General features: G+C 42.1%; 1 protein-coding gene across 1 annotated transcript; it reads right to left on the bottom strand.

Annotated features, from left to right (window-relative positions):
- Positions 1-19,606: 19,606 nt before the first annotated feature.
- cyp26b1 (cytochrome P450, family 26, subfamily b, polypeptide 1) lies at positions 19,607-59,727 on the bottom strand. Its single transcript, XM_026162783.1, has 7 exons — positions 58,429-59,727; positions 40,507-40,731; positions 28,727-28,845; positions 28,330-28,486; positions 27,813-27,968; positions 25,970-26,254; positions 19,607-22,584 (listed from the first exon to the last, which is right to left on the bottom strand). The coding sequence occupies exons 1-7, from the start codon at positions 58,630-58,632 to the stop codon at positions 22,192-22,194; spliced, it is 1,539 nt and encodes a 512-aa protein (XP_026018568.1). The 5' UTR covers positions 58,633-59,727; the 3' UTR covers positions 19,607-22,191.
- Positions 59,728-60,948: the final 1,221 nt, after the last annotated feature.

A 60,948-nucleotide genomic window follows, 5' to 3' on the forward strand; every position in this document is an offset into this window, starting at 1 on the left:
TCATCGTTGTCACTGATGAGGCCAATCACCGTGGTGTCATCTGCAAACTTAATGATGGTGTTGGGTGGACTGTCCCGGGCTCTGTGGGGCCGGGAGGCGCTGCTGCACTGGGCCCCGGTCTGATGGGCCTGGGCCCCCTTTCCCTGGCGGGTCGCGGAGTGTGGGAGTGCCTACTGGGGTCAGCGGGGGAGCTGGCCCCAGGGAGGGGTTACCTGCCCCTCCCTTCCTTCCCTCCCCATCTCCAGCTGCCTCCCTCTTCCCGCTCCACCACAACCACCCACACATGCAGGGCCTTGGAGTAGGGGTATGTCACCAGGGTGCAGAGGAGGCTACCCCCCCTCTGTCCCCTTCTGGCTGCCTCTGCCTCAATTTTATCCCACAACTTAGACATTCACATTATTCACACTCTCATTACACATACATATAGGATCTTGGGGGTGGGCACAATCACGGAGTCCAAATTACCATCAGGGTGTACACCTCACCCCTGGCATCGTTGCCCACCTCTCAATTTTAAATACACGTAGACATTGAGGGCTATCAGGAGGGACCATGCGCTTACCTGCTGCTCCTTGGCAGGTAGCTCCATGCCCTCCTGGGTTTTAAATGCACCTTAGAACACACATGCATCAACACTACAATGAGCGGGTGGAGGGAGGTTTGGAGTCTTCTCCCACCCCCATTCTCTGCGGCCTGCTGGAGCGGGAGGGCTAGGTGGAGTTGGCCGTCCGACTGCGGTCTGGAGTGTGGGGCCTCCCTGCTTCTGCGGAGTCGGGGTGGTCTGCCTCTCCCCACCGCAGGGAAAAGGGTAACACCACCTGGGTCTGGGTGCAGTTCCCCCCTCCAGGGGCAAGGGTACCTAGACCCGGTTCGTAGAGTACGCTTGGGGAGTGTGATCGTGTGTACAGCGTCTCTTTATGTCTGTCTCCACGTTGGTTGAGTGTGGAGTGAGTGCATATGAGAGCATGAGGGGGGGAATGGATGTTTGTGTCTGTGTGTGCCTGTATGTCTGTGTCTATATGTCAGGTTGGGTATCAGACGCCACCTCTCTGGGGACACCTCAGGCCCTCCAAGGTTTGGAGGCCTATCTCCACCTACCACCACTTCCCCTGCCGGTGGCGGACTCCCTCAGGTGTCGGTGCGTTGGTGGTTCTTTGTGTCTGGGGGTGGGCGTCCAGGTACACACCGGCTCACTCCTTGGTGGCCGCTTATCGGGGCCTGGAGCCTGGGGCTCGCTCGGGCCCCTTCGGGGGTGTGGTGCCCCCGGCCTCTTGGCCTGGGGCTCGGTCACTCAGGCACAGCTGGCGGCCGGCGGAGTTCACGGGCGCGTCACTGCAACTCCCCCTGGCTTCTGCTCCGCGGCTGCTGAGTGAGCCCTCATCTGGGACTCTCCTCAGCTCTTACTGGAACAGTGGCGCGGCTGCCCCTCTGTTAGTCTTCCATGGTCTCTTGTGTTCTGGGGGCCTCTGGATGTCTGGAGTTTTGATCTCCTCCATACCTGCTTCACACCCTGGAGGACGGGGCTGTGGCCCCCCCACACTCCCTAGCAGATCGTTACATGGAGAAACCTTTGGAATACAAGCGCGCTGATCCACACAGGTATGCACACGGGTGTTCACTGCTCGTAGACCCAAATTACACCTTTCTTGGCTGCTACTTCGAAGCACATCTGTCCTGCGTGCTGCACAACAACATTGAATATTTAGTATTTACTGCTGTTTACACTTAGCTAGATTAATGCGATGGTGTTGTGTTTAGTATGTTGCTTTGTTTTTTTTTTTGGTCTTTTTTTGCTTGTTTTCTATTCTTCTCTCAACAGGTGATCCAGGAGATTTTTATTTTTTTTCTCCCCCCCTTTCTCACTGTCCCTCTCCCCTTCTGTTTTTCCTTTCCTTCCTCTTTCTTTCTCCCTTTCCTATCTCTCACTCATGTCTGTCCCGTCTGTAACATCTGAAAATAAAATATAATAAATAATAAAAACAAAGATCGACCAAATGGACCAATACGGCAATGCCACGATGATCCATTTGGCAAAGTAAATCCATTGGGTATCCTTGTTGGTCTTCGTACAACAATTCTGATGGCTAAAGAACCAAATGGGACAGGCAAAAAAAAAAAAAAAAATGATGGTGTTGGAACCATCAGCAGGTCTGCAGTCGTGGGTGAAGAGGGAGTAGAGGAAAGGGCTCATCACACAGCCTTGTGGTACACCGGTGTTCATTGTGATGGTAGATGAGTAGCGGTTATCCAGCCGGACATGTTGGGGGCGGTTGGTCAGGAAGTCCAGTTACCATTTGCAGATGAGGGAACTGATACCCAGGTCTGTCAGTTTCCTGATGAGTTGTGAGGGGTAGATTGTATTGAATGCTGAACTGAAGTCTATAAACAGCATTCTGGCGTAGGTGTTGTTGTTGTCCAGGTGTGAGAGGACAGAGTGCAGTGCGATGGAGACTGCATCCTCTGTGCTCCTGTTCTGGCGGTATGCGAATTGGTGGGGGTCCAGGGTGGGGGGGAGACAGGATTTGAAGTGTGCTAGGACCAGCTGCTCTAAGCACTTAGTGATGATGGGGGTGAGTGCTACTGGGCGGTAGTCATTGAGGCAAGATGGGTTGGAGTTTTTGAGTATCGGGACGATGGAGGTGGATTTGAAGCAGGCCGGTACCACAGCGTGGGCCAAGGACAGATTGAATATGTCTGTGAGCACTCCTGCAAGCTCCTCAGAACATGCTCTGAGAACATGCCCGGGGATGCCATCAGGACCTGCAGCCTTGTGGACATTGATCCTGCTCTCTCCCCCACATCGCACAGTGTGCTTTGAGGTGTAGTTTGTGTCTGTGAGCACCCGTGTGTACACCTGTGAGCATGAGTGCGCTTGTATTTAAAAGGTTCCTTCATGTAATGATCTGCTAGGGGCCACAGCCCCGTCCTCCAGGGCATGAAGCAGGCATGGAGGAGATCCAGGCTCCAGACATCCAGAGACTGTCAGAGCACAAGAGTCCAACACAGGGACCAACAGAGGGACAACTGTGCCACTCTCCCAGAAAGAGCTGAGGAGAGCCCCAGATGAGGGGTCATACAGCAGCAGCAGAGCAGAAGCCAGGGGGGGTTGCAGTGACATGCCCGTGACCTCCACCAGCATCCAGCTGTGCCAGAGTGGACCGAACCCCAGGCCCAGAGGCCCCGAGCCACAGGCGCCGGGCCCTGACAAGCAGCCACCGGGAGTGAGCCGGTGCATACCTGAGCTCCCAGCCCCGGACACCAAGAACCACCAATGCACCGATGTCTCAGGGTGTCAGCCACTGGCAGGTGGAGTGTTGTTGGGGGGGGGTCCATACCTTGGTCCATACCTTGGAAGGCCTAAGATGTCCCCAGAGAGGTGGCGTCTAATACCCGACCTGAGGTGGCATCTAATACCCGACCTGACATATAGACACAGACAAACGGGCACACACAGATACAAACATCCACCCATGCACACATATGCAAATACTCAGCACTCACCCAACGTGGAGACAGACGTAAGTAGACACTGTACACACAATCACACTCCTCTGTTTTCTGAAGTTTTACATAAAATAGAGTTACATGGCACTGTTCATAACATTTGAAAGGAAGCCTGCATTATGTCAGTAGTCTGAAGTGTATTACCCACTGTGAGATGATGGATCACAGTTGGCTTTCATGTCAGGTCAAAGGGTTTTTTATATGAAAGCGTCATCAAATCTTGAATACAGGGAGTGCAGAATTATTAGGCAAATGAGTATTTTGTCCACATCATCCTCTTCATGCATGTTGTCTTACTCCAAGCTGTATAGGCTCGAAAGCCTACTACCAATTAAGCATATTAGGTGATGTGCATCTCTGTAATGAGAAGGGGTGTGGTCTAATGACATCAACACCCTATATCAGGTGTGTATAATTATTAGGCAACGTCCTTTCCTTTGGCAAAATGGGTCAAAAGAAGGACTTGACAGGCTCAGAAAGTCAAAAATAGTGAGATATCTTGCAGAGGGATGCAGCAGTCTCAAAATTGCAAAGCTTCTGAAGCGTGATTATCGAACAATCAAGCGTTTCATTCAAAATAGTCAACAGGGTCGCAAGAAAAACCAAGGCACAAAATAACTGCCCATGAACTGAGAAAAGTCAAGCGTGCATTTGCCAAGATGCCACTTGCCACCAGTTTGGCCATATTTCAGAGCTGCAACATCACTGGAGTGCCCAAAAGCACAAGGTGTGCAATACTCAGAGACATGGCCAAGGTAAGAAAGGCTGAAAGACGACCACCACTGAACAAGACACACAAGCTGAAACGTCAAGACTGGGCCAAGAAATATCTCAAGACTGGTTTTTCTAAGGTTTTATGGACTGATGAAATGAGAGTGAGTCTTGATGGGCCAGATGGATGGGCCCGTGGCTGGATTGGTAAAGGGCAGAGAGCTCCAGTCCGACTCAGACGCCAGCAAGGTGGAGGTGGAGTACTGGTTTGGGCTGGTATCATCAAAGATGAGCTTGTGGGGCCTTTTCGGGTTGAGGATGGAGTCAAGCTCAACTCCCAGTCCTACTGCCAGTTTCTGGAAGACACCTTCTTCAAGCAGTGGTACAGGAAGAAGTCTGCATCCTTCAAGAAAAACATGATTTTCTTTTTTTTTTTTTGTTATTCTCTTTTTATTAAACAACCTATATAAACACAAATGATCCAAAATAAACATATAATCAAGAACAGACGTAAATTAAAAAATAAATAAATAAAAATAAGAAAAACAGACGGGTGTACCCTCTAGTGTGTATGTACTCGCACACACATATTCACTCACACACCCATATTCTTAAGCATACATACACATACCTACTTACATATGTGTTCACTTGTAGTCTCATACATACTAACATATACATATAAACACATAACGATTCAGAAATGTGGCATATATAGTTACAGAGATTCAAACAAGATCGGGTCTCCTTAACCGGATGTAGTGTTTCCATTTACCCCAAATTTCACTAAATATATCAAACTGGAGTCTTTTAATGAAGGTAATTCTTTCCATTTTAAACATCCCATGTACAGTCTCATGCCAATCACCCAGTGATGGAATTTTCGCACTAAGCCATTTCTTGGTAATAATTTTACGGGCAGCCAAACTCAGGATACCATACAACTGCTTAGACATTTTATCTACATTTACTGAGTATAAATATCCAAACAAAAGTTCGTCCCAATTAAAGGGAAGCTGCATACCAAAAATAATCTGCAACTCAGAGTGGATCAATACCCAAAAAATGTTGATCCTTGGGCAAGACCAGAACAGATGAAAATGTTTTACTCCTTGGGCCCCACAATTTCTCCAGCAATTAGAGTGATTAAAATAATGTTTACTTTGTGCAGGGGTAATAAAAAACCTACAGATACTCTTCCAACCGTAACATCTCCATGTATTAGAACTAGAAATTCTCCACTGAAAAGCGTACTGCTCATACCAAATGTTATCTGATATTGCTATATTTGTTTCATTTTCCCATTTTTTTTTTTTGATGTAGGTAGTATTCCACTTCTTAACCTCTTGTATACCCTTGTACAATCTTGAAATCACCTTAAGGCCTGTGTCATGTGAAAAACATGATTTTCATGCAGGACAATGCTCCATCACACGCGTCCAAGTACTCCACAGCGTGGCTGGCAAGAAAGGGTATAAAAGAAGAAAAACTAATGACATGGCCACCTTGTTCACCTGATCTGAACCCCATTGAGAACCTGTGGTCCATCAGCAAATGTGAGATTTACAACACAGTACAGTACAGTACACCTCTCTGAACAGTGTCTGGGAGGCTGTGGTTGCTGCTGCACGCAATGTTGATGGTGAACAGATCAAAACACTGACAGAATCCATGGATGGCAGGCTTTTGAGTGTCCTTGCAAAGAAAGGTGGCTATATTGGTCGCTGATTTGTTTTTGTTTTGTTTTTGAATGTCAGAAATGTATATTTGTGAATGTGGAGATGTTATATTGGTTTCACTGGTAAAAATAAATGATTGAAATGGGTATATATTTGTTTTTTGTTAAGTTGCCTAATAATTATGCACAGTAATAGTCACCTGCACACGCAGATATCCCCCTAAAATAGCTAAAACTAAAAACTACTTCCAAAAACATTCAGCTTTGATATTAATGAGTTTTTTGGGTTCATTGAGAACATGGTTGTTGTTCAATAATAAAATTATTCCTCAAATATACAACTTGCCTAATAATTCTGCACTCCCTGTAATCTTCTGAGCCAAAGTGAATATGCTATATGTGCAGTCAAGCTACTGTACTGCACATGAGTGCCGCTGTGTGTGTGCGCCTGTGTTTTGCTTCTATCTTTCTGAGGTCCAATTTGTGTTTTAGATCCTTTTAGGACATTTTACTTGCTTTTGTTTTCGAGGATTAAGACTTAGTTTTACAGTGACAGACGTGATGTTCATCTAGGGGGATGTTTTCTATAATCACGGGTCCCCACGAGTGTATAAAGCCAAAGATAGCTGTGTGCCTGAGCTTGTTCTTTGAACTCAGTTTGACTCTGACACCTGCTGAGCATTAGACGCATCATCACGAGTTCACCTGGAGTGCATGACCCCACACATGTGTACACACCTGCAGTAATCCCCACAGTTTATCTCCCGTTTGATCTTCCCATCAGCACCCACGCCGCTTATCGCATTCTCTTTCACATTTTCTTTTCATTCATTAAATATTTACTTCCTTCTCATTCCTTATTTTCTATTTCTAAATCTATCTCTCCGCTTTGTTATACTTACTGTACCAGTCGATCACGTTATGCAACAATTTCTTCTTTCTGTCATTGTTTTGTTTCTCGATGAGTCACACCTCTTCTCTCACTTTCTCTTTTTCCACGACAGTAAAAAAACGGATTAAATAAACCAGGGAATTTAACAGAACCCTACTGTAGTATGTGACCAATGTCAAAGTGAAAGTAGCTTCTTGATGATATGTGTGGCCAGTTTCGACACACTGGAACTTTCTAGAAGTCAGCGGCCGGGCTTCCTGTGGTCCACTGTAAAATGGCACACAGGAGTATCATTTTAGGAGCCTATGAAAAACAAATGTTATTGTATTGCAGACAGGAATAAAATTGTTGTTTAGTTTAATGTTGACCACACAGAATGTGACTCTCACTGGTCAGTTTCTTTTTTTAATCAACCCACCACAAATATTTGAATGACTAGTGGATGAACTCCCCTGACTTAGTGCAAATTCACTGCTCAGTAAAATTAAGAAACCCTTGATCATCCCAGTGTAACGCAGAGTCAGTTAAATTCCAGGGCTATAAATCTGTCTCTTCAGGAAGCATAAATCACAAAAACATCAATTTCAGCTGACATGTCAGCAGGTTCACTCGAGTGCCAACAGCAAGACAAACCTATGTCCAGTCAAGATTGCTCTCTTCTTAGCTTGCAGCCCATTCAGACCACTTTTTTGACCAAACTGTCAGAAACAGACTCTATGGGGTCAGCGCAAGATCCCAACATCCTTCACTAGGACCTCTGCTCAAACTCCAGAACTGACTTGTCTGTGATTGGTGCCCATTCTCTTCACAGATGAGAGCAGGTTCACACTGAGCACATGGACAGATGTCACAGCCACCTGCAGACTCTTTCACCTGTGCGAGTTTCTTCAGTGAACGTTTGAAACGTGGCACTATGTTGTGTTTTATGCCCGTAAAGCCTGAACCATGAAATCATTTTCTCTGTTTATTTTAAACAAACAAAAATATATACAGCAGGTTGGATTAAGGTTCAAAAACACAGATAATTACACTGATGATGTACAGGTATCAGATATTATACACTTGGCATTACAGGCTTGATAATGCATTTAGCATCAATGAAGGGAAAGCATTAAACTCAGTGAATTCAGTCTTTATTATAATCAGTCATATACCTTTTTAAATTCTTTATATTTTAAATAGCTGGCATGAAATGCATCATTTAAATTTGAATACAGTGCATTACTATCAGGACTGAGTCAATATTCCAACATATCCATGGAAATGACTAACCGTCTGAGGTCAAAGTGGCAACCCTATTCATTCTTAAGGCTAACTCTAACTCTAACCGTAGGCATTGAGAATATGAACTTTTTTTTATTGTTATTAACTTGCTCTCCCGATTCTGGGTATTTTGGGAACAAAACGTATGATGACTTAGACATCAGAGGGTTAAAACATTAAGAGGAAAGTGAGGAATTCTACCAAATTTTCTGAAACCATCACATATAAATTGGTGTTTATGGGCGAAGGAACTTGACCTCTATTTTTAAAAGCTTCTTTGATTTAACTTGATTAGAAATTCTCATTACAACCATGGGTATAATCCATATTTTATGCAGTGGAACTGGAAAAGAAAATGAAGTGAGGGAGTTCTGGCCCGTGTACACAGAGCTGATGAATAGAAAAACACTGGGTGCAGCCTTCTCAGATGGGAATTTCTGAAGAAAAAAATTACGCGAATAAACCTGAAAGTACAAGACGTGCAGAACCCCAGGCTGAATAGGGCGAACTGCCAAATAACTTCCTCCTCATTTCCTTCTACACCATTTACAGAAAGAGCTTCACCTTCATGATAAAAACAAAGGGAAAACCGCAACGTGTCAAATCTATAAATAGTCTGATGAGGTACCAGTGTTCAGTTGCAAGAAGCAAGTTTCTCTGGAAGCTCTTCCCACTCCAGCTGGATGTGCAGGACTTGCTTTGCCAGCCCAAACTCTTGGCTCGCTGTGGACAGTTTAAAAAAGAAGTGACAAAGCAGGAGCAGTTCTCACATGTTTGACAGGCCATCACGCAGGGAAACCCCACATTCAAGCAAGGAGGAAAAACTCACACACCTCATACATACCAGAATACATGCCAACTGACAATTCAGCCTGCCAGGAAATATTGACACTTGTTCAAACGCACGTGCCCGCACAAGCAGAATCACATGCCTAGAATTAAAGAGAGGCCTAAAGTGTAATTACACCCATAATTTCTTGTTCACCTTATTTTCCACCAAAATGTCATTATTCGCTTTTTGTCACCAACCACCAATTTAATTAAATCTCACTCACTACAGATGTCAGTATTTGATTAGCTCTTACATTTCCTCTTACCAGCCAGCAGTCCCGTACAAACAAGTCCTGCAGCTTCCAGCTGCAGACTCATTTAGTTTCTAGTGAAAAACCCCTGAAGTTTACTGGAAGCATTGCTTGCAAGAAACTGGATAAGCTAAATGTGATTTTTCTTAACCCCCTACAGGATGTGTCACTTTATAAACTTTGACAAGCAGTTTTGCCCTGGGCTGTACCTTCTCACTTGAAGCTGCTGATACCTGCTTAAGCTTATGTGTGTTTCCTGCAAAATACTAAAGTAATGCTCATAGGCTACAATCTCTTTGCTGGGCCACATCAACTCGTTTAAAACCATTGCTGAGCAACATTAAAACATTAAAAATTAACCCATTATCTATTAAAATAAGCCTCCACTTTGCGTAGTTTAACTCTGTGCTCTTCGTCATCCTCCCAACACAACAAAGTGTGTAACAGACATGCCGGTCCACCTTGTCCTTTTAATGCTTTGTGTCTCCAAAGGTGAAATGTACACGCATGCAGAAGTTGCAGTAACAACCAAGGCAGATATTTTATTTCAAGCCAACATGAAAATGGTCACAGGAAAGTGTTTAAACAGAGTGTTTATTAACACATTTACATCTATATACATATTAGCCACTTAGCTTAATCCAGTGGTTCCCAAACCTCTTTTGCTTGGCCCCCTTTGTTTTACAAGAAAATCTTCGTACCTTTGTTGTTGTAATTGTTGTTGTTGTTTTGACTGTGTAAGAATATTCGACATTGCTATCAATACATTTTTTTTTAAAATGCCTCTCTGTGCAAAATGGGTTTAAAAACATAAACAACTGTGGGATACTGTTTGTCTGTGACTTAAACAGGGGGAACAAATTGTGGCAGGATCAGCCTGATATTATTTGTATGCCACTGTAGCTTTGCTGTATAAAGAGCAACAATCGCCAAACTTTCATTATAGGAAGTGTTTGTGAACTAAAAATCAAGAATGTGGGGTACTGTTTCCCAGTGATTTAAGCAGCCCAGCACGTGCTCCTGACGCAGGGGAAACAAATTCTGTCGGGGGATACCTACCTTGGCACCACCGTTGTGCAGGTGAAGCCAATTGCAAGATATGCTTCGTCATGTTTTCTAGTCTTTGGTTTGGATGAAGTTGGTTTGGAAGCATATTTGGCGATAATTCATCTTCTGCTTTGCATTTGTGTGGCAGCCCCGTTCATTATGCTAGCACTGTTCAAGCATTCTTTTTTTTCATTCATACCGCACCCTCCCTGCAATGGCTCTGCGTCACCCACTTTCGGAACCACTGGCTTAGTCGATTCTGACGAAAAAGACTCTGGAATGTACTTCATACGTTCTTAGTTCACTACTAACTTTGTGGCTTTAAATATATTATCTCCCCCTACTGGAAATGTACACAGTGGACCAGTATGTCTATTACACATTTGGCCATGATACTGGATTGCATTTGATCTGACAGCCTACACTCATATGACGAACGCCGGTCAGAGTGTCTGAGGACAATTGCAAAGTTTCCCAAATTATTTACTTGTCACCTGTCCACTTTTTGGACCTACGATGAAGCAAAGGATTCAACTACAAGTCCAGTTCCAACCATACAGTAAGTTATGATCTGTTAAGTTACTTTGCTTTGTCAATCTTTCCATCCACCCCTGCATCGTTTCTAAGCAAACTTTATGCTGCTGTATGTATGTTAACTGATGCTCACATCTAAAGGCAAAATAGAAAATTTGCAAATTACTACCACAAACCATAAATGATGGGGAGGTCAATATGCATTATGTTTGATCAGAAACAAAAGTAAACATTGAAATGTGCATAAGACAGCCCGGCACGAAAAGTCATTCAGTCACAAACTTTGTCTTTATCTTCAACTTTGTTTGTGGATTGTCTTAAAAATTTCATCATCCAACCTACAGAATCAGGATTTGTCTTAAAGTCCTGCGTGAAGTTCATCATTGCTGTTATTCAGTTGTTTTAGCGCATGATCCAGTCTTGACATGGGCGGTCACTCTTTCACTTTCACAGCACTCCCACTCTGTTTACTCAGGCTATGCACTAGCTGGTTGTTGCCCGTTGTTAGTATTTGTGATGATCCGTCATACCTGCAGCTAAGGATTCAGCTGTGTGCTGCCACATCCTGTCCACTGGATAATAGCTGAGGTTTAATCCTCAAGAAAAGATGAGAGTCACAGCTAAGAGAAGTCTCCCTTTCACCCTGAATTTTCCGTATTCTGCCGTTCCCTCTGTTGCTTTCTCTCCAACTTGCCTTTTAGTTTGCTGTTTCTTTTACCCAGCAAGAGACAGAACAGACACACATTTTATTCAGGAAACCAGACACAGGGGAGGTGCAGCTGTGTTATTGCAAATCCAACCAAACCAAATCTTTTCCATTGAGGTGTGTAATATCAAAAAATTGCTCATATCATAAGTTTTGATGATTATTAAGTTATTTTTAAATGTAATAATAGCTATAAATGTAAAGAAAATATATAATTTCCATCCTGGTTTAGCCCTGTTTTAAATTATTATTTTTTATTTAAATAAATTTCTTTACACACCAGTCATGGTAATTAGTCAGAAAAATTCCCAGCCAGGGGATTGCAGTTTGTGTGCCATTTGGAATTATTTTTTTTACTTGCTCATTAGGCTTTGCTCACTTTTTACTTTTGGTTTTACAGGATCAGTGGGTTTAAGCACAAAAACATTCAGTCACAAACTTTGTCTTTATCCAGGATAAAACAGGATTATTGTTGTTTATGGACCATTAGCATTATACTCGGATTGTACCATAAAGTGGCACAAATGTCCAAAATAAGGCTGTGCCACAATCGTATCATAATAATGTTTGCACAATAGGAGAGTGTCATAGTGTTGCTATAGTAATGCCATGGGTTTGTACACCTCTGCCTCCAGAACCGAGTTTCAACCTCTGATGAAGATTTATTTGGCAAAAATGCACCATGCAGTACAATCAGGCTATGTAGGCACATCAGGAGGAGATGAGAGGAGCTCCTGATGTGCGGCCCACGAATAAACAAGTGGTTTAACCAGGCATCACTGGAGCATCAGCAGCCAGCACGGGGAGTGCTAAGACATGGGAGCGGGGAGCACAAAGACACGGACTTTTCAGGGAGGACACGACACGGAAGTCAGGGGAGAGCACGAGGATTTATTGTTGTTTTTCCATTCACTGTGAATAAACGCACTGCTGATATTCAGAGCTCCGCGCCTGGGTCCTCCTTCCTCACTTCCCCACGGTTGGCCATCGTCAACTGTGACAGCATCTGGTAGTTAGACTCTGTAACACAGGAAGAGCAAATGATGGATACAAATAAATGATGCAGGTGCATAATGGACAAGCAGGACTTCAGGCTGCTTGACCCAAGATATAACACCACAGGTGTCTATAAATGGTCAAATTCAATGCATGGTAAAAATACGGAAAAACATCCGTAAATAACCGATAGGGAAAATTCTTTCTTTTTAAAAACGGTACATTGTGCTGTGTTTTCTTCTATTTGAAATCAAGATCAGAAAAGTCCAGTTTAAAAATATGTATCTCAAAGTATTTGTCAGATATTTGTACTGAGCCGGTACAACTCCCAAGACGTTCTGAATGGATATTATTGTCATTGGTCGTAGTCATGTTGAAGAGCAGGTGTGCTCGAAACGCCTTACGCTACTCCTCAGTCTCTCAGAACCAATGAGACATGGGGAGTGGTTGCTCCATGATCGGAAGGTCGGGGGTTTGACTCCACTGAATGGGTATCCTGAGGTTCCCCTGAGCAAGATACCGTCCCTACAGCTCCCCGGTCGCTGCATTGGTGGCTGCCCACTGCTTCACTGGGTGAATGGGTTAAATGCAGAGGAGTTATTTCCCTACGGGGACCAACACACACACTTGCATCCTCGCAGATCCACAAAGTGTAATGCTTCCTTTTGATCTATGTTTTTGCCTCTTTGCACATCTTTTTACATCTTAATGTCCCCAGAAATAAATCTTAAAAAGAATATTACCTACAGGTCGCAGCACACGGCGAGCACATGGCTCTTCCACGAGCCTTTTTATGCTGGAGGTTTCTTCGTGTAAAAAGGGAGTTTTTCCTTCCCACTTTCGCCAAATGCTTACTCATAGGGGGTCGCCTGATTGTTGGGGCTTTTTCTTGGCCTCTACCTTACAATATAAAAAGGCTTGAGGTGGCTGATGTTCTGATTTGGTGCTATGTGAATAAAACTTAGTTGAACTGATACGACACACAAATGTGGTTAGGTTCAAAACAATATGGTTTGCACATTCGAAAAATGACACTGCCCAGTACATTTTAATGGGACGTCACTAGTACCTTGTGTATTACACAAGTCTAGTCACCTTGTGTATTACAGCACTGATGCCAAAGGACACCTTGTGCGAGACGCTAGGGGTTTTGACACAACAACAGGATCTGACGCCCTGGGAAACTGTGCAGTTTTGGAAACTGAAGGAGAATGTCTTCCAGGTGGTGCAGAAGACTGGAGAAAAAGGTCTTAATGTTCGCAAGCTGATTTTTTTCTTTTCTTTCTGTTGGAAGCATTTTTCAAAAACACTTTACCTTTTAAGCACCGCATTCACAACACTGTGTAATGGTATAAAGACAATAAAATGAAAAACAAATACAGATCACAGAACTTTCCTCCATTCATGAAAGCCATCAAATTATGTCCACATAGTCTGACCAACAGGACACAGGGAAACACAACACAAACACACACACACACACACACACACACACACACACACACACACACACACACACACACACACACTGTTCCCTTGAAGTGGTTCATCTTGGAGTACTTACTGTGGCAAACAGACTCTCCTGGCAGCAAAACTACAAACAAACAGAACCAAACTCCTTGTTCTTCCCACAAGCTGTGTGTGATTTGATGCGTGTATCCCAACTGTAAAGCCGGTGTTACTTTCAGTCATATGTCATGTTGTTTGTGAACATTATCATTTTTTTCCAAAACTTCCTCGTACACTTGTGTGTTCTTCTTTGGTGACCATGTAAGTGTGTGTAGCTTGCATCTCTCCAACCCTAATGTCTTTGAAGTGGGTGTAGGTTTTTACATGTGGACTTATTGTAGTAGCTTTCTCCTTGTCTTCCTCTCTCTTTCTCTCTTCTGTCTTCCATCAAGCCAGAGAAAAACTCTGGTTTTTTCTTGATGTTCACAAACCACAGTGATCTGCTGGCAGGGGAATAAAAACAGATATGGAAGCAGTGAGACGTCACTCAATCACACAATCACAGTGCTGAGACCCTGAACCAGATCATCGTTTTCTGTGTGTTCCCCAACATAACAGTTCTCAGTCCCACTGTTAGGCTCTCTTTGAAGAGTCCAATACTGAAGTTGAATATTCACAACAGAAGACACACAAGAGATTACAAAAAGCTTTACTATTTAATAATCTAGTGTGCAGCTAAGCATTGCTTCCCTGTGGCTTTTCAAATGAGAGTCAGCTTTTCATGGAGCATGTTTACACGTACGCGGGAGATCTGACTCTGTTTTCTAGTTCCAGTAACAGTTCCAAGAACAATGTTCAAGGAAAGAGCCACCATTCATCTCTGCATCAAGAAAGCAAGGCTGCTTAAGGGAACGTTCGAGTAGGGTTTAATCAAGTCTGCGGTCTTTTTAATGTTGGGCGTCATTTATTTATGAAAGCATCCAGCTTGTTGACGATTTGTTACCAACAGTATCGCGTTTCACCCATTAAGCTGCTCATTGCTGCTTTCACAATGCTTACTTAGCTAAAATCAAATGAATCTTTCCTCTAAATAACACTGCGGTCCCACACTACACCCAAATTTGATTTTTATTTAGATCTGACAGATGTGAACACCAAAAAGGTTCCTGATGGAAAGGCTAATCCCCTCTTTCTAATCACTATCACTTATGCTGCCTTCTTCTTTCTGTTTGCCACAGCGGATCATCTGCTTCTGTCTTTCTCCGGCTCTAGCATCTAACTTTGTCACAGCAACCCTTTTGCATGACTTCCTTCACTACATCCATGCTCTAGATATGTCCAAACCATCCCAGCCATCCCTCTTTGTCTTCGAGCTGCTCAACCTCTGATGTATTCCTGTCCATCGTGGACACTCCCAATGAAAATCTTCAAACCTGCTACCTTCAGCTCAGCCTCCTGTCTCTCTTCATTACTTTGAATGGTTGGCCGTAGGTATTAAAACTCATCTTTTACTACTGCTACTCCTTGCACCTATACCTTTCCACCTCCCTCCATTTCATTCTTTCTCAATTTAAATCAGTTTTCAAATCTGTTTGATGAACTCAAATAAGTAACAAAGTGTAACAAATATGCTAAAAAGGGGCAAATATTGTTTCCCAGCTCTGTATCAGCATTGATAAGGGTGTATTAGACATCCTAAAATTAACAGAAATATGCTGAATGGTTAAAATTAGGTTGACGTGCTGATGTCTAAGGAATGGTGATGCTTTAGACCTCAGAGGAATAAATTCAGGTGTCTCTAATGCCTTGAAAAGATTACCATTCACTTTTACACACTTGAATGTTAGCTGGAGTTAGATTATGGGAAACAAATGTGTATTAATTAATCAACTAAAATGAACTCAATCCCCCAAATCAATCAACAATTGAGTTTCTTATGCGAATGGTGCAAGGTTTAGCACTGCTTGCCAAAAATAATTTTCCCATGTAGGACAATACCGTTTTTTTATGGAAGCCCGTTTCCTCCACAAAAACACCAATAGAATTAGATCAGGTCAGCTGTTACGCTCACTAAGAAATTACTAGAGAAAACCCAGAGGGATCGGGTGACTTCTTGAGGCCTTGTAAATAATTGCTTTTAAAATCTTAAACCTTCTAACCTAAAAAACTGAGCTTTCTAAAACGTGTTTAACATTGTAATGAGGGTGTATTTACGAAGTGAAAATGAAATGGTCTATTAAAATGAAAGTAAATGGCATGTAAAAACAAAGGTCAAAACATAATATGAAACTAAGATAACATGGGAGTTTAACTCTGCTGAGTGAAACTGTTGTATTGATGTATAACACTCCCATAGTCATGTATAACAGTCCCATAACGTCCTGATGTGAACTATTGTTGTTCTTTCAAAGGGGAAACAATGACTGGTTTTATTTAAATGACAGAAGCCATCCCAGCAGGTGGGCGTATTTTCAAAAAAGTGTCACTGATGGGATTGTGAGCGTAAAAACAAAACTTAACTCAAAATATAATATGAAACTATGATTACATGAGGGTTGAACTCCAGTGTCATGGGTGAACTTGCTGTACTGACGTGTGACACTGCCACTCCTACAACCTTTTTACATAGACTTCTTTTGTGCTTTCAAAGTGGAAACACTCACGGGTTTCTTTTTTAGTGGACAGAAGCCACTTGAGCAGATGGGTGAATATGTCATTCATGGAGCTGGGATTCATCACAGAAACCACTACTATAAATAGTTAACTTAAACTGACAGAGAGCACCTGGTCCTGCTTGTTACCCTTCCGCAAGATTTCCAACCTTTCTGATTTACAAGTTCATGCTTTCAGTACTTCAAGCTTGTTAGCATGCACAATACAGGCGGCCTACCATCTGTCTGACTTGCTTGCTGGCTGCACTTTTGCACATACATTTGTTTTTGTTTGTGTGCCGGTTTCATGTGGCTTCCAAAAAACTAACAAAGTTCTCATGCATGCTCTTCAGAGTCTGGATGTAATTTGGTTATCTAGATTGTCACTGCATTAACACCTTATATAAAGATTTAACTTCATCTGAATACAATACACAGCAATGCTGCATGGCAAAGCTGAGTGTAGGGTAGAAGTTGTTAATGGTTGATCTTTGAATCGGTCAAAAAGCTGGTTCACAGATGTAACCAAGTCTAGGTTTTTTCTTTTCCACACAGCTTTTTTAGTTAGGATTTATTTACTTTAGTATTCTGGCTAAGAGGTTAGGGTTATCCCAGCTGTCATGGAGGGTTGGGCGATATGACCTCTAATCACAATAGCAAATAACTGAAGATTTTACCTTGTTTGCTCTGCAAGCACTACCACACACACGCATAACAAATTTATAAGACCACCACATATTATATTTTAGAAATCTGCCAAAACATGTTTAAGACTAAAAATTCTAAAATTTGCAAAGTTTTTATACCTAAATTTGAGCCAGTACAGTGGACTGAAAACTCGGAAAGTAATAAAGTACAATGTTCAACCATTAAATGTTTTTTTTCTCTTCAGGAATGCAAATAAATAACTGTAATTATTTACTTATAAATCTGAAAATTAATGGATAGGGACCAGTGTTGTTCAAGTTATTTGAAAAAAGTCATTAGTTACTTATTACTGATTACTTCTCCAAAAAAGTAACCCCGTTACATTACTGAGTACTTATTTTCAAAAGTAATTAATTACTTATTACTTAGTTACTTTTTAAAAACATGATACACAACCTGAATACTTAATAAAGCAATAGACCTTTCAGCCCAATTCTATTTTTTATGCATAATCTATCATATAAAACTGAATCAAATGGAAAAGTCTCTTTGTAAAATTGTTTTATTAGTTTTAATCTTTTAAATTTATGCACATCAAGCAAAAAATTTAATTATAAGCAACAGTCTTTCATTTGAATACACTTTTTTAATATTTAAACCCATTTTCTGCATATTCCAGCATGTAAAATGAAATATGTTTTTGTGTTTCACTCACTCTTTCAAATAGATGCAAGTAAAACAGCAAAAAATAAACAAAATCCAAGATTTAGCTACACTAAGTCCTGACTCTCTTAAATCTGTTTTCACCTGTTTAGCAGGAGTGGGGCAGGTGGAGGTTTGCCCAGTGACGCAGCGGTCATGTCAGTGGAGGGATCCGGGGGTTTCTCTGTCAATTTCACATTCCCGTGGCGGCTTGCTCGGTGCTTGCTCAGATTTGAAGTTTAACTTTTCTTCCCACGTAGAGTGTACAGCGGACGCTAATGTTTCTGTCACTTTTTACAGAATAAAACTTGAAGTAGAGTAAGCACTTCCACGCTTTTAGCACTACATGGTTGTACTCTCTCCATTGTTGATCTACACGTCTGTTGCTGCCACAGACGTTGCACGCGCTTACATCATTGTCGTGAGACACTTCACAAACAAAATCACGGTTTAGTAACACAGTAACGCAGCATGCTTACGGGAAAGTAGCAGTAATCTAATTGCTTTTTTGCATTAGTAATCCGTTACATTACTCATTACTTGAAAAAAGGAATCAGATTAACGCGTTACTGCCCATCTCTGATAGGGACAATGATTGTATTTTAGCTTTAAAATATCAAAATTTACTGGGAGAGTACATACTGTAGGTTGTATTGAGAGAATTTAAAAGCAAAATGTCAGTTCTCATTCATTTAAATTACTACCCAACCCTACACCTTGATGAGGTTGTCAGGTTAGCATGGGCCTAACACAGAGACCCAGCCAACCATTTACTTGCACAGTCACACCCATTAAGCTAACATGCATGTCTGGACTATGAGGGAATATCGAGTATCCAGAAAGAGCACGTGCAAGGACCAGTGAAGGAGACCCCAGCCAGGATTAAAAACCAGGACCGTCTTGTTGTGAAGGTAACACAGTGCTGTCCAATAAAAACTGCAGTTTCTCTTTGCTAGTCAAAAGAAAGAGTGGTCAAAAAATTCACTTTTCAGATATCTTTTTCACTTTATATTTTATTACAGGAGTATATTTAACAATCATAGTAACAAAAAGAAAACAAGGAAAGTAGCACACGACATTCATATTTAACCTAAATGATTTTTTTTTCGTATAAAGAAAGGCAAATATGTACAGAATGACGTAAGACAGGTTCAGAAACCAACAGGTGAGAGAAAAAGGAAGTGTAGTCGCATGGCACTTAAAAAATAAAACATACCTCACAAGTGCTTTTTTGTTTCCCATAATTAATATCAAATAAAATGCAGTGATAATAAGTCTGAATAACAAAACAAATAATAATTATTACAGTAATCAAATCATCAATATTAACATTTTAAACACTGTTTACAATATAATTGAAATACATAACATTCTAAATACATCCAATATTTACCAAAGACCTTCTCATTTAGCCTAAAAACTCTAAATCTGTAATAGAATAAAAATAGCATTTCAAATATCTTATAACAACAATATTAATTGTACAATAACATTAATATTAGGTTATTAGTTGATGTAAATAGCTGATTTTCCCCAATGGCTTGCTAATGAAAGGAATATTGTACAAATTAATATACACTATAACCTGTTAATGCTCTTTCTGCTTTCACAAAATATTTTAATCAGCTAAAATATATATATATATATATATATATATATATATATATATATATATATATATATATATATATATATATATATATATATATATATATATATATATATATATATATATAGGAAAGAAATAGCAAATCTCACTCGATACAAACTATTGCAATCTAGAACTCTCAATTAGAAAATGTACACAAGAAAAGCAGCAAAACCAAAAACAAAAATATCTACGTTCATATTTTTTCATCATGACGAGATCAGTGGTGTGGTTGGCAGAAAGAGTGAACAACATCTGGCACAGGCAGGATCCATCTGGAATGTTAGTGGACAACAGGATGGTCCAATTAGATATCAAATTTTATTTAAAAATAAACAAAAAAACTCTGAGTGCCACCCTGTCCTCCCCTAAAACCTCATTGGTCCTTCTCTCCCAAGCTCAAAACATAGAACTCTGTCCAAGGAGCTCAGAATGTCCCAAACAAGTCCCAGATTTCCACTGTTAGAAGCTTTCCATATATGGGAAAAAGAACTGGATGTTCCTTTCCAATTATGGAACACAAAAATCTCCAAGAGTTCTGATTGTGCAATCACCTCGAGCAATAAATCTCTTTCAGCTCATAAAGTTGCTTAAACCGTGGAATTACTTTTGTTTTTGCATTCTTAGTGTTGATTGGAGGAGCAGCAAGACAGAGCGTCAATTTTTTCCGCAGAGCTCAAAATGGCCGCTCCAGGGAGCCACGCAAATAAAAACAGCACACAAATAAACAAACGCAGAATGACAAAGCAACATTCAAGCAGCATGTATGTAGGACTTCTCTCCACCTCCGCCTTACCCTTCTTTTTTTCACTGCTCTCTCTCTCTCTCTCGGAGCAAGTCCTTAAAGTTACTTGTTTCCTTGTTAGCGGGACAAAGTGTCCACCCGAGAGAGAGTACAATCTCAATGCAACTTGGTAGTATGGTATATAAAAAATCAAATCAAATCAAAGCACAGGTTCAGAGAATTTACAAAGCAGACCTGGACCACGTTACTTTTGACCTGGATTCCATTGCTTTTATCTTGTGTGATGCCGAATGGGAATTCCTGTCGGTTGTTTGTGCTTCCACCAACAAAATTGTTTGCTTTGGGGGATGCAAAATGGTTGCAGAAGGGTAACATGTCAAGTAGAAAAAGAATTGCTGTTTGAAGTTGCTCACCCTCACCCCATGATTCATCTTCTTTTTTTCTTCTTTTTGATTTGGGCAAAAAACATCAATCCAGCTCTGAAGTTACGGCGGCAAGTAAGGGATAGTCCTGTTATGTGCAGTCATAGTTAAATATTAAAGAAGGCTTATCAGTTCTACACCATAGTGCCTAATCTGCACCTGAGTTTATTCACTTTTTAGATAATTGAGGATTTGTATATATGGGCAAGATTCTGACTTGATGCAGACGGGCAACCTGAAAACAATCTCAAGGTTCAAAGTGGAATTAAGGAAGTAAGGCTGTCTTTGAGCTTCTCTTGAACTCAGTTCCCATTTTTAGGGCTTTTTAAGTGGAATGTTAGAGCCAGAAAGCACATTGTCCTTCCAGCATGATTTTATTCTTTCAAGATATATCTCAAAGAGTTTGAGGCTCCCTAGTTCCTCTCTTTGCTGTGATTGCAGCTGCACTTTGCATTAAAATCCCCCCTCCCTCCTGGATAAAAGCTCTGCAGCTCTTAGCCTTTATGTATGTGTTTCTTTGCGATGCTAGTACTTTGAGAAGCTTATTTTACTTTATGGTGCACGAGTGGAGGTAATATGGAAACTGTTAGAGGCAGATAGGAAAGGCAATGTTGTCATAAGAAACAAATTGCCCATTTACATCACTTCAGTGTGGTTTGAGTACTGCCCCTCAACCTAGCCATCCAGCGTATCTTCCCCATTAAAATACATTCTTCATTGATACTTGACACTAATTAGCAGTACAAGTTTAAACCACTCAAAAGTATATACTGCATCATCATACAGTTAATGGTATAGAGCTAAAGTGATGCACAACCTGCTACCCAGTGTGCAACGATCCTTTAGGGTGCATCCGAGTGCTAGTAAAGAACTTGAATTGGAAAGAACCCAAAAAAAGCTACCACTACCATACACTAAAAAGACATGGATTAAATTTGGAGGGCACCACTACGAAAGAAATGAAAAAGACTAAAGGATCATGAAACCTGAAATGTTTAAGTCTATATATCCATCTCTCTTACCCTGCTATACAACTGAAATGGTTCACTCATTTTTTGATTAAGCACAAGCATAAATGCTAGAATATCATATTTGTTCGTCCTTTACCCTGTTTCATCCATCTCGCCTCCCATTGACAACCATCTTTAACTTTTCTACACTTCATTTCACCAAAAGTACCACCACAACTCTCTTTCTCCCTTTGTGCACTACCCACATTCTTTTTCAAATTATATTACATAGCTTTTTTGTTTTCTTTTTTTTGTACATACTTTTTGTGTTATAGTTCTTTGTATAGTATAGAACTCTAGAACTTTTTTTGGCAGCTTCTTTCTTTCTTAAAGGAAAGTCCAAATCATCAGCTGTAGCATAACATTAAGACTTCTCCTTCTTGGCTGAAAAAAAAGGTGGAAAGGAAAAGATAACTCTAAAATGTATTCCTTCCTTTCTCAAATCTTCTCCCTTACAAATCTGCTCTCCTCCCCTACCCCCACTCATCAACCCCTCCACCCTTTTAAACTGTCGCTCCCAGGAGCTCTTCGGACTTGGCCATGATCTCATTTTGGTTGGAGTCCAATCCGTAGAACTTAACCTTCAGCCCATCGACCGGGTGGACAACGGGCACCGTGATCACGCGGGGGAAGTTCCGCGTAGCCAGCTCGAAGCGGCTGGTGCAGGCCAGCTCAATCGCCAGGATGCGAAGGAAGAGGGTGGCGAGCTGCTTTCCCAGACAGGACCTGACGCCGCCACCAAAAGGCAGATAGTGGAAGCGTCCTTCTTTGTCTTCACTCCGCTCCTGACTGAAGCGGTCAGGGTCAAAGGCATCCACATCTTTGAAGACGGCAGCAGTGTCGTGGGTGTCCCGAATGCTGTACATCACACTCCAGCCTTTGGGAATCTGGACTCCCTGGAGACAAAAGACCAGAATTCATAACAATGAACACACATTCAGTTCAGTTCAGTTCAGTTCAGTTCATTTTTATTTCAAACATTTCAAACATTTGCCTTCACAATCATTACAAAATATCATTCCATTATTTGTTTGAAAAGGAGTAGGCTGAAGTATTTACTTATTTGTCCCTACCCCCTCAAGTTTTACCTCTCATTCATTTAAATTTTTTTTGTCTTAAATTAAACAAACAACATATGAAACATATGAAGTAAAACAAAACATAACATACATAAATCAAAAACAAGAAATTAGCAAGCCCCACCACAGTATAGTTTCTTTCATATGAAAAATACAGAATGTGTATATTTGCAGATACACAAGTTATGGAAAAACAACAAACCAAAACAAAACAAAAAAAACAAAAAAAACAACCAAAAAAGAACCGCAACACCATTACCAGCAACATTACCATCCTGGGTTAACCCCGTTTTCTTCATTCTTATACTTATTTAAAATTAGGTTTTTATATTTTACTTTAAACTGTTTTATGTTTTGACTGTCTTTTATTTCTTCTGTTAGACTGTTCCATAATTTAACTCCTGCAATTGAGATAGACATAGTTCTTAAAGTTGTTCTAGCACTTTGTATTTTTAAATTCCATTTCCCTCTTAAGTTATACCCACCTTCTCTTTCTATGAACAATTTACAGATTTCTTTGGGAAGCAATTTATTTCTTACTTTATACATTATTTGCGCTGTTTTAAGCTTCACCAAGTCTTGGAATTTAATAGCTTGCATTTTGACAAAGAGTGCATTTGTATGGTCCCTGTACCCTACATTATTTATTAATCTAATGGCCCTTTTCTGTATTATAGTTATTGTTTGTGTATTACTTTTGTATGTGTTTCCCCAGACCTCTACACAGTAGCTCATATATGGCAGTAGTAAAGCACAGTATAAAATGTGCAGTGCTTTCTGATCCAACATATGCTTTGCTTTCCTCAGGACGGCAATGCCCCGTGCCAATTTCCCCCAAACATAAGTAATGTGTGGCTTCCAACAGAGCTTGTGGTCAATGATCACCCCAAGAAATTTTATTTCATTTACTCTTTCTAAATATACATTGTCAACACATATTTCTACTTCGATGTTTTTCTTTTGGTTTACAAACAACATAAATTTGGTTTTATCGAGATTCAATGATAATTTATTTATATCAAACCACTTCTTTAATATCGTTAATTCCTGTGTGATCATTTCCAAAACCTGTGGCAATTCCCCACCTGAACACAGTATATTTGTGTCATCTGCAAATATTACAAACTTTAAAATCTCCGATACTCTGCAGATATCATTTAAGTACATAATAAACATTTTTGGACCCAGTACTGAACCTTGAGGTACTCCACAAGCTATATCCATCAAATTAGATTTATATTCATTTATTTGTACATATTGTTGCCTATTCCCTACATAGCTTTTTAACCATTCCAAAACCACTCCCCTAAACCCGTACTTTTCCAGTTTTTTTAATAGAATTTCATGATTAACAGTATCAAACGCCTTCTTTAGATCTAAGAAAACTCCGAGCGCATACCTCTTATTATCCATACATTCCGTTATCTTTTCCATTAAATCTATCAGTGCCAAAGCTGTTGATCTGTTGTTTCTGAACCCATACTGACTATCTGTCATTAATTCATATTTTTCCACAAAACTATCAAATCTTTTTATGAAGAGTTTTTCCAGTATCTTAGAGAACTGGGAGAGTATTGACACTGGTCTATAGTTTGTAAAATGATGTCTTTCACCGGTTTTGTAAATGGGAATAACTTTAGCAACTTTCATTTTTTGTGGAAAAACTCCTTTTTGAAACGACAAGTTGAATATATATTTTAATGGTTTTACGATACCATCAATAACTGTCTTTACCGTTACCATATCAATATCATTCCAGTCTGTACTGGTTTTGTTCTTAAGTCCTCTAACTATGTTATAAATCTCTTTCTCTTCCACTGCTCTTAAAAACATTGAGCTACTATTCCTTTCAATATTTTCACCAGTGTCCCTTTCTATTCCATCAACCTTTATTTCTTCTGCCAGTTTTGGCCCTATGTTTACGAAGAATTCATTAAAGCCATTTACTATCTCCTCCATGTTATTAATACTTCTTGTCCCTTCTATAAAGTATCCAGGGTAATCATTATTCCTTGATTCATTTTTGATTATTCTGTTTAATACATTCCATATATCTCTTGTGTTATCTTTATTGTGTTCTAACCTTTTAATGTAATACTCTCTTTTACAGGATCTCATTATATTAGTTAATTTATTTTTGTAAGTTTTATACTTCATTTCAGTTTCTATTGTTCTCTTTTTTATGAATTCTCGATATAGGGTATTCTTTTTTTTGCTGGCATTTTGTAGTCCTTTTGTCATCCATGGTCTTCCTGCATAGTTGTGTTTCCTATTGATTTCAATTACACATAAAAATAATTGTTCACTTAGCCACCATAAGCACATATGACCAATTAATTTGGATAACAATCTGATTTCTGTTGTTGTATCCCCAAGAAGTAATTGTGAACTTTTCTGCTAATATGTGTTCTTCCATATTCAAACCATCTTTTCTCTGTTCATACCAGAATACAGCAATATGAGAAGCATTTAGGGTCCTTGATCAATCCAGGAACCCATTGGAATAGAATAGAATAGAATAGAATAGAATAGAATAGAATAGAATAGAATAGCCCATTACTGTCATTGTACGTGTACAATGGAAAGAGTCTGTTGATTTAACATCTGGCTGCAACACCCATTTTTTTCAGGCGTGCAGAGTATCAGAAGATATGTGGGCTAGGACCTTCTTTTTCTATCCAGTGGTCATTGTTAATGAATGCAAATACATTAAAGAAGCAAATAAAGTCAAAATCATCATAAATAGTTTCACTGCTGAATTCATCTGTGATGGTGATCAGGACATTGGAACACTTTTTGTACCAAAATTCGTTTCCATTGCCAGTGGTTCTCTCTTCTTTAAATACAGATAGCTATTTAAAGAGGTCCATCCTTGGTAATTTTCCTCTAAACCTCCCCTTCCCTCCTTTTGTGTGATGAGACTCTTGGTACTCTTGTAATGATTCTTGTAGTGTCTGCAGGTTGTGAACCAACACCTACACCATTCATTTGAATGGTAACTCGATGGTTCTTCTAGTTGAGTCTCTGACCTTTTGGGTAGATTTGATATGACAGAACTACCACTGCACAAAAATATAACGGGAAATAAAAGCTGACATTGAGTAGCATTGATTTAAAAAAGAAAATTCATGTTAAGGCAAGCATGCTGCACAACAAGAGGTACATGAAGATGTGAAGGATGTACTGTTCTAGGGACACTTACGTCCAGTTCGAAGGTCTGCATGGCGGTTCGGTAGGCCCCAGAAACAGGAGTAAAGAGTCTCAGCACCTCCTTGATGACACAGTCCAGGTACTTCAGGCTGATAATGGTGTCGAGCCTCAGTTCTGCTTCTGGGCAGAGGCAGCCGTTGTGAAGGAGACCCCTGGATCTCAGTTCCTCCCTCAGGCGCTCAAGGACTTGCGGGTGGCGAAGGAGCTGCATGATAAGGGAGGTGCTTGCGCTGGCAGTGGTGGCAAAGGCAGCAAAGATCAGCTCAATGGTTGATTCCTGTGGGTCAGCAAACAGATACGATGGTGTATTAGTGCGCTACTTGGGTCTTGTTTGGTTAACAGTTTTGCAGAAAAACACATTTATCTTGCAACCCCTTGGAGGTCCCGAGCTCCCAGGGTATCAGTCGACCCTATACATTTTTCATCTTCTCCCATGGGGGAAAAACTTTTATGGGTTTATAGAATAGCAAACAGCTTTGAAAAAGAGTTCCTATCACTATTTACAACAATAACTAGGAAAGTAAAGACTCATTCTTGAATGATCACAAGCATTCATTGAGTACTTGGCAGTACTGAGGGTGTATCAGTTGACTTGTCTTTACTTTGAGAGCAAGCCAACTATAGCCTCATTTCATCTCTGATTGGTTAATTACTTGTTGTTTTAATAAACAGTTTGCAGAGTGGAAATAAAGAAGGCTGAGGGTGAGCATCAGCCAAATGCTCAACCAGTAGTCTTTCATAGTCTTTTTGAGCTAGAAGTAAACCCAGAAACTGCTTGTTTAACAGCGGCATGTAGGAATATTATTCTAAAAAATGTAAAATTGTTCTTTCCACTGAGTAAAAACAGAGCTATGTGCAAACTCAACCAAAATTTGGACACAAATCCATTACCCCACACCTCAAGCTTGCCATTTGTTTTGGAACAATGTTGGACCAAAAGAGAGAGAGGAGTCAAAAGTCAATACATAATAAAAGAATGGTGTTTTTAATTCCTGAAAAGTAGTGTGTTTGGAAATATGAAGGTAACATCCAATAACAAACTCAGTGTGCACTATGCTGGGCCCCTTAAGGCCTTAAGTCAGTGGAATAAATAATAGTGAGGTCCTCCTCGCATCTACCAGCATATATATATATATATATATATATATATATATATATATATATATATATGTGTGTGTGTGTGTGTGTGTGTGTGTGTGTGCTATAAATGCATGCGTCAGAAAACTGCAGGAGAAAGCGCCAGGGCCTCCCCAGTTCACTTTGTGTGTGTATTTAAATATTTGTGTGTGAGTGTGTGCGTACAGGAGGCCTCTTTCAGACCCCTAGCAGGGGGGGAGTGTTGACTTATTTTTGGCCCTGGACTTAACCCAGAAACCACAAAGTCCGAGAGAGAAGCAGAGAGTCGAGTTTCCACAGAATTCCTCTGAATTACTTTAATAGGTAAACAGAGGGTGTGCCTGACCATGAGTGTGTGTGTATGTGTGTGTTATGCTGTTCCTGTCAGCCGATAGGTATTAACGCAGCTTGCTTTCATATTTCACATTAGGGTGTGTATCATTATCCCCATTTGGTACTTATGATCACTGGCTGATTTGTCAGAGAATTATGATGACTGTTTGTGTTTTCAGTCAGCCCAGACTGGTTCCCTTTGGCAGCTCTCTGCTAGGTAAATAGAGATTTCTATGTGTGTTTGCACCCATACGAATCAGTGTGTATCCACGTGCTTCTACATGCGATTGAGTGACTTCTTGTGGTTCTGGCTTCTTTTCAGCGCATGCTTGCACTACCCTACCCTCTTTCCCAGGTGGCTGTTTTTTTGTGCTTAGGTATGTTACCTTGAGTTCTTGCATGGTGAGCTCGCTGCCATTCTCTTTGGAACTCTCCATTAGGACATCCAACGCGTCACTGTAATCTTTGCCTTGGGTGCACATGGGCTTCTCCCTGATGGCTTTCTCTATGCTCTTCTGAAGGGTGTCTCGTGCACGGATACCCTGCAACAATGCACAAATTAAGTCCTTTTACCCTTAAAATGTCCTCTTTGATGCAAATTCAGTTTAGCTGAGCAACAAGCACCCCAAAATGCTTTGTATTGTAAGGTAAAGATCCTACAATATTAGAAAGAAACCTAAACAGTTGCACAACGCCCTATGAGCAAACACTTGATGACAGTAGGAAAGAAAAACTCCCTTTTAACAGGAAGTACCGTTGAACAGAACCAGGCTCAGGGAGGTGCAGCCATCTGCAGTGACCAGTTGGGAAAACACTTTTATTTTTGGGGACATTAAGATGTAAAAAGATATACTAAGCTCCAAAAATACCAATGAGAAGGAAGTGGTCATATGATACACTTACCCTTCTGTAGCCACTAAATGGCAGGTCTATGGGCAGACTGAAGAGGTTGTTAACAAAGTCCTGGAAGGTTGAGAACAAATGCTTCATTTCCTCCTCCGTCACCCTGAAGCCCAGCAGCACCCTGACAGCCATGGTGAAGGACAGCCTCTGGCTCTCCCTACAGAAAAATGACAGATGACAGAATATTAATTTAGTAGCCCATTGAAGCAGCCTGTGTTTTTGAACTGTTGTATATTCTGAGTTTCTACCACTGCTGATAACGACTCTGTGTTGTCAGCGATACTCATCATAAATACCTTTCTACCTGCATTCACCTAGGATAGGAGCGCTGTTTTAGTCTTGCTCCCAGATTTTAGCTACATTAACAACTGTCTCCACTGTCCTTTCCTGGCCGTACCTGTAGACGTTGATGGGCTCAGGCGTAGAGCTCCACACTCTGAGACTCTCCTGGATGACCTGCTGGATTTTAGGGAGGTACGACTCTAAGGCCTCATGGCTGAACACTTTGGCAAACACCTGGAGGGACAGAGAAATGAGCAAATAACATCAGTCTCAAATGCAGAATGCAACAGCGCCCAGCTGTTGGAGAAGTGCAAGTCAAAACAGAGGACAAATGTCCACAGATTATATGTTGTAATCCCCTCGGTAAATCCTGACTGACAGGTATGTGGAAAGACAACAGGAAGCACAAGTTTATTCTGCAGTAATGCTGGTATTCACTGGGAATTTATTGGGGTGTTTTGTGTCTGTCTCTTGGTTTGCAGGGCATCTAAAAATGTGCACTTTACAAGTGAAATTTGGTACAAAGTTCTACAGTTGACCATGAAAGAGACAACTGGTTTTTGGTAAAGGATAAAACATCTGGCTGTATTTTTGTAGCCATTGTCTTGGCCTCTCATATTTCTCTAAATTGTCTAACCATTGATCTCCTTCTCTCTTCTAAATTCTACCTAGGCTGGACTTTCCATCACGTGTTCATTCATTTTTTCATTTTCTATGATTCCCGTTCCTTATTTATCCCCAAGTTCTCCCTCTCTCTGTCTCTCCCCCCTTATTGCTCTTGCTTGGTCTTTACAGAGACTTATACATTGTGGAGGTTTTTCCCCTGTAGTCAGCAGAACTAGAATGACAGACAGAAAGAGCACGAACAGAAAGAGGGGGAAGAGCTAAGTTCTTTCCTGGCTGCACAGAGTATTTCTTAGTATGAATCAGTCACCAGTCGTCAGTGTTGTTTGGACAAATAATATTCCATCAGATTTAAAGTGCAAAACTGCCCATGAAAGAGTCTTGGGAATGATTTAGAGGGGAGAACACCGAAGAGGAGAAAAAGGAGAGGGAAATGGACTAGAATAGAGCTTTTATATTAAAATGAGTCAACTACCCATGCTTAGTTTTATTTGAACTAATAAGTTTCTTGTTCCTTTAACGGTCGGACATTTTCCTAATTATGTAGATGAGTGAAGAAGAAAAAACAAAGTTAGAACCAGATGAACTGTAGCCGTTAACAGCCTTAATTATTTTCTCAAAACACTGAGTGAAATCAAATTTTGTAGCTGTGTTTAGGATTTCACCTAAAAAGAATATGCCAGAAGTGAGGTGCAGTTCCTTCAGTGGCCACTTGAGGCTGATTCCAAAAGTTGGTAAATGCCCATAGAGCCCCATATTAAAATGCTCCTACTTTACAACAAAAATAAACATGTTCACAGGCTGCTACAAAAATTTCTCTCTTCTTAATAGCTGTACACAGTTACTATTTTGAATATTGTTCCCTAATCTAACCAAGGCATGGCTGACTTGTTGGGGCTTTTTATCCTTTACATCCACTGATGCAAGTAACTAAAGTGGACACTTCAAACATATTTGGAGTATTTTAAAGCAAATATTGTTTGTTTGTCTGACATGTCTGCGCTCTAGTATTGTTATACTATTTAAAAATACTAATAACAATAATAATAATGAAACACTGTTCTGCCTAGTAGTAACTAACTGTGTCTATGCACTCAACAATCACACCTGGCTCCAAAACAAGACAATGATATTAGAATGGTCACACTGAGACTTCAAAAAAAGACTGTCATATTTAATTTGGACCACCCTCTAATCAATACATCTTATAGGTTTTACTGAATCAGAAATCAAAGCTGAATGAGCTGAGTTTCCATTAGAAGTGGAAAACTTCTAATAAATAGTGGTCATTGAAGCCTTACAGTTGTTTTGGAAATGTCTCCAATCCAGCAGACGTTAAGTGGATTTTTATTATTTTTTAATGGCTTTCGTTTTTATTATCTAAAATACACATACAAAACTTCCAACTGCTACTTGTCTGTGGTTTTTCTCTGCTTTATTTAATCACTGTGGTTTCTTTTTATGACTTTCTCCTTTATTAGACCCTGCAGAGAAACTAATCTATGCTAAAAAAAAAAAAATCCTGTATAGGTATTGTTTCTAATAGCAGCATGTTGTAAAAGAAAATATATGCTTAATCTCTTTGATAATGGCTTTTGTCTGCAATCATCCTTAATTCGTTACCACCTGAAAGCTGATGAGGAGTAACCTTTGAAACCCTTTTCTTAACTGAGTGGTTTCTGTCATATTTCAGGGCTTTTTACATAACAAAATGACTGGTTGTTCATCAAAAGTTGGTGAGGTTGGTCTCTGCTTATGCAGCTATCCTTGGAGAAACCCGGAAACTATTCTAATGGTGGTCAAACCACCTCTTTATTGATATTGTGAAGTGTCAAAACTCATCATTAAGGGTACAGGGGAGGCTGTCAAATGTTGTCTGTATGGGGGAAAGAGTTTTTTTTTTTTTTTTAAAGTATAACAGTATATGCTCGTAAAAACTGTATTGTGTCCAGATTCTTTGTTTTACTGAAATATGCACAAACAAAGTGCCTTTATTGTTTATTTTGGAATATATTTCCCATATGTTAACACACCGGAGGAGCCAGTGGAGTGTTTCTGCTTCTCTTCATTGACTTATTGAGAGGGAAGAAAGCAGCTTCTAGTGGGATCTGAACCAAGGCCAGAGAGGGTACATGTGGTTCTTGAGGTTGATGTTTCAGCCACCAAAACATCAGTTGGGCGCTCATACTCTTATTTTGCTCTCTACTTCATTTCCCTCTTATTTTCTGCCGCTCTTCTCATTCCTCCAAAGTCTGCTTCCCTCCCTACGCCCTCCTGAAAATGAATGAACAATAGTCCACTGAGCTGGTGCCGAGTGCACGAGTGCGTGCATGCGTTACATGTGCGCACTGTACGGGTACATACGTATGTGCTGTGCGTTAGGGAGTGGTTAGTGCAGATCACAGAGCCCTCTAAGACCTTAGTAGCACTACATTTCCTCTGCTGCCGCACCCTGGGACTGCTGGTCACAGATCAGCTTACACGACCTGCTGCCCAACCCCAACCACAGGAGATTACACACAATATCTGAACTCAAAAGAGCCTGAGATACTGAAACTGCAGTGACGTCTTTTGTTCGTCTGCTATTTTGAGGGCTGTCAATGTTGGATTAATCAGTCATTTGTTTGTCTGTTGCCCAGGAAACAGTGGACACCACTGATTGGATTTGGATGAAATTCGAAGGATTGCGCATCTTTAAACTGCTTTCCACTCTTTTCATAATGACATCGATTGTCCCGTGAGGGTTGCTGAAGTTGCGTAGTAAAACAGGGTTGTGGTCAGCCTGTTCCCATTCCCATGGTGTCGAGCGCTGCCAAAGTCAAATTTGTCAAAGCTGTCAGTGTCGCACCAATCATGGCGATAATGAGACGAGTGTTACGCACGTATCAATGCTTGTTCAAGACAACTCGGTGTCACATTGAGTGCCATGTACCCTGCTTATGTGCAGGGCTGCTGTTGTGAAGGGGCATATTATAACAGAGCCATTTTGTCTTACATCGAACAAAGTCCTTTTTGTGCTAACCAATCAGTGAATGAAAACAGAGCAAAACAAATCACAAAACACAAAGCTCCCCAAGGGGATGCAACAGTCTTCTGGCTGGCAGCTTTGTGCCTTATACTTCCACCAGCCCTCATCATGTCTCCTCATGCTGAGGTTTTGCTTATAAAAACTAGGTTGTTAGTTTTCAGCATACCTTCAGATAAGAATGTGTTTCAGGTGGTTCAGGCATCTGATTAAGATACCTCCCGGACACCTCCTGTTAAGACGAGGTGTTCCAAGTATGTCCTACCAGGATGAAGCCCCAGGTAGGACCAGGACAAACTAGAGAGATTACATCTCTGAGCTGTCCTGGAAATATCTTAATGTAGAGAAGTATGGATGGATACGACCACAGTTTACAATTTAAACATCACATTGCGCTCAGTCAGTCTGAAAGCTAAAGTCTGAGACCTTAAAGAATATGAAAAGTGTTGACTGAGAGTCGGAGATAAAATAATTTTCCAATAACCTTCAACGCTACCCGAAATCTCTTCACAACCAGTGGAATCTCCCTCTGCTGGCCGTTCAAAAGAATTCAGGTTTAAGGCACTTTTTAAAATCAAGAAGCTCCATTTATCTTTTATATACAATATCCAGTACATGCAACGCAAATATGTTTGTGAATCATCATGAAAAATCAGCAATAAAAACCATGCAAACACACACACACACACCAAGCAGAGACTGAACGCCAGAAACACTAGTTAGGCCAAATAAGGCTGTGTAACATTGTGAATTTAGCCATTTAACCCGTCTGCACTGGATTATGCATAATTGGTCAATCTGGTTGAGCACTTTGTCTCTTCCAACACACACACACACACACACACACTCACTCACACACACACACACACACACACTTTTAAGTACAGACAGAGCAGAAAGGTTGAGCTACTGTAGGACCCGTGAGTCAGGCAGTCAGTGTGTGAGCAGGCAGACGGGAGACTCTGAAAGGTAACTACAGGTCAGACAAACACACACGTTGAGAAACACACACACAGTTTCTCTGCCAATCAAACACAGTTTTTTATGTAGTGTCACTCTGGGACGTTCCAAGTTCCACACAAGACGGGAGTTTGTGTGTGTGTGTGTGTGTTTTAGTGGGGGATTGTTCAATACAACAGTCATTTTGCTGCACCACAAAAACGTGACTGTCTTCTGTAGCCTGCAGCGCAAAGACACATGCTTAAAGACACACTCACTCCTGTGCTCTCTCTCTCTCACACACAGATATAGTCAGACACACACTCGCACACAGACACAGTTGTCCTAATAACGTCCATATGTCTTAAATTATGTGAAAGTGCTGCGAGCTGCTGGTTCCACAGACATGTAAAGACTCCTTTATTCTTTTCTCTGCCCTCCTTTCCCTCCCTCTTTCTCTCTCTCTCTCTGCTCCCACCTCTTCCTGGCTCTCCCTGCCCCTTCATCCATCCTTTTTTTCTAAACCATACTATTTATTCCTTTTTACTCATTTCTCCTACTTACAAAAGCAGTCCCTGTGTTTTTCCCTGCTTGTATTGTCACGTTGAATCACAAAGTGATTGCTTTGCTGATGAGGGTTAAGGTCAATATTAAGCTTAATATTTCACCCTGTCATTTACTTTTAGGAGGAAGGCACGTAATAATTTAACTTTTAATTATTTAACAGAATTTGGAAATATAGAGCGGAAAAACTAACAGCAGTGCACATGTTTAACGTGCAGCTACAGCACTGTATTCAGGAACACATCTCTATCTAATTCAGGGTAATGGGGTGGCTGGAGCCCCTCCCAGCTGTCACTGGGTGGAAGTCAGGGTACACGCTGGTTGCACAAAGAGATTCACACCTTCGGCTGATTTAGAATCACAGATGAACCCAACATACACGTCTTGGACTGTGGGTGGAAGCTATCCTGCAGGAAACCACGCAGGCACAAGGAGAAAATGCAAACTCCACACAGAAGAAGCTCCTAGACTCAAACCCAGGACCTTCTTGCTGTGTTGCAATAGCTCTAACCATTGTACCACTGTGCTACTGTATATTCATGTCAAGTAATAACAAGCTGTAATGCTGGACTGCTGGATTTTTACTTTCTGGGTATTGTTGAGTATTACTTTTCTCAAAACTAAATTATCTTTCTTGCATGCAGTATTTCTAAGACAGTATAGTACTGTACTGATTTTAAACTTCCACTGGATCTTTAGAAAATATGTATATACACTTTTGAAATTTTTAAGAGGTCAATTTGATCTTAGCAATGATAAAACCTGAATTTAAAAAAAAGGGACGCACAGAGTGGGCTTCACCTCAGTCCCACTTTGCAGTGCCCTCTACTGGTGATGAGCAGAAGCACAGGAGGCTGAGACAAACATACAAGGGCTCCATGCAAAGAATCATCACCATCGCAGCACTTTCACAGACATCACATCTCTCTGATTTCACTGTACGCTTATTTAAAGCAAGCGTTTATGGAGTTCCTCGAGAAAACCCCGGCAGCAACCGAGAAAAGGTGTTAGATCGAGTCAGATTCTTGTCCATTCTTCTCTCTACATCTCTATTTTTTCTTTGTCCAAGTTTGGTTTTTTCTAAATGTAAGGATCGGGCAATGTTTCCAAAAGAAAGAATAACAAAGGGGGAAGGAAAATGTGGAGAAAAACTGGAAAAGAAAGGGATGGTATGAGGGAATGTGCGGGCGGCTGTGGGCTTAAATTGAAGAAGTGAGAAGTATCTCGTGAAGCTGAAAATAAAAGTAGTGGCTGCCACAGTCAACAGAGTGTTTGCACAGTGTTGTTCCATCACAGAGGGAAACATTTCCACTGAGAGCCAAGTAGGACTCTCTAAAGAAGCATGTTTATAACCATAGTATGCTTCTTTAATCTAGCCCCAACCAGCTGCCTCCTTCCCACTGTCACCAAGTTCTTGCTTATAGGGGCGTTACCTGATTGTTGGGGTTTTGTCTGTATTACTGTGCGGTCTTTACTTTACAATATGAAGCACCTTGAGGAAACTGTTGTTATGATTTGTTCAATATAAATAGAACCAAATTGAATTGAATTTAAAACACTGATGAATGCAATGTGTCCAAAAAAAGGGGGGGAAAGTGGTCAAAGCTAACAAATTGTGTAGCATCTTCCCTGATGTGACAGTGGAGACCAAAAACAGAGTTACAACCTCTAATTATTGAACTTCAGTTTTTTTAAGCTGGAAATAAAAGAGATATATCTCTAAACTCTGATTTTTGATTCTGGCCAAGAGTCATTAACCTAATCGAATACCTTCGTGGAGTTTAAGCAGTCTTGCCGTGCCTCTAGTGTTTGCACAGATCTGAAAAAGACATATTTCATTGGAAAGTCTGATGTCTACATGAGAACAAACACTACGCTCAAACCCATCTAGTTGTTCATCCAGCAGGAGCAAAGATCTTAGCCTACACAACTAAAACCCACCAAAATAAAAAAAGTCCTTCAGTTCGCAGCAGAAATGCAAACGGTATGTTCGATGTTGTTTTCAGTCAAGGATGATGTGTAAGTCCTGGCTGCCCTTGTTAGGCTCTGATTGGCCTGTAGTGGAAAACCAGTCTACTGTGGTTCTTTGATGGAGTTAGTTTCCTAGTTTAACACGGGGTTATATGGAAACTGGCTGGCTCTGTTGATCCACCAAAAAGGCTAATGTGCTGTGTGCAGATTGTTTTTCCATATGAAAACCACAGACACACACACAGAGGAGACACTCTGGTCCAGCTGGTCAGACAGTAAACCAGTTTCTTATTTTTCTCTCAGCTGATGGTGTTTCGCTTCTTTCTGTTGACTTAGCTTTATTATCGAGAAAAACAGGAGGGAGCCCGCGCGCGCGCACACACACACACACACACACACACACACACACACACACACACACACACACACTCTTGTTTAAGCTGCTGAAAAATGGCTAGCTGACCTCTGGCTCTCCTTATAATATCATTCATTCTGTCGGCCCTCCTTATATTGAAGTGATGTGTCTGTAAATACCACAGCAAGCTGAAAGTCAAAGTGTAAACACGCGTATATTTGAAGGAAACTGCAAGCCACCCGCCTCTCTGCACCTGCCACAAGCTCAGTCTATTGGTTTTCTGATGGCTCTTTAAACCTACATGTTCACTAATAGCTCTCTTGAAGTCTTTCTAGTTCTGTATCTGCAACAAGGTTTAAACAATCCCATAAAATGTTGTTTTTTTCAGGGGTAGCTGACTTAAGTGCTCATATATCCATATATATTTATCTAGCTAGAAAGTGACTAACTTGGCAGCAGTGGTGGGTACTGATCCATGATGGGATTGGTCCGCACTGAAGCTAAGACAACGTACGAGGTGGCGAGGAGGCCCACAAAAATCAAAAGTCTTACCTGAACTTGGCTGATTTTCTAGGGCAGGGGTGCCCAATCCCGGTCCTCGAGAGCTACCGTCCTGCAGCTTTTAGATGCATCCCTATTCCAACACAGCTGAATCAAATGGTTTGATTACCTCTTCAGCATGCCATCGTGTTTGGCAAAGGCCTGATAACAAGCCATTCATTTGATTCAGCTGTGTTGGAGTAGGGATGCATCTAAAAGCTGCAGGATAGTAGCTCTCGAGGACTGGGATTGGGCAGCCCTGTTCTAGGGCATGTCATGACAGTTTCCAGGCTGCTTTTAGATCTCCCTGAAAGTCCTGAAAGTTTTGACCACTTGTGCTCTGTGATCTTACCACAGGCTCGAAACTTGTGCAGAGAGAGCAAACATCCTCTGCTGTTTCATGTAGAAGAGCATAACCGGTGACCAGAACCGGGTCTGCCGCCACGACTGAAGTTTTTAGCTCATCCCTCAGAATGAGACTGACACTGCAGAGAAAAAAATACTGTCTCACCCCAGAAAAAACACAGCCAGGACTGAGATGCTTGTGTGCCATTTTTTTCCCTCATCACTATGCTCCACGTGACTTCATCAACTTGAGGAGACTCAAAAAGGCAAAGGGGAAGGACCATTAAGAGATCTAAACATATCAGTCGTGCTAAAAATGATCCAGAACTGCGGGTTTCCCGATCATAAACAGGACAGTAGACAAGTTGAAATCAGGTTAGATGCAACAGTTGAACATTCGGGGACAGCTTGGCTGGAGTCGAGGCCATGATAATTTTCCGTTCTTTCCCTAAATAAGTTAAAGAAATTGTGGAATTTTGTTGTTTTAATCGTTTTTTCTTCATGATTTATTTCTATCAGAGAAAAGGCTTCAAAGACAAGGATTTTCCTCTTTGCATTCAGGTCAAAATTCTCTCTGAACTCGACAGTTTGACACCACATTGGCTGATCTACTTAGGAAGGATCTTTTTTTTTTGCCTATTATGGAGGCCAGAGGTCACGAGTTTGAGTTTTGAGTCTTGCTCAGAGGCACTTCAGCTTAAACCTATGAGGCTAAGCAACTTTACTGTGTGTGTATCCATCCAAGGCAGCGTTCAGGTGTGTGTGTGTGTATGTTGGGCCCCCACAGAAAGCCCCTCTTTGTGCCGTGTCGGAGGCAGCCTTCCTAATCAGGGGTCATTACATGAGGTTAGTGCGGGGGTCTCCAGGGAGAGGAGAGGGGATCAGAGCTCAGATTAGACCCGACCAACCCCTCGCCTGTCCCGGGGCATGGCAGCAAGGAAACCCGACCCCGCCTCCAAACCCCTCCAAAAAAACCTAACTGTGTCTGCAGAGAGAAAATGAGAGACTGATTTACAGGAAAACACAGGGAGCTCTACTTCTTGTTTTTCTCGTTCCGATTCTTTGTGCGTGATGTTGCGTGTGTATTAAATGTGTGTGTGTGTGTGTGTGTGTGTGTGTGTGTGTGTGTGTGTGTGTGTGTGTGTGTGTGTGTGTGTGTGTGTGTGTGTGTGTGTGTGTGTGTGTGTGTGTGGAAGAGAGAGAGAGAAAAGAAGGTTTGTGCCCTGGGGATAAGGGGATAATAGGAGGGAGAGGTAAGTGGCTGATTACCTGAAATGGTCTTGGCACAGAAATGAGAGAGCCAGAGAGGAAGCAAGAGACAGAAAAGAAGAGAGAAAGTGCACGAGCGAGAGAGAGATAATAATAATAGTCAGGGGGAGAAATGACAGAAAATTTTAAAAAAAAACGGAAACATGAGGGCTGTCTCTCGCTCTCTCACTCGCTCTGTCCGAAGGCAGATGAGAGGAGGAGCAGGAGAAGATGGAATGATGGAGGGGTCGTTCTCACGCTTCAGCAGCCAGGATGCTGCTGATAAGAGCGAGCGGACAGGATCAGCTTTACACCGATACTCTGTCTGTTTGCGCGTCCTGCCTCACCCTTTGTGCAGAGGACTCCGAATGTGTGCACGTCACTGTCTGCCACTTATTCCACAGCATGAATATTGATGAGCGTTTCTGCTTGCAGTTGCAGCTGCTGCAGGTTGATGTGCACATAGTGTGCAAAGAGATGAAGAAATCAACAGAAAATAGGCTGAAAACTTGTTTGGGACTCGATCAAAGATGCTCGTCACTCCCAAGTCCGATGGTTGCCTTTGCAAACAAAAATAATGTGCACATCCCAATTCCCAATTTTGTTTTCACTCAATCATTAGGAATTAAAAAGTTGATGTTCCATCTATTAATTGTTTGCATTTAAATTAGGTCTGCTTTTTATTTTCTTCATCGATTAAAGCGCAGTGGTTCTGCCCTTGCTCCAGACTCCTTGTTTTAAGACGTTGTGCTTGATGACGGGTGGATTTTTCACTGTTCTCTGGCAGCTTATAAATGAAATGACTAACAGATTAATATAGAAATCCTATAGGTCTTAAGAATTAAGTAATTTTTAGACCTGAAATTCAGAGTTTATTTTTGTTTGCATGTGGAGACAGATCTTCATCTTTGGTAAAAGTAAAAGCCGACTATTTAAGATGTCCTGGTGATTTTATATGTTTTTACTGCCTCACGTTTCTTTTGCCTCCGAGAAATGTATTCAAGCATTGTCTCAGGGTGAGCATTTGATATTCTCGTGCATGCTGCTGCATGAAGATGCAGTTCATATGATTACATTCAATTCCACACTTCAGCCTGGTGTGTTACAAAAACAAGGTACAAGAGAAAAGCCGGTAAAAGTTGGGACCATTAAACCTCATCAGGCCAAACAAGACAAGAGTTGAATTATCTTTATAACTTGTGTAATTAATCTTATGTCTCTTTTGTGTTGTATTTTGTGTTCTGGGTTTATATTTGTGAATCCAGGTGGGTTTAGCCGCAGACATTTCGAGGGAGACAGATCCTTTGCTGTTTGAACCATCCAGCGGTGAGTCTTTCTTTCAGAGTGCTGCTTTTAGTTCATACTGAAGCTTTGTAAGAAAGCTGGTACGCCCTGATACGATAGCAAGCGTATGCTTCCTACTTCATTCTTTTCAGTGCTCTCAAGGTTGTCCCCTTAAAGCGTCATGTGACGAGATGATCAGTTTCTACCTAACATAACGTAAAAGGGAATAAAGGACCTAACTCAGCGTTTCTGTCGATATTGAGTCAGGGCTGGAGTTTATCGTCAGAGTGCAGTTTTATCATTTGTTGCTAATTATTTCGAGGAACTGTTGACGATGTGTTGCAGGCAGCTAGATTTCTGAAGCCAAATATAAGCCGTACTTACAAAAAAAAAACAAAAAACAGTTGTGCAGATTCAGGAAACACTTGAAGGTATATTTTCATTTAACTTTTTTTTCTATTGTGTCAGGTGAGTACTCTGGTCTCCAAAAAGTTCAAATATTATGCCTCAGTTTAAAACGGTCTTTTTAGCTCCTTCTACTATCGTGCTAGAATATCAAAATAAAGTTGGCAGCTGGTGTTAACCTTCTCACATTGAAGGGAGTAGTTAGTTGTATCCAAGGGCAGAGTCATTAATAATGATTGCATTTAAATTAAATCAGTAGTTGCATTGTTATATTTAAGTCCGTATCTTTCCTCTGCCTGAAGTATTGAAATTATAGTGCTGCCTTTTTTTTTGTGCTGCTAAAAATATAAGACAGAGACTGAGATGTCTTACTAAACACTTTGTATAGTCAAATGGCTTAAAATCAAAATATCTACATCCTGAAAATATTTTACTTTTGATTGGTTTAGGATGTAAATTTTCCTTGGTCAAGTTGAGTCTTTGCAGTTAGCACAAAGTGAAGCATTAAAAGTAAAGATGAGCACACAAATACATGCGTTCGGTATCTCTGTATAGTTGTGTGTGTTTGCGAACTTAAATTAACACGTGTCCTGACCTTTCTCCTCTTCCGGTGGATGTCTCCGATGCTGTTGGCCAGTGAGTTTGGTCCCAGCAGCGTGGACGTGCTCTGAGGCCAGTCCACCGCCACCAGAGTGTGCTCGCCCATCAGCACCTTGCGCACGTTCTCTGCGCCCGTAACCCGAATCACAGGACGGCCTAGCAGGTGGGTCTTGAACACGTTGCCGTACTTCTGTCTCCGTGATGCATGAAAGCTCGAGCCCTGGACAAAGAAAAAGAGAGTAAGCACAGAGATCAATCACAGATCTAACTTGTAATGCTGAAGACACAACTCACGAGAGTCGTTTTAAGATATTTTTTACAGTAGAATGAGCGACAGTTCTTTAGTCGTGCTGGAGGATTAATTATATGAGGCAGTATGTCAAAAATCCATATTAGAGAAACTAGTTTTGCTCATAGAAAAATAAACCTGGTGCTTTTCCATTCTTCCTCCTTCAACATCTATAAGAAAGTCGAAATTCTATTAAGAAAGGAAGAAGAGAAAGATGGGTAGTTTTAGAGAACACTGTTGGGACTGAATGCTGGAGTTCCCCTTTGAGAGAAGCAGGTGTGAGGAGACGGTAACAGAAGGAATTCCCCAAACACTCCTCACCCTGTTTCACGGAAATCAGAGGAACCTTTTCAAATCCTGCTAATGGAGATTGCCCCCATCTCCACTTCTAAATCTTTCTTAATATCTGCACTCAAAGAAATCTTTTATATTGTCAGCAGTTTAAGGGTTAGTGTATTCTTAACATGAAATTCCTTAAAATTTAGTGATTCTAGCCATCATCATCACTGTCACAGAAACATTGTGAGACGAGGTTTTAATCATGCAGAAATCATTTTAAAAACTGATGAAATATTACAATAGACAGCCAGCAGTTGCTGTCCTCAAACAGAAGATGGTCAGATCCAAAAAGGCTCCTCAAAACAGTGATACCTCACCGAACTGATGGGGCCTACTCTGAAAAACGCTCTCCTTGCCCTCGACCACCGTTAACAAAACATGCTAGTTCTTCATGCTTTTTGCACTTTCTAATAATTTAAAACAGTCTTTAGGATCCAACCTTCACCCCAGCTTTTGATCTTCATCTCTAAAAGGTTTCAGTAAGTACTTTCTACTCTCTCTGTGGCTCGGGGCCCAAACAGACTGGTGAGTTCTCCACATGCTAAAAGTTACTGAGGTTTCCATCATCTCAGCTCTCAGAGAAAAAAGTAAACTTAAACCAACTGAAAGCAGAAGACTGCAGATGTTTAAGGAGCCTGTATACATCAGGTTAATGCAATGAAAACTGATTCAAGTTGCCTTTAGGGCACAGGCAGAGATCAGTTTTAACATCGGCCCACGAGCGGTGAGGTTAAAGGTTCTCAAAACATTTGCAGTTCAGGCTTAAAATACAGTAAATGAAATTTCTCATCCTGATGAAGAAGACTGACAGGAGACTGCTCGAGGATATAAGAAGTTTCAGCCTCAGACTGCTCATTTTTGGCCACTGCCACTTCAAATCTTTTTCTCCTCGTTCATCAACTGAGGTGGAGCTCCAAGTTGTCAGGCCTGGGGAACCCAAGCCCTAAGATGAATGGACTATGCCGGCAACCTCTGACGAATGGTCATGGGAATCTACATATTAACAATCATGCAACTGAGCTCATGGCTCATTGTTAGGCAATGTTGCTAGTGTCAGTCATGTTTATAAGGTTAGGGAAACCGGCAGTCACTTGGAAAACTGACGAAATGTTTCGCCAGTTGAAAACGTCCAGATGAACGGGATCAGTTTACCTGGATTATTGAGGAGGTCCAAACGTCCAAGATGTAGTTTAACATGTAGCACATTAAACTACGTCTTTCTTCACAGGGTTGTCACTATTTAAATCACAGAGGGGATTCCTCCTTCTCAGATTGTTTTATTTGAAGGCAATCAGAGAAAGTGAATTTTCCCTTTTTCTATAAGAAGCATAGTGCTTACTAGAATTACAGGTAGAGCTTCCGGTTTAACTCGAAAATAGTTCTTAGAAAAAGTGCAAAATAATTTTTTTAGTGACAGGTGTGTGATTTCTTTAAAAAAAAAGAGAGATTAAGTGCATGTTTTATTCCTATAAGCATCTAGATAAGCGTTGTTACACCCCATACCTGCAAAACTGGGCAGTTAACACCAAAACAATGTAGGTGCATGAGCAATACTACGAGCCACGGAGAAAAATTAGAATTTCTTGCTGGAGAATAAAAAAATAAACATTTGTCCCTGTTTTATGTTTCGACCCATCACGAGGAGCCACATCGCCGTATTTCAGGGCCCCTGTCCCACAGTTTGGACAACCCAAGTTGCAAGCACAACCCCCAGAGGACCAAAGCTGGAGTCAGTTAGCGAGCTGACCTGAGTTCAGCTTTGACGTTGACCTCTAAACGGTCTGGGTCACAGCAGAGTGAGAGGGAGCCGACCCCAGAACTGTAAATGGGCTGTTTGAGTGAAAAGAATATATAGCCGCCTGAGAGGCTGCTTACTGTGTTACACACACAGACACACACACACACGTACACGGGACATACACACTGAGTCTAACAAGGCATTATTCAAATGCAAGTATTAACACACATGTGCATATAGACTTAAAAACACACTCTCACTCAAGATTACTAAAATAAAACGATCTTTAAAAACTCAGAAACATGGAAAGCAAACAAACATGCGGAGGCCCAACTGCAAATTGCCGTGACAACACTAACTGGTTTGACCCCGGTTTACTCAAGGGAAAAGAGATATTTATGACTGTGAGGCACACAGACACACACACACAAATATATATGTACGCATATATATTTGTGTGTGTGTGTAAACATGAAGGCAAAAGGACAGCCTGTAAGGCAGTTTATTCACACATCAACACAAAACAGACAAGGAGAGCATTTTTATTGTGATTTTTGTTTAAAAAAGATCAGAATAACTTCAAACCTTCCTGACACGAGCCAACATTAAGATCAGCTGTAACACCCGACACTACAAAACAGTCAGCATGTGTATGAGTGCAGTTATAGGCCGCATGTTTGTGTTTGAATGCGGAGCTCAGAAACTAATTTTAGCAAGTAGTTTGTTTCCTGGTCGAGGGCACACCTCTGGCAGCGGCGGCGGTGCTTTTTGTTTGTGTGCGAGGGCTCAAAATGTGTCCGCTCACTGATTCCGGTCAGCGGTGTGATTACTGGCTCACAGCCCTACAGTGAAGCCTCGATAGATTTACTAAACTCCCAATCAAAAACACCCCGCTTGGCCAAGAGGTTTCAAAGCTGAGGAGGAGCTTATGGTCTAAATTAGGAGTGACTTTAAAAAGTGTGTGTGTCTCTGGTTGGGTGTAAATAAGTGTTTTACATTCGGTGCATAGATGTTTGTAAAGGGGAACTCAGTGGAATTAGTAGTGCATGTTTATAAAGTCACACATTTTAAGAGAATAAATTACCAGAGGCTGAGATATTCCTGCTTTTAGTCCCTATGAAAGGTTCAGCTCCAAACACACTGGTACATGTTAAAGACATGTCTAATTATCAGAGACATATTGCTCACTTGTGTTTGAGCAGCGTGCGGGGGACAACCATGGGAATAGATAAAGACTTTGAAGGGGGCTAAAAGAGGCAATGTAATAAATGCAATCTCAAAACTTTATATGGTCTTTCACGTATTTAGAAGAATGAGCCGGATAAAACTGAACCCCTCCAAAATTACCATCAACTAATAAGAGGGATATCGGTTTTTAATTAGCTGGTTCTTTTGTATTACCTCTCACAACTAGCAAAAAACTGGTGGACTCCACCTTCAACCACGAATGAAATATATCTTGAAGGCGGAGACACCAAATCATATTAAACAGCTTGAAGCGAAGGTGGGTAAAATAACCACTGGTGACATGAAGTGGGTCAATTGATGGAATAGAATTCAAGTGAAGTATGCCGTCGATAGCCATGTGGCAGGGTTTGTAAAAATATTAGAGGGTTACCTAGGCAACCAGAAGGCTACCAACCATCAGCACCAAAGTGATGCACTTTGTGTATGGAGCCCCTTTGAAAAAAGCAGCTACTGTCAGCTGCTCTGTTATGCTGCTCTATTCCATAGTGTGCTGTATTCAGCATGCTTTTGCCAGTACTCCTTGGATTTACATCTTTGCAGGAAAACCCACGACCCTAAACGAACACAGCTGACACGCAGGTGAAGCTCCTACTCCTAAAGACTGGTAACAGACCAGTTTCAATCCCAGTTTCCACCCACGATGAAGTTGCTGCAGTAAAACTGAGTCATTTTTGCAGAAACTAACAGCCATGTCATTTTGATTCCTACAGCTCAGCACGGTGTTAGTTCAGGCAGGCCAAGAAGCTAAGCTGAGCCTTTTACACGATGTCCTTGTACACATCCAGACGTGCTATGTATCAATGCTCCTTCTGCAAGCCACATTTCAACCCACCTCCACCCCCAGCACCTCCTTTTCATACCACCTCTTACATCTCCGTTGTGTAATTGGTTCCTGCTGCTGCTTTCCATTACCATATCACCAAATATAAGCTGGAAATAAGAGTTGTAATTAAATCGTTTTTTGACATCAGAAAGACAAACAAGACTCAAACGGTTTCTGTGGCAGAGGATAAAGATGCGACGCAAAGCACCTGCTGAACAGCAACCAATGACGATCAAGAGGTGATTGAAGCTTCCTTCTTCCTTCATGACTGCTTATTAATATCAGTCATTCATTTCTTTCTCTCGTCATCGCAACGTAGCTGACATGCTAAGGTTTCTCTGTGTGAAGTCGACCTAAATTGAGCACAGATGCTTTTGCCCTCTCTGTACGTCTGGCTGCTGTTTTCGTGCTGCTTTGAAAACTCTGATTGCCAGACTGCTTTTATAGATGAAAAATCCTGTTAATTAGCATTCAAGCTCCTCACGCCCCACTGTCCCACCCTGCCGTGTTTCAGAGTGTTCACTCGAGCTCGAGGTGCTGGCGTTATTTTATTCACACTGGGTTTTATCCTGCAAAGCTGTCCGACAGCTGCCTGATTCCTGGTCGATGTCGTTCACCTGATAGTCGGCTTAAAACTGTAGAAACCATCCAGTTTCAGTGTAGCTGGGACTGAGTTGTCTTTAAAGAGTCTATTTTTGAAGCCGCATCCATTCATTCATTCATGCACCTTTGCAAATTTTGGGGGTTTCTTTTTCTCTCTGTCGATGTGTCTGGGTACAAACCGTTGGCCCGAGCTGTTTTCACAGCTCCTGTACACTTCCTGTTTTCACTGCAGCACACACACATTAACAAACACACACACCAGGTCGACCGGCTGGCCTCTAGAGCCCTCAGGGTGTGTGTGTGTGTGTTTGAGTGCGTAAATGTGTGTGTTAGAGCAGGGTTGTTTTCCAAGCTACATTTTGCTGCCACATGGATGTAGAGTGGTTTAGTATGTCTGCCTGGCAGGCCTGCTGACACACACACACACGCACACACAGTCCAATTCAAAGGGAGTTCCTCAGGCAGCCAGACAAGGCTCCCTTTCACCCTCCGAGATACAGCATCAGATTGGGACGATTGTGTACTTTTTTTGTGCGTTCTGTGCGTTACGACTTCTCTTTCCATTTCTCTGTGTTTTCTTTTTAGAAACTCGCACACATTTTGGCAAATGCTGAAGGTTTTCTTCTGTCAGATTCTCTGCAAGAAAAAAGTGTGTGTGTGCTTGAGTGTGAGCATGCGCCAGGGGTGTGGTCTGGGTGACATTTAGCTTAAAAGGTGAGAAGTGTACAGCCCCCGTACCCCCACCCCATCCCTCCCTAACCCCACAACCTCCCCGCCGCTCTCAAAACTGGCCCAACACACACACACAGGGAGCAAGCATGGAAAGTTGTGATGTAATGACGCCACAGTTCTTCTGCAGGAGAACACGTACATAACTGTGCACACGCACACACAGATTTGTAAACGTAGCCGTCGCGTCTGCAATCACCCTGATTGGTTCAAACACTCTTTCCCTCCAAACTCTGGCGAGGCGAAGCAGCCGTCGCTGTAAACACTCACACACAAAAAACCCCAAACCAAAATTGGTCCCACAACATAACGGCTGATTTTACCATCGAGGTCACAGGCAACAAACTCTGATGTGAGCTGAAAACCATAAAGAGGTTTCTCTTAATGACAGTGGGCATAAAGTTTTTTTTTCTTGTTACATAGCAACTGGGGGAAGTACAAGCTAGCTATGGGAGCCGAAAACGGGTTTTATTTAATTTTATTTTTATTTTCCAGCACCGTGCAGTCAGAAGCTGTGAATAACACTGGAATCAAGCCAGAGAGCTCAGGGTGCAATCACACCCCTGCCGCCGCTTCACTGTTGAACCGCGGCCGACTTTGTGAAGGTTTTCCAGCACAAGCTGAAAGAAATTCCTGCAATTACCTGCAACGCCGTACGCCAGTTGGATGCTTTATGAAAAGCAACAAAACTGACGACATGTAGATTTTATTTTGGATCTGCTATAAGTAGCCTGCTGTGATTAGATAACACAGCTAATACCAGCGAGCATGGCCTCGAAAACATTCACAGTTGATTTTAACAAGTATAAATAACCACTGGCCACTTTTTCTTTTTTTAGGTATTTAAAATAAATTCAGGTCCTTTATTTGACTTCTCACAGATCATTTTAAGTGGGTTAAATTTGTTTCTTTTGGTTTAAATTAATTCCTATTTGAACTTTACTGCATATTAGCTCCATGCATTTAGCAAATGGACAACAAATAAAGGTGCATGTGTGTGTGTGGCTTCACTTAATTCTGCAAAATGTCTGAAGTGCATTCTACTCTGACTCTTAAGAACAAAATAACGGCGCTTTTGCTGTTGTTCGTTGTATATAATAATATGGAATAAACAGCAGCGGTGGGGCCTGGACCCAAACTGGTTCACAGTGTCATTAATAATTCTAATTTATTACAGTTGCCATGGCGATGCAAGCAGTTTAAAATATTTCTAGACCTTGACAAGCTGTTTGAATCCAAAACTCTCGATATGAAGGTTTCGTGACTTTTGCGGTTTGGTGGCAGCGGGCTGATTGCATTTTGTTACAGACATTTATCATGTGGATCGATTATTTCAGGGGAACATCTTTTCTAAAAAGAAGGGAATCTGGCGGAGGTGTTTTTATCATAATAATCAACAAAATTTTATGCACACTAGTCTGTGTGTGTGGTCAGTGAAATTCCCGTCGATCTTCTCGTTGTAACAACCTGTACACCGACATTTTCAGCCATTCTCCCTGTTCTGGATTTGAAAGGAAGAAGTGGGTTTCCTTCAAAAACAAAACTTTTCTCGACTTAAAAGAATTTAAAAATTGATGCTTTTTTCCACACGCTTTTTTCCATCGGTCTCACCCATAAACTCCCCGTTCACTTTAAGATAAGAACAAAAACGCTGTCGACAGGCGAACACAGCTTCAAGCTGGACCCTGAGGTGTGGTTAAAGGAGGGTTAAAATAGGAGGGTTAAAGGTTTTATACACACAATGGGAAGGGGACAGACTAAAGGAATGGCCTTGAAAGATTGTCTGTGCGTGACTACAGTCTGGACAGCGTTCTCGTAGCCGTCAGTGTCCGCTTCTCTAGAGTGCTTTTATCAGATTTTTTTTCTCAATAAAGGAGAGCTACACACTCACATTTCAACAGAATTTCTCACAAAAACCAGCACAATCACAAAAGATGTCAAAAAATCTCAGTTTCTCTTCTTTTCTCTCTCTCTTACACACACACACACTCACTCACACACACTGTCCCGGCAAACCCTGCTAGCACGCCGGCCGTGCTAAAAATACCCCCGTCTGTTCTGTTGGGGTTGGCCTGGGGGCGAACCTGGGCCCGGGCTTATAAATGTCCTCTTTGTAGTGCAGTGGAAATGTCTAACAAATGAGTCTTTTATTAGGGCAAGACAAAAAAACACAGCTAATTATGTTTACTCAGATCAATCCACACACACACACACACACAGACACACACTGGCTCGCTGACCAGAGACAGTGAGAGTAAGTGTGTCTGTGTATAAGTGTGTATATTTAGAGAGTCTATGAAATATAAATATTGGGGTGATGGTTAGACGGAGTAGAGAAACAGACAGTTGTAGGAAATTCACCAACAAACCCGGGGAAGATTTTTTACCAGCTGCAGAAAAAAATGAGGGAGATGGAAGCTTTACTGTGTAAAGAGAGAAAGCAGCTGATATAACAACAGCAAATATTTCAAATTAACTTCAGGGAGTGAACCCAAACTTGATGTTTTGGGGGATCTATCAAATATATAAATTACATCTATCTTTTTCAAGGCATTCCCAGAGCAGTTGAAGGTTTCCTTGAATGAAAATGTTTGACTTATTAACTCGGTGTAAAGTGCACACGATGCAGTCGACATACACAGACGCTATACTCCGATTTAGACGTGCTCGTAAGAGTGTTGTTTTCTGACATTTCCTGCTAAATTACCAGGAAGAAAGAGTGCATCCTGAAGACTTTGGTCTAAATTCTTGCTTTGCATTTATTTTCTGTGATTTAAACGCATCCGCGTTTTAAAAAAATCTTTATAGTTTCTAAATTAATGGTTAAAAAGTCGTTTTTTTCACATCAAACTCCAGTCACTTTACAGCTTTGTGTGAATTAGCAGGCTCACACTTTAAAATGCTTTAAACGTTTTCTTTAATCGAGGTGCGTGCACTAACATTTTACAAGAAAGCCGAGTATGAGCCCCAAAATATTATATTTTACACAGTGACATTGACAGAAAACATTTTACTTCGGAAAAAACAATTTGTAGTAAAGCAGTACATTTACCAACGCGAGTCGTTATTTTAAATACTTATCAAAAGAAGCTGTTTGGCTTTTGTTTTTAATTTAAAAATGTAAGTTAAATATAATAACTTGAATATTAACCTTACATCTAACAAACTTAAGAAAGCTCAGATTGAACTTGTTGACCACATCCGGCTTCAGCCTCGCCTCCTTTTTACCGTATTCTGGTTTTGCGGTTGCTCGGTTGTTTTGTTTGTTTGACGCTTTTAATCACGGCTCCTTTCAACACATTCGAGGCGGCTGGTTTCCAACAAAGAGTATGTTTGTATGGGACGTGAGACACGTCAGTAATAATATAGTCAGAAATTTCAGTATCGATATTTCTTAAAAATGAAAGCAAACTGTACATGTTAGGTTTGTCACAGCATCGATCGTGTGATGGACAGAGCTACGATTGTTCTCATTGTCTTCGTGCATTCACGAATTACCGTTTTCTGCCCTTGTAGCTTTTTTTTGTAACCCCAAAATCCCTGTGAAACGTGCATGTGTGTTCACTTTGCTAAAATGGAGCCAATCAAAATGTAGGACATTGCCTCGGTGGTGTAGGGCTGGGGAGGGACGGGTCACGCTTTCTGAGGTGCGTGCGTGCTGCTGTCATTGTGTTGGACTCTGTCGGTGGCGTTTCTCGTTAAAATGTAAATGTGTGGTTGTCTTAAGCGTTGCGCTTGCATTTATCTGTGCTGTAATTTCTGAGAGGAATGGATATCCATCAGACTTTAACTCTTTATTGTCTTTGCACATGTTTGTACACAGGCACAGTGAAACTGCAGTACGGTTGTACATCGGTGCTAAAGAGGAAGCAAGCGAAACAAATGTACGAGGAAACAACGAGTTTAATTCCCTCTAACTGAAGAAATGACAGGTACTGAGTGCCGGCCTTCACCCTCCTCTTCAAGTCTTTGCAGTTTGTTAAAAGGCAACCTTTAAGACGCAAATGACGACATGAAGCGATGTGAGGTAGCTCACGGTTAGCTTGATGCGCTAACGTTACAAGAAGTGAGAAAAAGAGAATCTAAAACCCACAAAAGTCACAGGCGAAGAAGCAAAAACATCCACAAGATCTCTGTCCGTATGATGCTTGACTGATAGGAAGGGGAGAATATATAGTCTGGAAACACACAGACACATACAAAAAACCCACTTTTATCTAAATCAAAGGTTAAAAAATGAAAAGTGAAAATGCTGCGAGAATAACTGTGGAAGTGCGAGGCAGAGGAAACGAGGTCAAAGGCTGCAAGGGAATTCCTTCTCTCTTTTCAACTGTCAATCATTCAGCTGGTGCCAGAGATACCAAGGAGCCAGTGTGTGTGTGCGAGGGGGGGTTTGTGCGTTTGAATGGTGCGATAGGTCCTCAACTTGACAATGAACCCCCGTCCCTTTGCAGTCACGCCACCACATCAGAGAGAGACACCGAGAGGAGGAGGAGGAGAAGAAGAAGGGTTAGGAATGAGGGGAGTGGGGTGGAAGAAAGAAGAGAAGGAAGGAAACTAAGGTAAGAGGAGAGGAGGAAAGATAAAGAATGAAGGTGGGGGGGTTAAAGAAGGAGGGAGAAAGTGTGAAAGGGGACTGAGCGTGGCGGAGGAGGCGGGGAGATCGGGATGGGTGCTCGTTTCAGAAAGGACGGATTAAGGAAAAAAGGGCTACGGATAGTTCAGCCAAAAAACGAGGAGAATAGAGCGAGCGAGCAGGAGAGAGAGGGAGCGGGTGGGAGAGAGAGGGAGAGGCTTGGCCCCTGACCCGGGGACATTATAGAAAGGGAGATTATGGTTGTTTAAAACTCTCTAAGCGCTAACCCCGGGGACCCGAGCTAATACCCTGACACACAGACGCACCCCAACTACAAGCCAACACAGACACCGTGTGAAAGTCCACCAATATCCTTCAGCTGATATTCCCTCTTTTTCCTTCTAAATGACCAAAACCAACAAGGACTTGATCCTCCTAGCAGCTGCCATCTGACACGTCCTGTTCCTCCATTGTTGTCCAGAGAGTTAACTCTCATTTCGCTGAGTAATGGAAGGTTTTTACAGGAGGCATCAGGCCACTTTTCTCCTGCAACCTCTGCGACCTCTGAGCCTGAACTTGACTTCGGATGCTGCGACTGGAACCCAAACAGGATCTTGTTTGCACTGCTTCTCTATCTTCTTCTGGAAAGATCTGCTTGACTTGGTCCCATTTACAAGCACCAAATAGTCATTATAGCACCAACTGTAGATCAAGCCGCTGCTGAAAATAGTTCCTAACACTTTTAGCGTTTGCTACAATGCCGTGCTCGTCTGTTTTTTAGGAGCAACTTCCTGATTTCTTCCGTGACGCTTGACAAAAAGTGGGGAAAGCGTTGTGAAAAATGCAGCAAGCATTGAGCTCTTTGGTGGGAGTTGTGCAGCCAATTTTTTAACAATGAGAAAATAAGAGAATGAAAAAACTTCCTGATCTTTTAAAAACTCGAGCTCTCTGTGACACACACACACACACACGCACACTCATTGAGAAAGGGAGATTAACACTGGCCTCTATACTCGGCCCAGGACAAGAGTGTTGAAGGAGGGAGCAGTGTGTTCTCGGGGTGAAAGAAGGGGCAAGGGACCTGCTGCCAGTACCTCCTGCTAATCTGTACAAGAGGAGGGAGGAGGAGGGCATGGATGGATGGATGGATGGATGGATGTAAGAGTGAGGGGGGGAAAGGGAAGAAGAAAAATAGTGATGAAAAATGTCATTATTGACTGGGGGAAAACAAGAAAATGGCAAGACGTAGAGAAGCAAAGGCTCGAGGAGACAGCAGAGAAAGAGTGGGGAAAAAATTAGGTGAGGCTATTTTTGAAAAACTGAAATCCAGAAAGTTAGAAATGCCTCAGATATTTGAAGAGCACTACGGGTCTGAAAAGCTGGGGGGGGGGAATTATATAACGAATCACGCAGAGGATCATTAAATGCACTTAAAATGTAAAGTCGACTATATTTACACTAGACGGTGACAGGAGGTTTTTTTTTCATTGTTAAATTTAAGAAAATTGAAAAAACGGGGAAAAAAATACAACGAAAAACAGAGAGGAGCTTGAACACAGTTTAGCGGGGTGTGAGAAGAAGAAGCGTCCTCGGCGGTTCAAGGGTCCTGCCTTGAATGTTAACACTTTTACCCCCTGTGTCCGCTCAGTGAACTATGTATCTCTTACCCAGTGAACATGCACTTGCCAGCTCCCTGCCACGCCACACAAGAAAGACAGAGAGAAAGAGTGGGTTTATGATCTGTGTGTGCTCACACACTGCTGTGCATGTGTGGCCAATTAATTGTGTCTTTGCATGTGTGCTACATCATCGTACTCTATATGTGCGCCTGCTGCATGTTATATGACTTTATGCACACACAGACCAACACAGCAAATGGAAAGACTCTGAGTGTGTGTGTGTGTGTGTGTGTGTGTGTGTGTGTGTGTGTGTGTGTGTGTGTGTGTGTGTGTGTGTGTGTGTGTGTGTGCGCCTCAGGACTGTGTAACCACAGCTATGCAGCACACAGCGGGCTGGACCGCAGTAATGGAACCTACTATAGATGAAGCCACCAGTCCTCACAATCCCCCCTCTGTCTGAGCTGCTTAAAGGAGCAATTCGGCTAAAAAACAAAAGGCCTCACATGCACTACGAGGCAGAGGAGCTTCGAGGTGGTCGTCTGCCGTCGGCATGAGAGAATCTTGCGTCGTATACGACTGAATTTAGAGTTTTATGATGACAATTTGTCAAGATCTGTGAATCTCTGTTAAAATTTGTACAATTGTTCCCAATTTTAAAAAAGTTTAGGAAACATTGTTTTTTTAACAACAATCTTTTTTTAAGTTTCATTGCATTTGATTTTTTTTAAATCCAGTGTTTTTTCTAGCATGTTGTGCGTCCTCACTTCCAGCTCCTTACATGCTGACGTTCGGTCAGGAGCCAGAAGCTTCATGTATTGCTCCAGCAGACAACATGACACATCCCCCCACATGCCTGGCACAGCCGTGAATAGATAGCATGGTTGCTGGTACACACACCGTGAAATGACCACCATGCCGATTAGGCAAATGAAGAATAAGCTTATTGAAGAGGAGATACGTAAGTTTTGTTCAACGCTGAGAAAAGAGGCGTCTAAACCCAAACACTGACCTTTTCCCTAACGCCAGCGACAAAGCAACAAAAGGAGCCGTATTTATATAATTCTTTTCTGCTCTGTTTGGGATTGGCTGCAGCTCAGGAGGTAAAACCAGGTCATCTGCTAATTGGAAGGTTGGCGGTTCGATCCATGTCTAGATATGCTGAAACATCCTTAAGTAAGGTAACAGGTTGCTCTAGAAAAAAATGAAAAAAGTGCTTGTACGAATTGGTGAATAAGGCATGTTGTACAAAGGGCTTTGAGTGCTCAGGTAGAACAGAGAAGCACTGCATATGAATCAGTCCATTTACCAAAGCGCTTTCTTACTACAGCCTTCATTCATCCTTTCACACTCACATTCTGATGAATGCATCAGTGGAAACTCAGTATCTTGCCCAGTGATGCTTCGTCATGCTGAAGGTTTTCCTCCACATCCACCTCCTACTTCAGACTTCTGTATTTACTTATTTGTCCTCACCAAGCCAAAGGGTATGCTGGCACACTGAAAAACGCTGCACAGCGGGCTGCAGTGAGACAATATGGACCTGACCGAGCATCAGTGTCATCCATGTAGCTTCTTAAGCACTTATCCAGGTGAGGATTGCCAGACGAAGCCAAAGCGAGATAAACCCCAGATAAGTCGCCAGTCCGTCGCAGGGCCAACATTTAGGACCATTTAGGAATGACCGGTAAACCCAAACGTGCACGTGTTTGGGCTGTGAGGAAGAAACTAAAGTAGCCTTGTTAGTCAAACCTTCCAACTGATGAACACTTCTCAATTTTGGTGGCTTTTTCCTGCATTTATCTGCAAACAAGAATTAAAAGTTGCTTTTAAAGGCTGCTTGGGATGTTGTAAAAGTTGACTATATGAAAAGGTTGGGTTCAAGTCATCAAAGAACACAAACACCTGATGACACCAAATACCATCAACAGAAACAGCCATCACCTGCCGAGGATCTGTAGCCGTACCACCATAGAAGAAGACAATAGTGCAGGTGCAGAAGAAGAAGAAGGCGCAAGCTGTAAAAGGAGGGAGGCTGTCGTCACTGTGAGCCGCGAGAGAGTGTTTGGGCTGCAGGATTGTCATTACTCTGGCCACCGTCATTTACACTTCATCACAGCCGAATAGACAGAAGGCAGGCAGGCAGAGGGTACCTCATTAGTGTGTGTGTGTGTGTGTGTGTGTGTGTGTGTGTGTGTGTGTGTGTGTGTGTGTGTGTGTGTGTGTGTGTGTGTGTGTGTGAGTTGATGTAGCTCCATCTGAGCTGCTGGTTGCTATTTTTGACCAATTATGCAAGCCAAAAATGACGACACAAAACATTTGGACCTTCCACTCTGTGTGTGCGAGCCTCATGTTCATTTCTTCTCATCTGACCCAGATTCAGTCCAGTGAGGCTGCTCCATGTACATGTTTGTGTGGTTTGTTTGTGTGTGTGTGAAAAAGTTATGAGGCTCTGACCCAAAGAAACTGCATGAAAAAAAGAAGAAAGGTTTACCTGGTTACCTAGCAACAGTAGATTTGTTTTGTCAAAGGAGGAAAAAAATGTATTTAAAAAACTTCATTGGTTCGACTTATCGGTGTTTCCGATGTTTTTGAATTCACTTCTTAGCTACCAAAATATTTTCTTGGGATCCTTGTGGTGTGGTGACCCCTAGTGGTCGTGGAAGGTAACTGTTAACGAACTTCAACCAAGTAGAAACCCAGCAACATGCGTACAATATTTCAGAAAAAACTTTAAAAGATGAAATGGGATCATTTGCATCCAGCAAAAATTGTGAGGAGTGGAGTGATTAAAACAAAGTATCCAGATCATCTAACGTGAGACAAAAATGCTACAAGTCTACGGCCGTACAGCTTCACTCAAAAATAAAAGTTTGTTATAAATTATATGTTTAAAGGTAACTCAGAATCAACATGCACTTATGGTTTTTGTACCATATTTTCTCTTCATATATGTGTGTGCACAGGAAAACATTTATGTCGATGTGCAAAAAGATTAGTACATTATTTCTGTGTGCCTGTATGTGTGTTTGTGTGTGTGTGAAGCCTCAGTAGTGCTCCTGCTTGGCACCGTAGCTCCAGAAAGCTCAGGCTCCTAATGAGAGCAGACAGGGCTCTGGCAGAGTGACCACAGAACTATTTCTAACTGCAGATTGCTTTAAAATGGATCCGTCACAGAAATGTGCTGCGTGTGTGTGCAGGGTAAAAATATACCATGTGTATATGTGTGTATGCGCATAACTTCACTGTTTTTACGCTCTCATAGTGAGAAAAAAAAATCAGCAGCAGACAGGCAGATTTACCAAATGGTGACTGTGTGTGTAGCTAAAGTGTGAGGAGTGGGCAGCGACCGACGACAGAGCTAACACAGAATGCTCAGAACCTCCAAATGCTGCTTCTGCTCTGCATGAATTGGTTCTTATGATCCCAAGTGATCAAAAAAAAGAAAGTTGAGTCTTTAAAAAGAAACCAAACATTGAAACAGGAAGGAAGTTCTGGATGATGATGCCTCACATAGCTCAAACTCTGATTGGTAGAAGGAAGATGACCACAACAAGTATGGTTGATCTCTAGGAGGAAGAAGAGCAAAACAAAAAACTACATCGCAGTAACGCAGTCCCCCAAAAATGTTCTAAGTAGCACAAAGTCAACCTCCGCAAGCCAGCTTTATGTCTGATGGCCAGCAGGGGGCAAAGTCAGTTTTAATTAAACCTATAGGAAAACAGTGCTAGTGCTTCTTCACTAAGCGCTTTCCTGGGCAGTTTATGACCTCATTGTTCATTTCAAATCATCGTCAGTGCAGCCTTTGTTGTGTTGTTATGCTCCCATTTAGAGAAAAACATGCTTGGGGGCGTGGCTTCCTTAGCGCATGGGTGTGGTATAGTCTCCTGTGGCTTGGAGACGGGCAAAGTACTCAACCTGAGGCTTCCAGACAGGATTTCACCAGCCAGTGAGTGATGTCACAGACATCCATCCTCTATCTACAGTCTTTGGACTGGACACGGGACACACACAGACTGTAGTGCATGCACCTTCTTTCTTTTTCTTATAATCAAAAAGATGTCTGTAATGGCTCCTGGTACACTGGCTGCTACTGTAAACACAGGACACGTATTACTGATACCAGTGCTGATACTACTACTTGATGAAGGCAGCTCACGTAGAGGAGAGCAGCGAGTCATGATTTACGAGATGAATAGTAAAAAATTTGCAAATTCCGAACACTTGTTACCAACCAAAAAATCACTCTGATTCTTACTCTCCACAATAGTTAGTTAACACAACAAAACACAACTTTCAGCATTTGGTGTTTCTTGAATGTAAATGTGCCTGCCTATGAAGCACTTTGGCTCAACTTCTGTTCTTTAAATGTGCTATAAGCTATAAATGAAACGGGCATGACAGGCAACACAAGAATGATCCTAAACCAATACCAGCATACGATTGATATTAGGATCGACCCGCCCACCTCTCCTGACTGCGCTGTTCTAAAACTTCACTTTAAGGTTATAAATCAGGTCTGAGCCCTGCTTGTGGGGACGCGGGGTCCTCATAAGTACAGACAGCCTCTTATTCCTCCTTCTGACTGACATGCCTCCCCCCTCCCCTCACCATAAACTTGGCCGTGGTTCCCGCTTGCATTCCGGGAACGCGTCTCGCTCGGTGTCAGATGTAACGCAGAGGAGCACCGCGAGTTCAAGCCCCGCACGCGGCCAACGTGCCTCCGCTCGTCGAGCCTGGCTTCCCTTTCCCTCCTGTCTCTCTTCTTCTTCTCTCTGTTTTATTAGCTGTCCCCTCAGCTGGCGCGCTCCCGGGAGTCCTCAGTAGCGGCACTCATGTGCACCCTGATCTCCTATCACTCACTGGTCCAAGTGTCTCGTTTTTAGCCTCAAACATTAAGATTATCTGCAAATTTTATTGATAAGGGTGGATGTTGGGGGGGGGGGGGGGGGGGGTTTAGACTGTGAAGCATCTCACCGATTAAGCGAACCTTCGGTAAGCTGGATCAATACTACGCATGGTGCAGGGCTTTCCTTTTTTCTGCAGGAATCTCTGACCAATCTACTGAAAACGCGGCGTGTCGGGAACCTTTCTGAATGCAACCAAGATTTTAAAAAAGAAGAAGAAAAGGAGGAGGAGGAGAGCGTGTCCAGAGACTGCACTTTACCCTCGATTTAACCCTTTCACACAGAACTTCCCTTTTCTCATTCCTTCTCCGAACAATCAGCACAAAACACAATCTCTTTGTGGACACGAGTGTCCTCCTTCTCCGTCAGAGACATGAGTCCCCACGGCTCAGCCTGGACTCGCCACCGTATCAGATGTGATCAATAGACTGTGACGTCGCGCCGCGACTGGCTGATGCGCTCCTGTGTGAGATAATGAGGGGAAAGAAGAGTCTGTGCGAGCCACCGCTGGAGTGCGGGGAGAGATATTACAGGGCTGTAAACTAATAAAAGATGAAGCGAAACTCTTTGATTCTCCTCTGTGTGTGCGTGTTCACTGTGCATCCCATTCACGCAGGATGGAGATGAAGCAGCAGATCAGTTTTGTGGGTTTTTTTGTTTTAGAATCTCGATATTTATGAGTTTCTGAGTTAATGTAGCATTGTGCATTATGGGATATGGAGTCCAATTAACAAAGGCTATAAAAGAACGAGTGTGAGGCTTTAAAAACAAAACAAAAAAGTTGCGTTCTGGTGTTTTTTAAATGAGTTTTCTCCTTTTGCAAACAACAAAAATGTGGCTGGTAAAAAAAAGGCGCAGATGTTTGCACAAATTACTAAAGATGTCAATAAAAAAGCGCAAAACGATCTTTGGGGAGGAATAAATAATTAGATGAGACTGATATCACCTCACAGACACGGAGACCGGCGCTGACCCAGATTCTGTCTCCCTCCACCAAACTCATCCCCTCTCCCTCCCTCCCTCGCTCCCTGCCCAGAGTGCGCTCTTACCTGCAGGAGCCAGTGGCAGGTCTCGCCGATGAAGGGGAAGCCCATGGATCCTTTCGGCATGGGCAGCTTGCAGTTTTTATCCCGCGTGGCCGTCCAACGGAGCTGCCACAGTTGCTGGGACACGGCGAGGAGCAGGGCCATGGACACCAGGCAAGCGGCCAGAGTGGCCAGAGCGGAGACGATGTCGAAAGTGTCGAACAGCATGGTGATGGAGAGCCCGGTGATCTCTGCGGAACTGGGGTCGACTTTCAGAAACTTTGGAGAAAGATGCGCTGAAACTTTTGTGCTCCAAAAAGGGGGCAAAGTAAATCTTCGTCAAACTTTCAAAGTTCTTTTTTGCGTAAAATAGCGCAGCGCTCTTTTTACGCGCGCTGGAGGTGTCAGGAGGCAGCGGCTGCTCTGCTCTGAGAATGAATGAAGTGTGTAAAGTTCCTTTCTGATTTCGTGGGTCTGTGTTTTAAAACAGTCACAAAGTGGCGTCTCTGTGCCTCAGAGGTGCGAATCAGGCTCGGCTGAACTGGGCAGAGACGCTACAGGTGAGCTCCCCGCGTCTTCAGGATCACGCCTCAGCTTATGAAGTGTGGGGGGGAAAGTGAAACTATTAAAACTCGCTTTGTTTTAATGATTGAAACATTTAGGACACGGAATTCTCTTGGCTGGGGTCTGTCCTGATGTTTGAAATATCATTTTTAGTCTCGTTTGTGAATTACTGACTAAAAATAAAAATAAAAAAGGGAGATGGAAAAAATTGCTGAAGAAAGAAAAAGAAAAAAATGATCTCTAAGGTGACACGTGTATTTCAAACGCCGGGACTCCCGGGGAAACGTGGAAAAAGTGAAGCCGAGCCCTGGAACTGACGAGGGCTTTTTACTTTTTAAAACTTCTCGAGGGATGGAAAGAGTTGGTTTAAGGTGAGAGAGGAAAAAAATAAACGAAAACTCTTCCAGGAATCGCGTCTCCTTCAAATAATTTTTAAAGAGAAAATCAAAAGGCGTCTTTGCATTAAAAAGTCACGTCTCTGTGGCGCAAACACGAGGAGTAGAAATGTTTAAGATCCGTGAGCGTACAGGGATGCGTGGGTGCGCAGGAGATGCTCAGGAGCTGCCGTCCTCCTTCTCCTTCTCTTACTTTCTGACGTCCACTCTCCTCTCTGTGTACCTTTCTGTTTCTCAGAGCGCTCTCTCTCCTCTCTCTCTCGCTCTCTGGCTGCCTATACAAGTCACCCTCAGTGTGTGTATTGTGCATGCGTGCGCAAGGAGTGTGTGTGCGTCAAGCCAGAGGCACCAATGAGTGTTTATATAGTGTGGAGGCAACTGGAAGGCGAATAGGCGGCCAAGGGCTCCCGTCGCCCCCCTCCAACCCAACTCTACCTCACTCCAGCGTCGGCAGAGAGACTCCCCTGCTCCCTCCCTCCGCTCGGCTCCACCTCTTTCGGGGGCACCCCCTTCTCCATCCTCCCTCCCACTCTCTCTCTCTCCCCTCTCAGGAGAAGGGGTGGTGTAAAGTGAGCAGCAAGCGGCGCAAGAGGAGAAGAGGCTCGGAGCGTGCTGGACCTGGCGGGGTGCCAACGGGAGGAAAAGTGAGAGAGAGGGGGAACAAGGCTCGCAGTTCTGACTTGTGTCTCCGTGCAGGACGTGCGCACTATAGTACGAGTCACCTGCATCAGGACTGATGAGACCTCTTTGTGTTTCTGCAGAAGCGATAGAGTCCAAACTGTTAACAGATCATGTCGCGTTTGTTTTAAAACGTGATTCTCAGCTGCGTGTTTACTCTGAGACGCGTCTTTACGCGCAGGCTGTCTGGAGCGAGCTTCTTGTTTCTTTCTGTTGCGCATGTCAAAACTTGAATCACTGAGCTCGCAGGTGTTTTAGTGTCAAACAGAACTGATGTAAACAGCGTGGATCTGATGTATGCTGACTTTATTTACAGAACATCCCTTTATCCATCCCATATTCTACGCACATCCCGCGCGCTTCATCAGAGTGACAGATTAGGTTCTGTCTGTTTCTTCCCTGATATTTTTTTTATTAAACTCGTTCCCTCACTTTCTCTGATTTCTCTCAGTGTTTGTAAAGAAATGAGTTCAAGTTTAGGACTGGGAATACTGGGAATGTTCGCACTCCAACTAAACCCTTATTCTCCTCGCGTCTCTCTCCGTGTTGTGTCCTTTCCTTGCCTCATCTCAGAGTTAAAGTTGCTGCACATCTTCCCAACACGCACCTCATCTAGTCTCATGTCTCCCGCGTAACAATGATTTAATCCCGCTCACTCAGCTGACCTTTTAAAATTGAGCGCCGGGTGGCTTATCTCTTTCTTGAGCCCCCAGAATACAGTTTCATCAATGACACGCAGGAGCGCGAGGATTGGGGGGGGGGGGGGGGGGGGTTGCGGGAGCTGCTTCATTCCAAAGAAAATGACTGGCTTCAATTAGGTCCGCAGACATTACCTGTTACATAACACGGAGGCAGAGTGGAGACCCTGACCCGCAGCGCGGATGCAAAAGGTCATTCGTACATTGAG

This window comes from Astatotilapia calliptera, chromosome 3, assembly GCF_900246225.1.
Source record: "Astatotilapia calliptera chromosome 3, fAstCal1.2, whole genome shotgun sequence".
NCBI classification, from domain to species: Eukaryota; Metazoa; Chordata; class Actinopteri; order Cichliformes; family Cichlidae; genus Astatotilapia; species Astatotilapia calliptera.

Bases quoted from the DNA above. Each gene is read 5' to 3' on its own strand.
- cyp26b1 (XM_026162783.1), bottom strand. From the start codon at position 58,632: ATGCTGTTCGACACTTTCGACATCGTCTCCGCTCTGGCCACTCTGGCC. The intron at 40,732-58,428 runs GTAAGAGCGCAC...TTCTTTGTCCAG, and splicing joins CCTGCCACTGGCTCCTGCAG to GGCTCGAGCTTTCATGCATC. The intron at 22,585-25,969 runs GTAAGTGTCCCT...TTTTGTCTCCAG, and splicing joins TGCAGACCTTCGAACTGGAC to GGAGTCCAGATTCCCAAAGG.